The sequence below is a fragment of the Chanodichthys erythropterus genome, chromosome 6 (assembly GCF_024489055.1).
Source record: "Chanodichthys erythropterus isolate Z2021 chromosome 6, ASM2448905v1, whole genome shotgun sequence".
NCBI lineage: Eukaryota > Metazoa > Chordata > Actinopteri > Cypriniformes > Xenocyprididae > Chanodichthys > Chanodichthys erythropterus.
Window position 1 is genome coordinate 28071603 of NC_090226.1, and position 72089 is coordinate 28143691.

Below are 72089 nucleotides of genomic sequence, written 5' to 3' on the forward strand. Positions count from 1 at the left end.
GTGTCTTTTGCTGTTTTTGGGAAAAATATCTGCAGGTATAGTGACACCACATACACACCACCAATATTTAGCAATTTTCTTCATGAAGATTGATGCTGATCTGTAAAGAGACCAAAGGCATAATTTTTTAAAATTAAAACTGAGGTGAGTCTCTCTCTCAAAAAAAAAACATTTCACCTTAAATATCAAAAGAAAACTAATTATATATTAATTATGTGTGTGTGTGTGTGTGTGTATGTATATATATATATATATATATATATATATATATATATATATATATATATATATATATATATATATTATATACACACACATATATAATAAATCTCTTGTTTGCACCATTAAAAGCCAGTTCACACATTTTTGGTTTCATAATGAATAATATAATAATTTTTATTTGATAGAACTACAGTATCCATATATATGTTTTTTTCTTGGCATTACGTTAAATTTATGCATTTGGTTGGCACTCTTAGCCAAAGTGTCTGTTTTATTGAAGATATGCATTTTCTCAGTTTATCCATTACCTGGGAATTGAACCATGATTTTGACGTTGTTAGCACCAAGGTCATGCTCTATTTGCCCCCCTTTTCTTTTCTTTTCTTTTCTTTTCTTTTCTTTTCTTTGTAATTTTTGTTAATCTTAATGGTGATTCTCATTAAATTATTACTGCATTTTTTTGTTACTACAATAAACACAATAAACATAAGGCAATACAACAAATACTAGCATGGTGTACAAATACAGTATTAATACAGTATCATAAATTGTTAATGAGAATTTAAGAAGAAATGTGCTTACTTGGGCATTCATTTTATTTTAGTGGTTTGCCTTTATTTACAAGACGGTAAACAATAAAGTAGGGGTGAGAGGATGGGGAATGTACCCATAACAGCCCAATATTGAACCCGGGTACTATGAGCTCACTGTCATGTCATGACCTGTAAGCATTTTCACTGAAAGAACATGCAACTGCACTGATAGACTTAATTTTCTTTAAGCAAAATATTATTTTTTACCTTTTTTGATTTTTCAGTGAAATATTACCCATTCTTGACAGTTTGTGAGGCCTAAAACTGTTGGTTGTATTTTATTTTATTTTTTTTTTATTGTCAGAATTGTAGCTTTTTTTCTTCTTCTTTTCTTCTTCTTTTGATCATGTGCTGAGGATATTTCTTCCTCTTTGATGTCAACAACACCTTATGCTTTGCTATCAAAATAAAAAGCCAAAAGCCATATAAAAAGTATTGGTATTTAATTACTTATTATTAGTATTTAATTATTTAGTATTTAATTGTTTATTTCCAAATATGAGTGAACAAGAAACCGATTGAAAAATATGCAGGTCTGAGGTTAACCCTACCCTATGATTCAGCCAAGTATTGGTATGGATGCACTTTCTCATTTGTTCTTATTGTTATGTTCTACCTTTTAGTGTATTAGTAAAGTCATCAAAATTGCTAAATAATACGGTTACAGTAAAGGTTAAAATGTTAAGGTAGTGCTAGTCATTTGATATGTCATTTGAAAGGAATGCAGTGGGGCAAGCAAAATGTCATCAGTCAAGCAAATGTTAATAAAAGAAGGAAAAAAAACAAACAAAAAAAAAACATGACAGAGTGTTATAGTTGTTTTTATAAAGGGTTGGGCTTACATTTTAGAAAAGAGGATTTTCATGTCAATAGATGTTTAAGCATTGACGCCCTTGGAGGGCTAGGAGTTGCAAAGGATCCAATTTTCAGTTCATACATCTGAAAATAAAAATGTAAGTAAGTAAATAAAATTGTGGAATACCAACAGAAATAGCAATGAGTATGAGTTTAAAACTAAATGTGTGAGTTTATGGCCATATATTTGTCCAATCTATGCTGAAAAAAAGAAACAACTGTGTCATTATTTGCAGAACACAATGGCTAGCTTTACTGACTGCCGAAATTACTGTGGGCTAACATTGATTTTGACACTTTTTCCAAGTCATCTCAATAGCAAAAAGTGTCCCAATCACCCTGATTTTTTTTACATTATATATATATATATATATATATATATATATATATTTTTTTTTTTTTTTTTTTTTTTATTGTGTGTGTGTGTGTGTTTTCTTTTTGTTAGTACATAACATTACATTAAACATTAAGGAGAGAGTAGGCCTACTCCCGTTATTTAGTTCTATGTCTGTTTAGTTTCATTGTGTTTTGATTCTGTTTTCCCTGTTCAGGGGTTCGTTTCCTGTACAATGATGTAACTCACTGCTTACCATAGTATGATGCACCGTTGAAGAAATGAACTATTCACGACTGTTTCCTGAAACTGTATTGTCGCAAATTTGTCATTTAACCATGTTGGTTAATGATGTCACACAGGTGGTGGAGTAATAACTTATTTTAATGAATCCGTTTGAGATCGATTTAAAAGGGTGTTTCATTGCAATTTCACTTTTTTAACTTTAGTTAGTGTGTAATGTTTCTGCTTGAGCACAAACAGTATTTACAAAGTTACAGCACTGAAAGTTCAATGCAAATGGAGATATTGTCTTTTAAAGTTATGGCAGTTTATTGCCTACAAAAACGACCGGTTTGGACTACAACAAGCTTCTTCCCGGATTGGTGACATCATAAACCCTGCAAAACACTGCCCCCGGGAACATGCAACAAAGTGGGCGAGGCCATGTCATGTGGCATTATGGAAATGGAAGAGTTGTCCACGTCAGACGCGAGCAGCTTGATGATCAAAAGTTAATAGAACCCATTATAATCAGTGATATTGTCTACACTGGATGCGGTGTGGAAGACAGCTTCCAGAATCTACACTTTGCACAAAGGCTATTACTGAAAGATGAAGCAGTTCCCACTTTAAAAGCAGAAGCTGCTGTTTATGGACCCCTAGCTGTAAGTACGTTTTATTGTTTGTACATATCTTTTAAATGTATTATATTGCTATTTTTGGTTGCATCAAGGACGTAAACAAAGACCAATGTGCTGCTTCACTACCATAGTACGATGCATCAGTTCTCAAATTGTTAATGTTAACAACATCAGCACTGCGTGACTATGAATTTAGTGTGTATTAGCGTTACCTGTAACGTTAGATTTAAATTTCTGTAGCCACTCCACAGTCCAAAGTCTTTTGCTTTTTGTCTACGGCTGAATCTCCAGTTGCCACTGATGATTGTCATTCGGACCTTTCTGGATTACAATCCGCCATCAAAATGATACGTTTAATTATTTCTGTGAGAAAAGGCTATAAATGTGCCGCTACGGGCCTCACGATAACTGACGGGACTCCTTCCTTTGTTTACGGACGTGACGTAATGACGCACAGAGGAACTGCTGCATGCTTGAATTTCCCGCGGAAATCTGCCATGTCGCTCTTATTATAAAACATTAAGCTTAGCTTACTGTTGTGAATCGAGACAAGATAATTAGATACTTTCGAACACTGGCTGGTATCTACTTGTTCATGATATGGCACAACTTTACCCACTCACAAGGTGTATGGAAACAAACAGAACAAAAATAAATCTTGCAACGTTGTGGTTAAGGAAACATTTAATGATTGTCTTACTGCAAACCCCTTGTCTTTGGGTCCTGAACACAAGATCACAAGCAGGTAAGACACAGAAGCACAACACATGAAAGGGAACACAGAAACATAAAGCATCCGCATGACACGAATAGTGATCAACTGACAACAAAAGGTAGACACAGCTGGGAATAAATAAGGTAAGGGGAATGAGCGACAGGTGTGGGAGATCACACAGCGCTACCAGGCAACACTGATTGCACAAATCACGAGCTGCAGGAATGTCAGGACAATAACAAAACAGAGAGGAACCGGTGACACACCCTGTCCCTGACCCATGACACCAAAACTTAACATCCTTAAACAAGATATTAACATGTTGGCATTTATTTTCTTTTGTTTTTAAGAGAATCTAACAAACTTTTGTGAGGTTTATGCTTAAAACAATAATAAACAAAAACAATAATAATAATCTTTTAAAAAATGCAATCAGGGTAAGAAATATAAAAGTTATATTTAATATAATATTTAATAAAGGTATATTTTCTGAAATGTTATTTTGCACAATCTTACCCAAGTCTTCTTTAATGTCAAATAATTTTTATCTTGTCATAAGAATGCTTTGATATTTGTACCGAAAAGCAACTGATTAAAAATGCATCTCTCTCTCTCTCTCTCTCTCTCTCTCTCTCTCTCTCTCTCTCTCTCTCTCTCTCCTATAGATTCATATGTAATGTCTCTTTCTCTCTCTATAATGTCTACATGTGTACACTGCATACTGATACTTACACTGCCCCAGGGTGTACTTACCTGTGCTTCTGCACTAGACAGGTATGAGTGTGCTCTCAGTCCAAAGCAGAAGCAGGTCTGAGCATACAAGCTCATGAGATTCCAGCGTTACTTCACTCTGCCTAAAATTGGCTACAACAATGTTCAGCTCGTTGGTGCTTCTGGTAAGTACAGTTTGTGTTTCTGTCACAGTTATTCAATAGGTTAATTAAAGATTCAGTAAGATCTTTAAATCAAAATGTTTCGTTCCATGCTTGCTTGGAATAGTTTATGTTTTACATTGTTTTGCAAGGGAAAGAAATACTAAATATGAGCGTCTGTTACAATAAGGAGCTATTTCTACCTCAAATGAACCTCAAATGACTTCTGTTGGTCTAACCTAATGCCAAATGCATAAAGTAAAATGTAACTAAATTGAATTAAAACCATTGATTCATGTCACATGAATACTTTTCTGTCTGTGTTTTTCCTTCAGTATTTGTTTTGACATTCTGATTGTTGGGAACTTTTTAGTTTTTTCATCTTAATGAATAATCTGTGCAGGTGATTAGAATGATTATTATTAGACATTTTATGGAAGACTGTGCTTTAATATGTGTATTCCTGTAACATGAGACACTATCCAGGGGAATTTTCTGTCTTGGTCAGTTGAGAAATACAGCAACAAAGGAGAGTCAAGTATAGCCTTTCCCAAACCTGTTTCACAACTTTGAATATTTTCAGGTAAACATGCAGTACAAGCTCAAAGTGCTTTAAAACGTACAGAAAAAAAAAAAAAAAAAAAAAGTGTCCTTTGACCCTGCCATAATGACAGAAATGGCAAAAAATTATCTGAATGTTAATAACTGAATGGCATTTTGAATGGTAATCTCTTACCTTTTGGTTAAGCAGATGGATTGTTTTGCGGCTATAACCCACTTAGCCCCATCTTAGAAATAAACAGTCATGTCACGTTTCACTGCATATTTCATTTTTATTTCCCAAAGCAAATAAAATACTGATTGTGTCTGTGATTTGATCATATGAACTGCTCTTGATCAATCTTTCTTTTTTTTTTTGCTTCTAGTCTTTAAATCCATACATTAAATAACACCTACTGTTTCTCTTGAAAGGGAATTATCTGTCTGTGCAGCACAGAGCCTCTCAAACGCCATAAAAGATCATGGATTATAGACTCATTTGACATTGTGGAGGAACACCCGGGGCCTTTCCCTTATGAATTGGGGCAGGTATGTGTCAATGCTTGCAAATAATTTATTGCTGGTATTAAATCATAAACTAATACAAAACATTTTGATTTGGGATGGTATAGCCTTTTGGTTATTGCATGGCCCAGATTCACAAAACATTCCTAAGAATAAAATTCTTCTTAACTGCTATTTTTATTATACTTATTTTCATATACTGAAGAATTTTCTCCTGTAAGAAAGTTATTTTTCAAGATTAATCTGAAGACAAAACTTCAAGAATTCATAGAGAGGAAAGGAGACTGCTTGGCTCTGATTCTAACTATCAGCAGTCCTGGGGTGTCGGTCAGGACACAAATAATGAGGAGACTGGAGCTTCTTTGAATATTAAGGCTTCGTATTGAATATTAGTCTAAAAATAACAAAACATAACATTGGTATAAGTAAAAATGGGTACATAATCACAAATAAATCAGACATTTCTATTCAAGAATGCTAACATTTAAATAACAGCTGAAGTTTAATATGCAGAGGATTTGCAATTTGAGACAATATAACTCTTGGTCTGGTCCCATGAAGTGACTTCGGTATTAATATATATTAACAAATCCAGGTGCATTGACAAACAATGCAGTTCCCTTTCGTGGGAACTGTCGACGCTGCGTGGCAACGCATTGGGAACCTTCTGCGTGATGTCGTCACTGAAGCACTCATGTATCTAACCAATCGCGTAGCGAGACATCAGAGACAGGTGACGTCACGGACCAGGAAACTATAAAGCATACCCGGATGCAGAGAACGCTAGCTTCTGTGTCTTCAGCAAGCACTCTATGTTATCGTGTGTCTTATTTGGTGTTGTTTGTCTTATTTCATATAAACAAGTCACGATATCTTTGTCTGAGGACAAGAGTATCTCACACCAATCCATATATATATATTTATAAAAAAGACACGTATTATGGCGAGAAACAGCAGTTGAATGGGAGTTGAGTAAGCCCGGGCAGCTCTTGAGAGAGCCGTCTGTGTGCACTATAAAAGAAACTCACTCTCAGAATACTGTGTTCCAGTGTTCCCCGCGGATCGCGGAAAAGAAGCCATTCGTGGGGTTCACAAATGGATCTGACAGAGGGGTTAGAGACGGGCGTTGCCCTTTCTCTGCCCTTACCTGCCAGGTTCAGTGCCGTCTCCCAGGTGGAAGCACGCTCTGCGGTTTCTTCCCTGGGTTGAGGCACCCATATTTCACATGCCAGCTCTGAGGAGGTGGATATTGTGATATCGATCTGAGGACTCGCCACCTCACACACATCGTGTTAGGGAGTGGAGCATGCACGTCAGTTCAAAAACAAAGCAGCTGACGGTTCATTCATAAAAATGTCCCGGAGTGTAAAGAAAGAAATGCACTAGCGGGAGTTTTTATCTCCACTCCTGTTGGCTTTATTCTCGAGGGAATATAAGTCTAACACGAGGCTTAGATCTCGCGTTTGCCGAGGCAGCGCGTAGATTAAGCCTGCAATAAGGAATATATAGCTCGAATCTCGCACTTGCCGAGGCAGCGCGTAGATTAAGTGTGCAAAAAAAAAAAAAAAAAAAAAAATATATATATATATATATATATATATATATATATATATATATATATATATATATATATATATATATATATATATATATATATATATGGCTCGCTCGGATCTTGCGTTTGCCGAGGCTGCGCATAGATTGCGTGCACGTAGTATATATTGTGTATATAATGTGTTTATATATATTTGGAGGGAACTGAGCAGACGGGAGTTTCCCTTTCTCTCTTTCCCTATAATACTTGCAAACTATTACGAGCTATAATTCTCTTTGTATTCTAATATATTCAGCCTGTCATTTTTGACTGTTTTGGGCTGCATTTAATTTAAGGATTAAATGAAATATTGAATACATTAAATTCTGAGGAATTTAAAGGTGAAGTCTTTGTGAAGTAAGACAGATCTGCGGACTGTTATTATCACCAAGAAGGCTTCAAAGAGGTCCTGACATCTGTGGGCCAGGATCCATGAGGGCAGCCCCTCCGGAGGGGGTCCTGTGTTAGAATATCTGACACCCGTCCCCCTTGGTGCCCTCAGGGGGCCGTTATGCTAACCCTGCCACCCGGTGTGCGTCAGGGCGCAGCGGTCTCCACCGACCCTCCGAGGAGAGCCGGTCATGACTTGATTCGTCTGTTTTCTGCTGGTGCGCCGCTCCAGAACGTCGAATCAAGTGCTCAAAAACACCAGAGGCCAGTCTCGAGAGAGACTGGTTCCCTTAATAGATTTTATGGCAGAATGGAAACTTCTACCGAATATATCAAAATGGGTGCTGCTCATCATAGAAAAGGGTTACAGGGTCTCGCCCGCCCAGATTCAATGAGGTCTTTCCCATAGTGGTGACCCCCGAGCAGTCTCTGGTTATGGAACAAGAGGTTATGACACTCTTGCGAAAAGGAGCTATAGAAAGGGTTCCTCCTCCCAGCAAGCTGTCAGGCTTCTACAGCCGCTACTTCATTGTTCCAAAGAAGGATGTGTCCTATCGTAGATTTACATGTGTTAAATCGCTCAAAATGAAAGCTCAAATTCAAGATGCTTACACTTAAACAGATTATCCCACAGATCAGGTCAGAGGACTGGTTTGTGGCGATAGACCTGAGAGAGGCGTACTTTCAGGTGTCCATCCATCCTTCTCACAGGAAGTTCCTCAGGTTTGCTTTCGGGGGCAAAGCTTACCAATACAGGGTTCTTCCTTTTGGCCTGTTATTATCACCCCGCACATTCACGAAGTGCGTGGATGCAGTGCTGGCTCCACTGAGACTCCAGGGCATCCGCGTACTGAATTACATAGAAAGTGATTCTAGCTCAATCAGAGCAACTAGCAGTTCAGCATCGAGATGCTGTTCTGTCCCATATGAAGAGGCTTGGGCTGAGGCTCAATGCCAAGAAGAGTGTGCTAGTTCCAGCTCAATCCACCAACTATCTGGGTGTAGTGTGGGACTCCACCACGATGCGGGCACATTTGTCTCCCGCTCGGGTGAGTGCCATTCTTATGGCTATGAAAGGGGTGAAGTTAGGCCAGTCACTCACTGTAAAACAGTTCCAGAGACTGTTGGGTCTGATGCCAGCTGCGTCCAACGTGATACCTTTTGGCCTTCTGCACATGAGACCCTTACAGTGGTGGCTCAGAACCAGGGGATTCTCCCCGAGGGGAAATCCTTTTCGCATGATCAAAGTCTCACGACGATGCCTTCGTGCTCTGGTCATGTGGAAAGATCCCTGGTTCCTGTCCCAGGGACCCGTGCTGGGGACTTCTGGTCGTCGCGTAATGCTTACGACAGATGCTTCCCTCACTGGCTGGGGGGCGATCATGAGTGGCCGTCCAGCTCAGGGCTCATGGGAGGTCCATCAGCTCTCCTGGCACATAAATCGGCTGGAGATGATGGCGGTGTTTCTGGCATTAAAACACTTTCTCCCAGACCTGAGAGGCCATCATGTGTTGGTCCGCACGGACAACACTGCTGTGGTCGCCTATATAAATCATCAGGGGGGTCTGCGGTCTCGCCAACTTTACTACTTGGCCTTTACTACTTCCCTGAGGGGAAATCCTTTTCGCATGATCAAAGTCACGCGGCGATGCCTTCGTGCTCTGGTCATGTGGAAAAAGCCTTGGTTCCTGTCCCAGGGACCCGTGCTGGGAACTCCTCGTCGTCGCGTAATGCTTACGACAGATGCTTCCCTCACGGTCTGGGGGGGCCATTGTACTCCAGGCCTTCTATCCTCCTCCCTTTGAGTCTTCGGATCAGGAAAAACTGAATCTGCTCTGCAGACCAATTGTTTGTCTGTTATGGGTCCCCTAAGAAAAGGGGGCCCAGCATCTAAGCAGAAGATGAGCAAGTGGGTGGTTGAGGCCATCTCACTTGCATATGAATCGGCCGGACAGCCCTCTCCATTGGCTGTTCGCGCCCATTTCACTAGGGGTATGGCGGCATCAGAGGTGCTGATGTCTGGAATATCCACTAATGGTATCTGTGATGCAGCTGGATGGTCATGCCAGCACACATTTATCAGGGTTTATACCCTTGATGTTGGCTCCTCTCTGGGGTCTTCTATTTTGTCACTAACATTGGCAAGTATTTGAAGCTACGGCACAGTTGGGATTGCGTTCCCAATGCGTTGCCACGCAGCGTCGACAGTTCCCACGAAAGGGAACGTCTCAGGTTACAGATGTAACCCTGGTTCCCTGAGTAGGGAACGAGACGCTGCATCTCTTGCCGTACCCCCTGCATACTTGCGAGTGCTTGCTTCAGACTTATCCCAGAAGCTAGCGTTCTCTGCATCCGGGTATGCTTTATAGTTTCCTGGTCCGTGACGTCACCCGTCTCTGACGTCTCGCTACGCGATTGGTTAGATACATGAGTGCTTCAGTGACGACATCACGCAGAAGGTTCCCAATGCGTTGCCACGCAGCGTCTCGTTCCCTACTCAGGGAACCAGGGTTACATCTGTAACCTGAGACGTTTTCCCAAATAACATAATCAAAAAGGCAGTAATACTGGTTAATCATTCCACAGTATCAAAACATGATCGATTACAGACCAGTATGTAAATTGTAACATCCAACTCTGTATTTAGCAGAAATTACATAGTATATCTTGTTTATCTATCGAACGGTCACACGTGAATCATTAGGCAGTCCCTCCAGAAAAACGTGGATTTTTTTTTGTGATTGTTGCGGGCTAAAATGCTTGATTTTGCGGCACGTTTTCTTAAAAAATGCGATGGAATATGCGGGATATTTTTGCAATTTTATGCGTTGAAATTGTGGGAACTTGCAAAAACTGCAGTTTGATGAAAAACAGAAAAAAATAAAAGGTGATTCCCCCAACACCCTGTTCTCACTAGGCTACTACTTTAATGTAAAGAGTAATTTCCTATTACTTCCTATGATAAGCAAGCATACTAAATCACAGAATATTTAAGTTCTCGTTCTGTTTTATTTCAGACCTTAATTAACACATGGATCAAACTTACAAAACATTGAGTCAAACAAGTTCTGTAGCTTTACAAAAGGAATATGAGTTTGTAGAAAGGCGCTATATAAAATAAAGTATTATTATTAATATCCAACAACTTCTATAAAAATGAATAAATAGAATATTTAAAAAAATGTGTGCTTCTTCCTGCCTGCTTCCGCTGCTGCTTTAACCATCCTTGGCGATGGCAAAGTGAAAGTGGTTTTCCAGTGTCAACACGCAGTTGCACGGATTGCAAAATATTTTGCCCCCACTGTCATGTAACACACCGGGAAACTGCTTTGCGCGGTCTTTTGTGCTTATTTTTATTGGCAAATGAGAATGATTTATGTACTTCATTATGGTTTCATGGTTTGCAGATGTTTATCGTCGCGTAATTACGTCACTTCACAAGTGTTACGGCCCCAGTCTAGGTCAGGACCGCAACATAAATGGCACAACACAAAATGGCTGTTAAAGTGCTAATTTTTATTTTTTTCTTAATTTTTATTAGGCTCTTTGCTCAGTCTTTTTGTGTGACAGCAGTTAGAAATATAAAATATAGCTGCGAGCAGCGATGGCGGGCCCAAGCCCGGTGGCACCGCCACCCCGGTGGCTTCAGTGCAACTGTGCACGGCGGGCAATAGGCATTTAAAACGGTAAAACATCAAAGGACTATGTCAAATTCACTCCACATTTACTGCACTACAAGGTGCCGCTATAGAGCCCCTCCTCCCAGCTCATTTTCAAAGGTTTACATGTGCCAAGTTTTAACATTATTCTGATGAATTTTGAAGAAAATCAGGTAAAAATAAGAGGGTGATCTCAATGTATGCTGAAAGTGACACATTTTCTGCTTCTAGCTGGTGGCGCTATGACTTTGAATCACAATAGTCACATCCATGTGATCAGCCTTGTACAACGAAGACTAAGCCAAAGTTTCATCAAAATCAATTAATGTATGCAGAAGTTATAACACTTTGTTTCCCTTTTCTTGCCATAAATTTGTTGCCTCGCCACGGCCAAACCGTTTGAGATATCCAAAATCCGTTTGCAATTAAACAACTTCAATTTGTTAGCAACAAGTTAAAAAAAGCTTGGTGTAAATTGGATAAACCCTGTAGGAGTAGTAGTATAAAATTCATAGCCTGTTTTTTCAAAAAATTAACATTCAAACAAAAATAGCCAACTTCCTGTTGGTCGGAGCTAATGAATGTAAATTAAAAAATTGTCCAGCTTGATGAGAACAATATGTGTACCGAGTTTGGTGACTGTAGGAAAAACTAACCCCCCCACTTTTGACAAAAGGTGGCGCTACTGAGCCCCTTCACCACGCCCATTTCTATGGCTTTGTCCATGTCTACTGGTTGACAATATTGATGTGTGTGTCGAGTTTCATGCAATTTGAAGCATGTTAAGAGCCTCAAAAAAACTCAAGAATATTATTACAGTTTGACCTGTTGCCATGGCAACAATATTTCAAATATCAAAAATCCTGTCATAGGTCTACATCTGCTGTGTATTGACATTACACTGATGAAGTTTGAAGCAAATCAGGTAAAAATAAGAGGGTGATCTCAAAGCATTTCAAAAAGTGATACACTTCCTGCTGCCAGTTGGTGGTGCTATAACTTTGACTCACAATAGTCACATCCATGTGATCAGACTACTACAACTAACACACTCGTGAAGTTTCATAAAGATCAATATATGTATGCAGACGTTATAACACATTTCCTGTTTCCTTTTTCTCGCCATAAATATGTTGCCTCGCCACGGCCAAACCGTTTGAGGTATCCAAAATCCGTTTGCAATTAAACAACTTCAACTTGTTCAACTTCTGCTTTGACACAATCTGCATTGTAAAAAGCGCTATATAAATAAGGGTGACTTATGACCTTGGCTCGGGTGGTGTGGGGCAAAAGAAGTCCGAGAGGGTCATATTGAGTGGCTAGGACCTTGTAGATGTTCCTGAGGGTGGGAGACTCATACACAACAGGTCTGTGCTTGTAGGCTAGGGTATCAGTCTGCCAGTTCCAGCTTAGGCCTAAGGTTGACTCTATTATATCTGACTTGTCTTGAGCTAACCAAAGTTCCAAACTCTCAGCTTGAGCTTCTGTTGGTAAGTGACTCAGAATGCCGGGAACATTGCTGGTCCATTGTCGTATCTCAATTCCAGCCTTGGAAAGCATCTCTCTCAGTCCATCGACCAAGTACCTGGCTGCCTCAGGGGTGTCCAGACTCTGAAGGCAGTTGTCCACATAAAAACATTTCTCCACTGAGAACCTGATGGACTCATGCTGTGCTTGGTCACATATATGATACAGCATGGACTACATGTAGTACCAAATGGTACTACCTGCCATTTAAAGAGTTTAGGGGTTTCATCCACATTCAGATCACACCAGAGGAACCGCAGTAAGGGACAATAAGAGTCTGTTGTCTCCTGAATTACTTCCTGGACAGCTCCTGTCTGCATGAGCTTCTCCATCTCTGCTCTATAGGCCTCTGCTTTCACTGGATCCTTCAACAAACGTTTCGCAATGGGTTAGGCACAGGTTAGGCATGACTGACTCCTTAGGGGTGTGCAACTGAGGCATAACCTTCTGCTGTAGTAAGGGCGTTGCCAGTCGAAGAATGCCTTTCACTTCCATGTGGATGGTTTTGGTTTCAAATAACCTTAAAGCCTCCTGATCTTGTTTAGAATGAGTCACCTCTTTCTCATCCCTGTGTGGAACAGTTTCTATCTGCCATAGTCTTTGGACATTCTTGTAGAGCTCATCTTGAGGGGGAAGGACGGATGTCAGCAGGCATTGTTGGGAGGATGCAGGCCGCCCCATGAATGATGCAAGGTCCATCCCAGCCGTGTGTTGACAGCAGCACGTCCACCTTGATAACCTAATCTGATAGGCTCGATTGGTGTAATGAGATGTGGTTGATCTGACCCAATCAGAAGAAGAGGCTGAGCATCTTTCACAGACAGGATGGGAAGACCATGTAAGTGTCTATACTTCTTCTGCAGTTGATCCAGAGGATAAGACTGTTGTGACAGATTGAGACGATCTGCAGTGAAGGCAGGTTCAATCTTGTAAAGGGTTTGAGGCTTGTGGGTTGGGGATACTTGAAAGGAGATAGATGACCCATGAAGAACTTCAATGTCTTGTCGCACATTGGGCAAAGGGAGATTTTCAGGTGTACCCTGTATGCCCAGGGCTTTGGCAGCAGTTGGGAGCAGAATGGTTCTCTGAGTCATCATCCAGAAGCGCAAATGTTTCTAAAGTACAGTCTTCATAATGGACAGGTACAGGTACTACCTTGAGCATGACACGGTTCCCAACAACAGGTTTGTCCAGGTAAAATCTGTCTGGAGAGGAACTGGTAAGGCAAATCGTCTCAGCACTGACTGTATCCTCTCGGAAGGATCTGACATTTACTTTGCGCAGAGTGCGAAGATATTTACCTTGACATAGGTTGCAGAGCTTTTTCAGGTCACACTAAGCAGCATGATGAGTCCTAGCACAGCGCCAACAGCGATTATTATCTCGAATCCAGTCTTTGGCCTGGTCAGTGGTAAGTTTACCAAATGCTTTGCATTGACTCAAATAACGCTCTGTACCATCACAGAAGAAACAGAACCGTTTCACCTCAACTGGTTTGGTCTGTTGAGTAGTACCCTTCTGAGGGAACAGGGAAGTTACATTGTGAGTCTCTCCAACCCCATGAAGAATGGCTACAGTTGGTACCATCTCGGTACAGTTGGCTACCAAGATGGTTTATTCATTTAGACTCCGTCTGTTTTACTCTCTCTCTTTCTCTGTAGTGAATGCGTCCTGGCTATGTGAGTTTGTAAGCGCTGCCAGAGTGACTGCATAAAAGGCTCCTGGAGAAGTCTTTTATTGAGGGACACTTATTTTGATAGTTTGTAGAGCATATTTCCTGATGCATCCAGTAGGAGGCATTATTGTTAAAGTTTGCTGCCTGCTGCTTCATTTTATTATTATTGAGAGAGCGGCAGCTGCGCACTTAGTTTTTCCTGCCTGATATTTGGATGTTTGTTGGCGTTTGTTGTTTCAAAGTGTTAGTTCATGACCATAAAGTAAGTTTTCTTCGATTTCTAATATGTTTTTAAATGTGTCTGAAGTGTATTATTTAACTTTGTATGTTTGCACGGGCATGCACAGACATGTAACAATTCACGTGTGATCATTCGATAGATAAACAAGATATGCTATGTAATTTCTGCTAAGTACAGATTTGGATGTTACAGTTAACACAGTAATCGGTTTGTAATGGGTCATGTTTTGATATTTTTTCCATTGTTTGTTAATGCACCTGGATTTAATAATAGAAAGTTAAGAAACAAAGTTTAAGTAAGATTTTTATTTTGTACTGTTAGATATTTATTATATTTGAGTACACTAATTTATATATTTAACTTAAAATTATCAGGTTATCTCAATGTAAATATTTTGCTTGCTGTAACAAACTAATTCAGAAAATGCCAACTTGCTAATTTGCTAACATGTTGATATTAGCATGGTACAGCACTTACTGAATGAGTACAGCAACTTAAAACATCTAACATAACCTGCTCTCAAACCAAGCAGTATGCGCCACTTGTCACCGTGATGGTAACTCTCCAAAAACCCACATTAACAAACTCTAATTAGCATAACATTTACTCTCCCTTTTGAGTGCTGTGGGCAGAGCATGCTGGGAAATAAAAAAAAAACAGTTTCAGTTAAACTTACGTTAGTCTAAATTAAAAGAAATTACAACTTCTTACAACTCAAAACAATGAAACAGTTTAGTTTACTTAAAATATGTCAGTCGTGTGAACTCGAGTCGTGTGAAGAAAAAGTTATAAATACTCATAACAGTTTATTTAACTGAACAAATCTGTTTAATTTAAGTTTGTTAGTTTTAAGTATTTTGAGCGTTAAGGTTTACAATAGTGACCTTGAATATTAATATCTAGGCTAATGTTTTTTATTAATGATTATCAATGTTATGGATAATAACATGACGTAGTATTAAAACAACTTGAATTTATTTAAATTTTATTCAATTTAACTTTGCTACTTCAATTAAAATTCTACAAAATTCAGGAATAAAAAAGGAAACAAATATTCATGATATTACATTATTAATGAAAATGCAGTGCAATAGTTGCAATGAAAAATGTAACATTCTTGCATTAAAGGGATGTTAATTAACAAATTCATTGTTAAATGACATGAGTAGTTATCCTTGGGTCACAAAAAGTGCTATAATGTTATAAAACTTGCCTTCCTGAGAAAATGTCTTTACCCAAATTCTAGATTAAACTGGACCGTAGCTATTTAGTGGAGTTCATGCTAAAAGGCAAAGGTGTGGATGAAGACCCAAAGGGTGTCCTGTCTATTGATTCGAGCACAGGAGTCATTAAAGTCCACTGTAAGGTCGACTTTGAGCAATACAGTGTTCTGATGGTAAGAGAAATCATATTTTTTTTTATCAGATGGTAGGATATAAAGGGTATAGGTCTAAAACAAATTTCATCATCCTTTCAAAGCTGACCTTTCAAGCAAGAAATAAGTCCAACTTGGCCATAGACACACAACTAGGCATGGAGGTCAACATACTGGACATCAATGACAACCCACCAATATTCCAGAGAAAAGTTTATGATGTCACTATAAATGAAGCAGCAAAACAAGGTCAGTATCATTGCTTAACTATAGCATTTTCATCAACTGCAATCATGGGCATTTCAGGTTTGATTTACTGCACATTTTATTTAAATCCTATATTGCTGTTTTTTTTTTCAAACTAAGGACATGTTTGGTCTTGTTGACTTTTAAAAGTTAAACTCCCTTAAAACAGTTTTTTTTTTATTTTTTTTTTTTAGAATGACCAGTTTAATGGGTCTACCAACATCATGCCATTCTGCCATGTTTGTAATATTTCTGAACCATTTTTATTTCTGCCACATCCTACATTATCATTTATTTTGTGATGACAATTATAGTGGTGGAAATGCGTTTTTAAACATTTGAGTCCTTTGTAGGCTACTTTTGCTTGAATTTTGTATATTTATGTATATGTTATGCTATATCATCAGAATTGTAAAAAAAAAAAAAAAAAAGGCATTTGAAATATTTAAAAAATGTATTTTCAAGCTCTAATAAATATTAATCAGCAAGGTACAAATACTATGGCAAATATGTCATCTGTTTACATGTTTATTATTTACTCACATTCATGTTATAAATTAACCCTTACAACTCTTTCTTCTGTGGAACACAGAATTTTAAACAAAATACTGGTTGCTCTTTTCTATTACAATGAATGGGTATTCAAGCTTTAAAAAAAAGCTCAATGAAAGTACAATGAAGGTGCCCTATATGACTTGTATAATATCTTTTAAGTTTTTTTTTTTCATGCCACACAAGCTTTTTGTGACAGTTTGAGTTGTTGTTCATTGAAAATGTTGAGATCCGCACTAAGAGAAGTAATTGGGTCTGATTTGTGAACAAATGTTTCTTGCAAGTCACATATTTTTAATAAATAACTTAAGCCACATTTCAGAATAAGTTATTCTACATTTCATCAGTTTGTACATTCCGTAATAATCAAATCCATGTGTTGCTGAAACCATGCTCTACTGTTTGAACTACATGAACACTAGATGTCCTTTTGCATCATTTTGAAGCATAATCAGTCCATATTAATTGTAATTGTATGGATGAAACAAGTTGTTTCATCTTGGTCACAGATGAAACAAAGTCTTATGGATTTGGAACGCTAGGATAAGTAACATATTTTAATTTTCAGAAGATCGATAAACAAAGGAATTAACTAATTTTCTTTATATTATCTGTTTGCAGGTGGTTTTGTTGTTGGTGTATTAGCAGTTGATAAGGATGCAGCGGGAACTCTGAATTCCACCATTGATTACAAAATCATTTCCGTAACTCCAGCCACTAAAAATACAGATTTCTATATCCAAGACAGTGGTGCAATATCGTTTAAAGGATGCCTTGATTATGAGGTAAAAAGCACAAAGAAGTCATAATTTGCAAGGGATGATTACTCAATGCATATATTTTTACTTTATTCTTACTTGCACAGTGTATTCAGGCCATAACATACAATGGCCTATATACATGCCTGTAAAGCTAACATTGGAATATTGCTGTAACAAGACATGAGCCATCATGTTAGTGCCTGACAAACCAATAGGCATTACAGTCCAGTCACATTGTTAAAGTAACATGTGAAAACATGTATTTAAAATATCTTGACATTGCAGGTGATTTAAAGTTAGTGTGTGAACTTTCTGAGTATGTATATGAGATTAGGCTATAACCGGTTTTATTTTGCAGGTGGCTAATAAATACACTATAATAGTTGAAGCAAAGGATCGTGGAGAAGTTGTAAAGTTGTCAAGCACAGCAACCATAATTCTCAACATTCAGGATGGCAACAACCATCTACCAGTTATCACAGGGCAAACGGTTAGTGTTAATCTGTCCAATAAATAATTGTTACGAACTGCTCAGAGACTCAAAAGGTTGGAGATTAGCCTTTTACAAAACTGTATGATTTTCCTTCGCTGCGAGACCCAAAAAGATATATTTTTTATTTTTTTTATTTTGTCCGTACATCAAATGACTCATTGTAAAGGCCAAAAAAAAAATCTCTTTCTGCTTGTGTTTCACAGAAAAAAAATTAATGCAGGTTTGGAAAAAAATTTGTTCAATTATTTATTTAATTATTTATTTAATTATCATACACATTCAGGGTTCAGGGAATGTGGTGGAGGGGACAAAAGGTATCTCCCCTCTCAAAATACACACAACTGATACTGACACCCGTCTCACTCCTGCATGGAGGGTCAGATACTCCATACAAGGGGATAAAGGTGGTCACTTCTCCATTCACACTGATCCAGACACCAATGATGGAATCCTCACAGTGATTAAGGTATGTGTACTCACTATAAGCTATTCTGTAAATGTCATAGTGGTTACAATCTCATAATCACAAAGAAATAAACTACTAAGTCATTTAGAGGCCTTACATTTTTCATAGATTCCACAAAATCTCATGTCAACACACTTAATAAATGGCTACACATTTCTTAATTTTGTCATTTCATCTGAATATCAACATTTGTATGATCTATGACATTGTAAATGTATTTATATTAATAACATTATTCATTTTAGAAATTTAGGGTTAAGCTTTTTAGTATTGCTTTTGTGGTGTATTTATTTTGAAAATGTAAATATTTATAAATAGGTTCTATAAATGACTTTTATTGCAGTGTAATCTTGACAAGTCTATTTCTCAGCACACAACAAGCAAACACCTGCTATACTAATATGTACATTATTGTTTTTTTTTTTGTTTTTGTTTTTTTTTAATTTTCTGCATGCAGCCCCTAGACTTTGAAGAACAAGCAGAACAAAAACTCACCATCTTTGTAGAGAACGAAGAGTCTTATTTCTCTTGTGAGGTGAAGGCTAAACCTGCAGATGGCCTCTGGACCGTCATCACAAATCCATCAAAACCATCCTCTATTAATATTACCATAACAGTGGAAGATAAAAATGATCCTCCATACTTCCCAGATCCAAAAAGGAAAGTAATTATAGAGGAAAATGGTGTTATTGGAGCATTTGTGGACCGAGTGACAGCAGTCGATCCTGACACTGGACGTCCTCACAAACTAGAGTATGTTTTCCATGTGTTTGATCATCAGAATCATTCTCCATTTAAACTCTAAAGCCACAGTTAAAAAGGTGTGGAGTATCAAACCATATGGTATTTATTTAAAAGATATTTAAAAATGGTACAAAAAAAGTTAGGTTTGAAATGATAAAACAATAGACTGTATTAATGTAATGAACTAACTGTATGAACTATACCTTTTTCACTGACTTAACTGTCCAAAAGTAACCAAAAACCTTTTGATGCGACTCTGGGGATCCAGTTTGTTCAAATTGTTTCCTCCCATCAGGTATTCTATTGAACAAGATCCTGCAGGTTGGTTCAGAGTAGACAAAACAACCGGGGAAATCTTTGTAAAAGAGGCATTGGACAGAGAGTCGAGTCATGTGACCAACGGGACTTATACAGTCACTGTCCTTGTGACTGAGAAGGGTAATACTATATGGTTGTTTTGCATTTGGCAAAAACTACATCCATCCATTTTCCAAACCGCTTGTCCTATGTAGGGTTTTAGGGACACTGGAGCCTATCCTAGTGTCTCAGGCTGAATGCACAGACAATACCTTCATAGTTTACTAAAACTATTATCAGCTCTATATAAGTATTATTTCATGTTTCACTTTCAAATTACTGATTTTCCACCCAGATGACCATCCTCCAATGACAAGCACTGCAACAATTCAGATCCACATCGAAGACAAGAACGATAATGTCCCCTTGTTAAAGGAGAACATGGTTTCTGTCTGTCAATCTGATGAAGTGTCAAGTACAGAGATCACAGCCTATGACCCTGATGGGGATCCATACAGCGGACCATTCAGTTTTGAAGTAATAGGAGATCATAAGGATAAATGGAGCTTTGACCCCAGCCATGGTAAATAAAATCTTCCCATTGTCACTGTCAGCTTCCTAGATGATGATCGTAATCATAGTGTGCTCAACATTTGGTTAGTCTTTTACTAAGCTCTTGATGCAAAACCCATCATCATCATTTTTTTTTTTTTTACTTTGTCTTGTAGGTTACACAGTGCATCTGGTGAAGGATAAAAGTGTTCATGCCAGTCTGTACACACTGATTGTGAAAATCTCTGATAAACAGGGCAGGTTTGTCCTTCAGAATCTCTCTGTTGCTGCATGTGATTGTGCTGTTTCACCAAACTGTATGCTGCAGCGCAACACACAGCAAACAGTGGGAAGTGGTGCCATAGGAATTACCATCTTTGCAGTGTTGATGATTTTAGGTAAGCACTGGATTCTATCCTTTAAATTCCCTATAAAAGGATTATATAAACACAATTCTTATCCTGTGTTGCCCTCTTATTATTGGGGCACATTGGGGTACAACCAGGATTTGGTACTTTCTAGTAATTGTGGGAGTGCACTAAGATTTCAAATATTTGATGTTGTTTGTAAGAAAGTTAAAAGATCCTGAATCTGAAAGCCATTTTTTCCTATTAGCAAGCCTGTTGTTGTCCCTAACTTGCTCTTGTGGGACTATGAAGTCTCTGGTGGAGGTAGACAATGTCTTAGGAGATGCCCTTCTGCCTTCTAACATTGAGAAACCTGGCACTGATTGTGTGGTAATATGTGACATTAAGATTACTTATAAAAAAACTAAACAAAGCTTTCATAGTTTTGTTTTGTTTTTGTTGTTCTACAAAGATAACAAATGACTGTTAATCTAATATTTACATTCATAAAGGTCCCGAATATTTTACTGAAGAAAACATCTGTAAGTCAGTCAAAGGAAGCAACTCTTGTCAATAATGGGGTTCAACAGACATCTGACATTCAGCAGGTATGGTAAACATTTCAATTTGTTGCATAATAAGGACTTGGAAACATTAAGAAGTTCATATAGCCACTGTCCTTCATTACACTAAGAATTGTATTGTTTTCTTTCTTTTCTTTTTTTTTTTTCTTTTTTGGCCACAGGTGTATAGCAATGTTATAGCCACTCATAGTCTCCCAGTTCAAGTGGATGAATGTTGGTCTAAAGACAGATCACAGTATTCTAGTGAGGTAATACAGCAGAGTTTGTTTACGAAATTGTCACAATAATTTAAAAATGACTAATATATATTATTAATTATTCAAAATAATTAATGTAATGATCAATTTAAAGTAAAAGTGGAAGTTCAGAGTTTACTGTACTGTCTTCTGTACCTAAGAAACAGGCATGGATGTGGAAACAAATCCAGTTTCAGAGTGAGAACTGCTACCGGGTAAATCTTAATAATTTTAACATGTTTAAACTTGTTATCGTTCAGTACATTGTTTTTTTTTTTTTCTTGTGAAATTGTAAAATCAGTAATATATAGGGCTTTCCTTATACCCCTTAGGGGTCAACATTTAGCAGGAGGAGCTCACAAAGAAGACAGAGTGCCTATTTCATCAGCCGATCAACTCTACAAAGCTTGCTTTCTCAGGTAAGTTCCCAAGTAGTCGATTCAGCTTCAGTTTTTCACAGACAAGCAACATTCATTCATTCATGCATTCATTCATTCATTTGATTGATTGTTTGTTTGTTTGTTTGTTCACTGAATATATTTCTTCCTCAACTTTCAGAGGCTGCATTCAATACAGTCCCAGGAAAATGAGTTGCTTGATTACAAGCCTCAAATTTACACCTTTGAGGACAACTCTGAGAACTTTGCAGACATTGACCCCATAGACATGCCCATTAATGAGTTTGACCCTGAGATGTTCTCTGACCTTGGACCAGCATTTAAGCATCTGGCTTCTATCTGTAACCCAGGGACAAGGTCAAAAACATAAGTGATAAGTTAATATAGCCTACAGGACATGTTCACAACACTAGACACATACAAACACATAGATAGGCTACAGGGTGCAGAGATCACAAAAAGAGTTCAAATCACGAATGCAACTGACTGATCAATTTTGAGAAAGACGCTTTAAAAATAACTAGGCCAATTTAAATACCCTGCACATTAAAAATGTGATACCAAGTACCATTCTAAACTCCAGTCAAGGTGGTCACAACGAAATAGTGTGCACGCTGATTATGATTATTAGAATAATCTGCGAGAAGAGCAAAAAAACATGGTCTTCAACATGCTCTTCAGCAAGAATCACCATTCAATATGATAACACCAAAGTCTGTCATTTTCTTCTTACGAAAAATCTCCATAAGAAAATATTTGACAATTTCAGATTTGCACTCGGGAATATTCTTTCGATCTTCATGGAATTTATCTTGAAGTTGGCATAAATAGAAGTTTTGATAGTCCTTCATTCCCTTTTGTGACGTATATCTGAGTGAAACATCTCGAACAAGAAAAAAAGTGTAGGACGGGACTTAATTGCATTGATTGGATCCTTGTTGTTTGCTATTGCTGCGATCTCATGTGAGTAACAGGTTGTCCCACCCTAGTAGGAAACACGCCATCAGAGAGGAAATGTAGCTGCAGTAGGGAGGGGGAGTTATTTTGATGAAATATTATGAGGGAACTTGAATATTTAAAATTTCCATTAAAAAAAGAATTGTCTGTAAAAACAAAAAAAGAATAGTATGTCTGTACCTGAAATAGGATTGTGTGATTGCATTGCTTATTTTACAATTTCTATGACAAATGGCAAATATTCTATATAAGCATTCAGTCACTTGCCTATAGTTTCAGGTTATAAAAGTATGTTGAGTGCATACTTTTACAACCTAAAATTCTCAATTTGCCACTTATGCAAATGGTCTCAAATCTTGGCATTAGAGATTCAAGAAAGTGAAATTCACACTTTGAGTTTGAAGCCAAAATAGTCTTTTTCAAGTACAAGAGATGTCACCTGCAAAGATGTCACCTGCCTATATTTCAAGTGCAAGTAAACTGCACCTGAAAAGAAAAGTTATTACTATCAATTTGAGAAAATGCAATGATCTTTATTTGTTCTTAGAGTGACTGTTTACGTATCAAAATATATAATGCAAGTAAAAACATTGTACTCAGGGTTACAAAGAATCATATCCTTAATCATTTACTGGCATGTTTTGTAAGATGAGTGTATCTTAAAGGTGCCATAGAATTTACCTTGGCATAGTTGAATAACAAGAGTTCAGTACATGGAAATGACATACAGTGAGTCTTTAACACCATTGTTTCCTCCTTCTTATGTAAATCTCATTTGTTTAAAAGACCTCCGAAGAACAGGCGAATCTCAACATAACACCAACTGTGATACAACAGTCAGGATCATTAATAAGTACGCCCCCAATATTTGCATATGTGAGCTCACGTTAAAGGCATTAGACAAGGGAAGGCAGTATTAACGTCTAGAGCCGAATCAGACTAGGTAAGCAAGCAAGGACAATAGCAAAAAATGGCAGATGGAGCAATAATAACTGACATGATTCATGATATCATGATATTTTTAGTGATATTTGTAAATTGTCTTTCTAAATGTTTCGTTAGCATGTTGCTAATGTACTGTTAAATGTGGTTAAAGTTACCATGGTTTATTACTGTATTCACAGAGACAAGAGCCGTCGCTATTTTCATTTTTAAACACTTGCAGTCTGTATAATTCATGAACACAACTTCATTCTTTATAAATCTCTCCAACAGTGTGTAAAGTTTGCTTTAGCCCGTTAGCCGTTAATATTTTATTAATATAAATTTAATAGTTTAATAGTTTATTAATATGAATTTATTAATAAGCAATTTAATAAATGTTTATTGTTTAATAATTATTCATTGAACATTAATAAATGTTCATTTCCAACATGCGTTGGGTTAATTTTAATTAAGCAATACAGTAATTTTTAAACAATAGTTTACCAGCAGATTGGGCAAACATTTAACCCTACCGCTGGGTTAAAACAACCCAATTTTCAAACCAACTTGGGTTGTTTTTAACCCAGCATTTTTTAGAGTGTGTGTGAACTTTGTTTATGCAAAGTATTATAGAGTCACGAGCTCGGGGGCGGGGAGTGCGAGGATTTAAAGGGGAAGCAGCCTGAATCGGCGCATATTTAATGATGCCTCAAAATAGGCAGTTACATAAATTAATAAAAATTAAAAAATCTATGGGGTATTTTGAGCTGAAACTTCACAGACACATTCAGTGGACACCTTATGGTTAAATGGTTAAAGGTGCCCTAGAATGCTTTTTCAAAAGAAGTAATATAACATCTTTTGAAAAAGCATTCTAGGGCACCTTTAACCATTTAAATGTATTTTTGGACGCATCAAAAAGTAGAAAGTACACATCAAAAGTAGAAAGACAAAAAAATCTACAAAAATGTAGAAGAAATCATGGAATAATCAAACCTTACCTGTAATAATGTTTTGTTACCTTTGATCCAGTGCTCAAGTGGGAAAAATGTGCTGGTTTCTTACCTTATTCTTTTACTTAAAATGTTTGTTTAGTAGAAGTTTTCTTGAGATCTCTACAATCACACAATTGTGCAATTATCTTACATTGTTGTGCTGTTCCAGCTGTCATGTATTCTTTTAATTTGTGAAAATAAAGATGATTTTTCATGATCATACTGGACATGGAGTAATAATAAATGCCAGTACCAATCCACGTATACTTGTTTAAAAATGAGAACCTGTATATTTTGTCCTATGTAAATAATGAAACTTTCATTTTTAGGTGAAATATTTCTTTAATATCTCAATTCGTCATTGCTCAGTTAAACGCTGAAGGAGGCATTCTGTGTTTCCTATCATATTAAACACATTATAGGCACCATTAGAGGCCACCATTCCAAACAAAGGCGTAGCTTGATGACACCGAGATACCGCTTCCCCTCACAGCCGTGGAAAAGAATCGGGATGGGACTTGTGCAGAAATCACGTTCATGGATGAGATTATTAATGTTACCGTAGTATGAAGCAGAGCAGGGCCGAGTGCTGTGGGAGCAGAACGAGGCCGCTGGAGAGACTGCTAATGAGAGACGAGCGAGAGACACAGCTCAAGAGCAGCAGAACTTTAATTATGCCACAGTCACTTCTTACGCTTCTTCCGGTCAAGCATATGTGGGGTAATGCAACACTTTTTTTTTTTTTTTATCATATTAGATACTTTTGAGTATGTTGAAAATTATGTTATAACGTTCGCTCAGCAGCTGCTATGAGACACTTGTTGCACACTGCAGTAAGCTAGATCGTTATTAGAATATCATATTAATAAATGCTGGATGGCTTGTGTTGATAAATGGCATGCAATTAATTGTATTGTATTGTAAAACAAATTGTATGACGGAGAAAATGCTGTATTACTGTTGGTAAAAATAAACCTGCATCTGATTATGCTATGTTAGTCACTTGACAAAATAGTGTTTTTCTCTGAGGTGAAAACATGCAGTCACGGAAAATCAAATGTAAATGTAAATGTATCCAAACGGTTGTTCCCTTGTCTAATAAAATGTCTTTGATGTTCCCATGGTGTCTACAAAATAAAACCAGAAATCGAGTGTAAGACAGGTATGACGTCATTGATTGGCAATGCACAGACACGGTCCGTGACAGAGCTCTGTTCTTCAGAAAAATCCTCCAGGTCCTGCAGATTCATCAGTTTTTAAGCATTTTTTTGCATACAAACCCGACTGCAAAAAAGTTGGGACACTGTACAAATTGTGAATAAAAACAGAATGCAATGATGTGGAAGTTTCAAATTTCAATATTTTATTCAGAATACAACATAGATGACATATCAAATGTTTAAACTGAGAAAACGTATCATTTTAAGGGGAAAATAAGTTGATTTTAAATTTCATGGCATCAACACATGTCAAAAAAGTTGGGACAAGGCCATGTTTACCACTATGTGGCATCCCCTCTTCTTTTTATAACAGTCTGCAAACGTCTGGGGACTGAGGAGACAAGTTGCTCAAGTTTAGGAATAGGAATGTTGTCCCAGTCTTGTCTAATACAGGCTTCTACCCAGCTAACACAGTTACGTTGTGACGACGTAACTGGACCGGTGTTATGAAATATTCGGTGTCTGAGATTTTCAGTGACACTGGGCGGAGCTTACATGAATATTCACGAGTTTCCTGTTTTGAGTTAAAGCGCCACTGAAAATGTTAGTGCACGCTCTTCAGCTTACATTAAAGGTAATTAGCATACCTTAAACGATGTCAAGCTTATATTCTAACTGTTATTGATGCACAAGATTTTATAAGCTATATCATTTTATGTCGTGTCATGTGTTGTTTGATATGAACACAGCCAACGATTCACCAGAGGTGTCGTTAGGATTCGCTAAACGAGCCAATAGCGTTTAAAGCAGCCTATTTTTGTTGTTTTTGTATTACCTTGAGTCTTTTAAGCATATAGTTTTGAAAGTTTGCCAAAATGTATGGTAGCATAATAATATTAATTGTAAACTCCTGTGGTGAAGGCAGCAGTAAACTTTCCTAGTTTGCAGAACTTGAAGCACTTCTAATCTGGGTAGACTTGAATTTCTATATGTAATATGTTTCAAAAATTGCACACATACAAGAAAACATGTTAATGTACTTTAAATATAGTTTATTTATTATCCAAATAGGCCACGGTGAATTATGCATGCGATAACTAATATAATATCTATAGCCAATATTCTTTCATTCCCAAATATGACTTTTGCCAGTAAATATCCTTGTACACCAGACAAAGCAGACACTTTTATTTTTCACTTTATTTTGAACATGACAGTGTATTAAAAATTTTCATGTCATTTTATTATATATTTCAGATTGAATGTGTCAGTAGCAAAGGCTGGTATCACTGGAATCACAAGAGCAGACCAAACTTTAATTTTCTGGGATCCCAAGACCCTGTGTAAAGTGTGTTAATCTGCTTGCTATGAATAGAAACATGAGACAGTGATATTTGCTTCCCTGCAGCATGTTCACTATATGGAGAAGACAATTGGCAAAAGTATGAGGAATATTATTGTTATGTGGATAATCAGACATATTTACATACTACTGTGATTGTTCTGTCATTTCTTAATTGCTTGCTCAGTTGGTAAATATTTTTTTTTTTATTAAATCCTAAAGTTAAGAGTTTTTTTTTTTTTTCTTCATATTATTAGGAGACTGTGACGAGCAGGGCGGGCGAGAGCCGTGAGGGAACGGCGCGAGGCCGGTGACGTGAGTGATAATGAGCGTCACCTGCGAGGCGTGCCGGCCTCGAGTCTCTCACGGAGGAGCTCCGGAGGCATAAAAGGAGGAGCGACATCAGTGAAGGACGAGAGAGGACCAGGCCTGGACTTTATTTTATGTTTTGTTATGTTTGTGTGGCCGGCAGACGTCCGCGAGGGTCTGCCGGCATTACTTTCGTTTTGTTCTTTGTTTATTTTACATTAAAAGTTACGTTCAATGTTCGCCGGTTCCCGCCTCCTTCTTCCCATATCTACTAACCTCGTTACATTGGTGCCGAAACCCGGGAGGAAGGAGGGACATGCTGTCGGAGAGCCCTCGCTGCTGAGGGGGATCGCGGTGCTGCGGAGTTCGGGCAGCGCGGAAGTGAAGACCGCGAAAGGCTGCCCGAGGCGGTGGTGCTGGAGCCTTGTGAAAGGTGGGACGGAGACCCGGATGCCGTGCTCCTGGGACGAGGTGGGGTGGCTGCCGTCTTGGACCTGGAGGGAGCGGAGGAGTCGCCGCCGTCTGCCGTGGGCCGGAGCCTGCTGCCGTCCGCCATGAAGGGGAGGAGCAGGGGACGGGGGACTCGCTGCCGGCTGCCCTCAGTCGGAGGAGCCATCGCCGGCCGCCAGGAGGCGGTCGAGGATCGGGCCGTCCACCGAGCGTCCAGTGCCACCGCATGGCACCGCGAAGAAGAGCCTCTTGGCAGGCTGAGGACCGAGCGGCAGTGTGTCTGGGAGCCGGACCCAGCATTTTTTTTTTCTTTCTTTTTCCTCTCTCCCCTCTCTCGTCCTGTCGCTCCCCTTGCTTCCGTCTCCTTTCTCTCGTCTCGTCTGTCCTTACCCCCAGGTGCTGCGGCCGCCGAGACAGGCCCCGGGGGGAGTAAAGCGCAGTCTCGGAGGTACCCCCCGGCCTGCGAGGGGCGTTGGGGGTATGTGACGAGCAGGGCGGGCGAGAGCCGTGAGGGAACGGCGCGAGGCCGGTGACGTGAGTGATAATGAGCGTCACCTGCGAGGCGTGCCGGCCTCGAGTCTCTCACGGAGGAGCTCCGGAGGCATAAAAGGAGGAGCGACATCAGTGAAGGACGAGAGAGGACCAGGCCTGGACTTTATTTTATGTTTTGTTATGTTTGTGTGGCCGGCAGACGTCCGCGAGGGTCTGCCGGCATTACTTTCGTTTTGTTCTTTGTTTATTTTACATTAAAAGTTACGTTCAATGTTCGCCGGTTCCCGCCTCCTTCTTCCCATATCTACTAACCTCGTTACAGAGACATTCTCAATCTTTTGTCCCACAAAATGATGCATTTCATTGACAAAAAAAATAAAATAAAAATAATAATAATAATAATAATGTGGAAAAAACATGAAGCACTGTGAATCAGGATTCAGTTTAACACAGTGGTGATATGAAACTATATGGAACTAAATGATCAAACCTGCAGTATATTCACAATGAAATGTATTAGTTCTATTCTACAAGCTTTCCATAACAATTAAAATTTTATTTATGTTAAATAAGCTGCTAAAATAATAGACCATGTAGTAATTTGCATATCTGTAATATCAAAGATGAAAGTAAATAATGAGAGTAGTTTCACTTTGAATAAAAAAGAGCAACTGATTCTGTGTTGGAATTTTATTCACAACTGAGAAGAAGTCACGACATATGACATATTTAATTAGCAAAAACACTTGTATTTAAACACACATTACACAGGGTCTTGGGATCCCAGACAAATGAAAGTTTGGTCTGCTCTTGTGATTCCAGTGATACCAGCCTTACTGACACATTCAGTCTGAAATATATAATAAAATGTCATTACAACAAACATGTATTATTAAAATTTTGGTAACACTTTACAATAACAGTACATGAATAACCATGAACTAATACATAAATTAATAGTTACTTCAACATGAACTCATGATTAGTTAAGATATGAACTAATGAAGAGTGATCCTTAACTACGACAGGAGTCATAAGGATTCATGCATGAAAACAGCAACCTTAACTACGCGTTAATACATGTTTGTTAATTAATGCATTAATTAACATTTAGGGGTAAACTAAATAAATCAGCCTCCATAAGAGTAAACAAGAAGTACTCTGAATTTGAATTAAACGTGATTTAATACTGTCATAATTTACACTGTAATATCATAATCTGCCATCTGCAGCTTTGTGACAAATAATTGCAATGGCACATGATTATTTAGCCATTAATTACATAGATCTGTCTAATCAAATGTGGAAAATAGACTAACTACCACTAATAAATTTAATTTGATCTAAACTGTTTTCTGATTTTTATAGTTCATTTACATTTAGTCATAGCTAAATAGACATAGGCCTAGTTTATTCCCGGAACTAAAGTATGTAGGGTTTGTTTCTGGCGGGACACTCATTAGTGGCGCACGCTAGGTGTTCTCTTCTCTTGGCGCGTTTGTTGTTTTGCTGGCATTTTAAACTAATAAATGTTGACTGCTTTGGTTAGCCGAATTAATAATTTAAGACATATTTACATGTATGTTTTATTGGGGTTTTCAGGAGGTTATGTGCAGTTATTAACTGTATTTGTATTTTTGTCGTTTAAATGTATATGCTTTGATTAGCATTAGCTTGTGGATGCTCGCGATTTTACATGTAAATGTGCCTTATGTGTGTCTTTACAGGTATGTTTATGGCTTGCTTTCAAGTCCATATATGTTTAATTATATAAATAAAAGTAAAATACAAATACTTTTTATTTTAGTTTTTTTTTTTTTTTGTACCGGGGTGTAAAGGAATAAGGATGGCACTCTATAGTGTTTATTCATGTATTAGTTAATGATGTGTGATATGTGCATCATGTCATGACTTTACTTGAGGGGGCACAATCATAATTAACTCATTATTAACTAAGCATATACTAACATCAACTAATGGTTTGTTAATGTATACTTATGTCATGACTTTACTTGAGGGGGCACAATCATAATTAACTCATTATTAACTAAGCATATACTAACATCAACTAATGGTTTGTTAATGTATACTTATGTCATGACTTTACTTGAGGGGGCACATCATACTTAATTCACTGTTAACTACTTACCAAATTCAGCTCATGATTATCATTAACTTACTATCAAATACACTTGTACTAACACAACTATATAAGTATTCAGCCCAGTTAAGTGATGTTGTGTGACTTTTCAAAAAGTCAGAGAATGGAGGTACAGTATGATCACGGCCTGCGTCTGGATGGAGAGTGAACTTCTGAATCTGATCCCAGCAAATGCTCCCTGACCTTAGTTCATGTTTCCTGTTTGGTTATTTTTTTGGGAACCGATTCCTCAGGAACTGATGTAAGTCACAGTAGTTTAGTTTGATAGGAAAGAATATCACAAAAAATGTTAAGACCTTTTAAGATAAATAGTGTATTTAGTATTTTATATGTTTGATAAGGAGGGTCAGTGAAAATAATGGCAAACTAATCCTGTGCCTTTCAGTGATGTTTATAATGAAGCTGCTGATGTCAGTAGTTTAAATTCTGACAATAATAAATTGTTTAAATTTATTTCAAAGTCCAAATATGTATTATTCCTTCTTATAGAGACTGTTTGATTTAGTTTACCCTAAATGTTAATTAATGCATTAATTATCAAACATGTATTAACGCATAGTTAAGGCTTCTGTTTTCATGCATGAATCCCTATGACTCCTGTCGTAGTTAAGGATCACTCTTCATTAGTTCATATCTTAACTAATCATGAGTTCATGTTGTAGTAACTATTAACTCAGGTATTAGTTCATGGTTATTCATGTACTGTTATTGTAAAGTGTTACCAAAATTTTTAATACACTGTCATGTTCAAAACAAAGTGAAAAATAAAAATGTCTGCTTTGTCTGGTATACAGGGATATTTATTGGCAAAAGTCATATTTGGGAATGAAAGAATATTGGCTATAGATATTATATTAGTTATCACATGTGTAATTCACTGTGGCCTATTTGGATAATAAATAAACTATATTTAAAGTACATTAACATGTTTTCTTGCATGTGTGCAATTTATTTTTGAAACATTACATATAGAAATTCAAGTCTACCCAGATAGAAGTGCTTCTGCAAACTAGGAAAGTTTACTGCTGCCTTCACCACAGGAGTTTACAATTAATATTATTATGCTACCATACATTTTGGCAAACTTTCAAAACTATATGCTTAAAAGACTCAAGGTAATACAAAAACAACAAAAATAGGCTGCTTTAAACGCTATTGGCTCGTTTAGCGAATCCTAACGACACCTCTGGTGAATCGTTGGCTGTGTTCATATCAAACATAGCTAACACATGACACGACATAAAACAATATAGCTTATAAAATCTTGTGCATCAATAACAGTTAGAATATAAGCTTGACATCGTTTAACGCTGAAACATATGTTAATTACCTTTAATGTAAGCCGAAGAGCGTGCAGTAACATTTTCAGTGGCGCTTTGACTCAAAACAGGAAACTCGTGAATATTCATGTAAGCTCCGCCCAGTGTCACCGAAAATCTCAGACACCGAATATTTCATAACACCGGACCATATTCGTTGTAGCGACGTACCAAATAACGTTCCAGGGACGTAACTTTGTGATTCCCATATTCGTCGTGGCTACGTTATAGTGGTACGTCTCTGTAACGTGAGGAGTACGTCTCAACGACCAAACTTGCACGTTGTAAAAACGTAACTGGATCGGCTCATATTAGTTGCAACGACGTCCCAAATAACGTTCCAGCGACGTAAATTTGTGATTCCCATATTCGTCGTGGCGACGTTATAGTGGTACGTTGCTGGAACGTGACAGGTACGTCCTAAAGACCAAAATACCACCTCGACCTTAATCTTAAAATCTGCTTCTCACTTTTACTCCGGGGAATGGAAATGTGCACCGTCCATAACCTTGAAATCCACGCAGAACTGATAAACACTTCATTCTCTGCTATAAAACCTAATAAATTCTAATTGTTATAGGGAATTGTGTTGCTTTGGTTAATACATGCAGATCAAAATATGTAGTGGAAACCAATATAAACCCTCATTAAATTCTGATAGAAAATGGCTAGAAACACACTGCATCCATGAAATCATCAGCATTGTTACATTGTACAATTACTAAGCCAATACATTTGAACATTACCATGTAACCATGTTTTAACCATGTAAAGTGTTAACACATGAATTCATAAATTGAACACATTCATAGATCAAATAATACAATCAATAAATAAATGTAACCAGTAATTAATGTTTTATTCTTTTAATTGACAAAAGTGTTTTATCATTATATAGGTATAGTTAAATAATGATTTTATTCTATTATATTTATAGATACTCTTATGATTACTACTATCCATAATTTGGCACAAAAATGACAAAGATATGAAAAAGATTCAGCAGATATTTTATTACTTTATTTGCAAAAAATATATTTTAAACCAAGTGTCCTGTATGAGGCAGCTGCTACAAATATACTGAGGTAATTTTCTTTAATACTGCTTTACTGCCAGGCAATATCACAATTACCAAAGATATACAGTCATTGAGCTTCTCAAAAGCTAAAAAAATCCAGAAGATGACATTCATAAAGAGTAAAAGATATGTATAAAGAACGATATAGAGATTTTTAGCATTCCTTCAAATAATAGTTTGGCCCATCCAAAAATACATGTACAGTTTTTGTTCAAGAAAATGAACATGTGGACTTTCTCAGGAAGAATTTGAGATCTCTCATTACCGTCTCCTCAGCTGTGTAGAACACTCTTGCCAACAGTGTTGCAGAGGTAGATGGAGAGCTGTGAGAGAAGAGGAAGAGTGTCTTTCTCAGGTTCTTCTGAGGCAAGGATAGGAGGATGGTCTCTATATTCACTTTGGATTTTGGCAAACTGGAAGCTAAAAAAAAAATTATTGTAGTAGTTATTGTAGTAAGGTTTATTGTTTGTTAGAAAGGTATGAGGAAAGCATGTTTAACTTACATGTTCCTCCTCTTCTTCATCCTGAGCTGCACTGTCACCTTGGTCACCACTGCCATCATCAACCTCCTCTGGCAGCTGAAAGGTTGAATTACATTGTTAGAAGTTGCATTTTTACTTTTGAAAGCAGTCTCTTCTACTTACCAAGGCTGCATTTGATAAAAAAAAAATACAGTAAAATAAAAATACTGTGAAGTAGTTTTACTTTAATATTCTAAAATAGTTTTACTATTAACTGTTTTCTATTTTAATCTATTTTTATAAAAAGTAAGTTATTCCTGTGATCAAAGCTGAATTTTTCATCTTCAGTGTCACATGATCCTTCAGAAATCATTCTAATATAATGATTTGATGCTCAAGAACACAAAAAAAATGAAGCAGCCCATTTCAAAAGAAATGTCCAAGCATCAATTCAGCATATTAGAATGATGAAAGATCAAGTGGCACTGAAGACATGATGTTGAAAATTTTCCGTCAAAGGAATAAATTAAATTTTGCAACATCTTCCAATCTCAATATCTTTGACTGGCAGTGTACATTATTACATTTAGATAATAAACAGTGCACAAATTCTCAAAGAACTTACATTTTAAGGATTACTTCCCTCACTGCTGACTCCTTTAAGCTGGGGACACACTGAACGACTAGATAAAACATTCTAAGACTGAAATCAACACACTTAAAAACTGTTTCCTTCGACTGAAGTGGATTTACTTATACTTACAGATTATAAACAGACTGAACACAACTGGCTCTGACTTCACGTGTTTGGGCAAGATCAGTTGAAAGTATCAAATTACATTTATAATCGGCCTTACGGTCATTAAGTGTATCCCTGGCTTTTATCGTTGTAGCCTCCTCAAAAATACATCTTTCTGTACACGAAAGCAAGAAAAACATATTTTAAGAAAAAATACAGTAAGGGCATATTTCATGTAGCCTAAATGAATTGTGATTATGTTATTTTTTTATTTTTTTATTTTTGATAGTATTTTGAAATCATTAAAATATCATGTATATATTGTAAGTTACAACATTATTTGTTTTTATCATGACATGAATTAATGTCGTTCCAAACCTGTTAAGACTTTCGTTCATCTTCAAAACACAAATAAAGATAATTTAATGAAATCTGAGAGCTTTCTTTCCCTCCATTGACAGTCTACACAACTGCCACTTTGATGTTTAAAACAAAAGTTCATACAGACCGTAAATCTAATCTAATGAATATTGAAGGGTTTAGTCCAAATTTTCTGAATAAACTTGATCACTTTATATAATGAACAAATTTAATACACAAGTGCATATACAAAGAAGTACAGTTGAGTTTCCATTTAAAGTGTCAAAGTGTTATTTGCATGGTGTGTAAATTGAGGGAGACAACTCTCAGATTTCATTAAAATATCTTCACTTATTTTTCGAAGATGAACAACACATTCTTGCATGTTCGGAATGACATAAGGGCGAGTCTTTTTTTTTTTTCTTTCATTTTTGTTTGAACTAACCCTTTAGGCAGGCGTACACTTTGTAAGTTCGAACACTCAGTAGTTTGTGAGCCTTTGCATACAAGTTAGTTAATCATGTCAAAGCAGTTGGTACATTGCACGACTGCACTACACAGCTTTTCTTTGTTTTAAAAACAGACTTAACATTTATCTATTATGGGTTCTAATTAGCAGACGATGAGCACATTAAGCTTTGTGCCATGCTGTTTATATTTATCAAGCAGTAAAAATGCCCCTTTCAACGCCCAAAACAAGAAGCTTGCGGATGAGATGATGACAGGAAGGAGATTTTGGATTGTATATGATAGTTGAATTGATTCAAACAGTTTTAATCAAACAGATTTAAAAAAAGCTTTAATCATGCCCTTTCAATCCGAATGAAATGTCAATTGGACCCGGCCAATTCATTTCAACTAATGTGGTTACATGTGACTTTTTATTCCATCTGTGCTACTAGTCTGATTAAAGTCTGATTATTAGAGCCCATGTAAACACAGCTAATGTTGTTGCTATAGCTTCAGATTTTAAAAAGTTATAGGGTTGCCAAGCAGCCTATGTAATGTGATTGTGTATAATCACACCCTCAGCTTGTTCCAAAGCTATAAAATAAGATATTTTAAAGAAAGTTTGTTACCAGGCTGCTTTGGGCCAACACTGACTTCCATAGTTGAAAAAAAAAAAAACTATGTAAGTCAATGGTGGTTTTTAACAGAAGAAATGTATACAGCTTTGGAACAAGCTGAGGGTGAGTAAATGATGACAGAATTTTCATTTTTGGGTGAACTATCCCTTTAAGTCACATGCAACCATGTCATTCAGAATGAATTTGCCAAATCAGATTTTAAATTTCATTCTGATTGTAAGGGGTGATTTAAACCTTTTCTTATCTGTTCGATAGGACATGTAACACTTGATCAGATTAAAAAAATGAAATTTGAAAGTGTAAAGCATGTGAAACCATTGTTGTTGAATGAATGCAGTGTAATAGATGACGGTTGTCATAAAATTTTAAAATGCTTCTGTTTAGTTTTGAGCATTTTTACTACTTGATAAATATAAGCAGCACGGCACATAGCTTCATGTTCTTTGCGTCTCCTAATCAGGACCTGGAATGATAAATATAAAGTCTGCTTTTTGAAGCAGAAAAGAAGCAATAACAGGATGATGGTTAATACGCACCAACAGCGGGAAAGTCTGTAATTCTGGACAGACAGTGCATTTAAAAATATCAAATCCGATTTCTAAATAAATATACACATCACCTATATTCAGATTCATCAATCACAATGATTTCATTCTGAATTAAATGAAAAGTGTAAATGTATCAAATAGTAAAATTGCTGACCCTTCAAATTCAGAATTATTAACATCTCCTTGTCTCTGGCTCTTGTGAAATTCAACCCTGTGAATTACCTGTTTGTCCTCCTGAGCCTTTTAACGAGAAGGCTGCTTTTATGGCTGGATGCTGATTGACACATCTTTTGACCATGTTCTCACATCCAGGACAACAAAATGATCAAGCAGACCTGAAACAAATGACCCATGATTGAAATCAATTTAAATCCAATTAGTCTTACCTAAGTGATATTGGAAAAATGAGGCATAGTTGTTACCCAGTATACTCTGCTTCTCCTGGAACATGGTCTGCATGATGAATGATCTCTTGATCCTGGATCCACGCAGTCCACCTGGAGATTATCTGAATGATATGTGGTTGTATATAAAGGGTAATTAATGACTGAACGTTACATACATACCGATAGCAGCAATATTAGTCCAGGACCTTATATCTATTAGTACTGAATAAGTCAGAAATTAATTTAATACCCACCCATGCTCATTGTTGTCTTGTTGTTGCTGCACAGGCTGTCTCTCCTCCAGCTGCTGAAAATAAAAAGTAACGTTATATTAGATTTATTAGAATGAATAACTTAGACCCACACATAACGTTAACGTTAAACCAGCAAGTGGCGACAAACGAGAATATTTTGTTATAAACAACTCTAAATCATTGATTTGGCTGGTTCATTGTCATTACAAAGAATTCAAGTAAACAAATCCTGAAGTAATTAACCGTGTCTGATTAACCGTTTTATACAGATTTTATTGGATTTTCAATATGGTTCATATGAGTTTCAGGGAGGCCAGGCAGGGTCTAAAATTAACAAACACTCTACTACAGTTGCCGTTTAACGAATATAAGTGATTATTCTGCCGTTTGTAGCATTAAACAGTGAACGTTACACTTAAAATAACTAAAATAAAAATATAAAACTGCGTCTCAGATTTTAACGTTACGTTACCTCAGACCGCCTCACGGGGACAGCGCTCGTGCGCACATTAACCAAACGTAATTTATTTATGAAATGTTACATTTAGAAAACCAAAAACACTGCACTAACATTACTCATCACAAGTGATATTTAGTGTCACATGGGCAAAAACGATTAATAAAAGCACATTTGTAGGGCTTACCTTTTACTCCGTGTCCGTCTGCTGGAAGTCGACCGTAACAGAACAAAATGATGCGCATGCGTAGTACTCAGATTCTCCTAAAGTCCGTTTGACTTGCTCATTTAAAATTTCGAATTTGTCTCGCGCGTGCCCCATCCAATAAATCCCCTACATTCACAAACACAACATATAATATATAAACATGTCCATAACGTTTGGCGCTCTAACAGTTAAACAGAACGGCATGCATCTTCCGGATGAACATTGTAGCCGGAGCTACTTCTCTGTTTATGTCGATGACGAGTCACGCAGGTATTTGTGCTACTCTGCAGCGGTTCCTACCAGACTGGTCTAAAATAGTCCGAAAATAAACACTTATTCTAGGTGTACCATAATGATTCAGGGTCCAACAAAAACACGGTTTGGAAAATGTATTCATGTTGTACAATCCCATTGTATAACTTTTGTAAATTTTGAACACAAAAAGTTAGGCTACATATCTGGAAAGTTATCAGGAGACCAATGGACCACGTCGCTACAATGTTCTCCGTGGGATTAACCAGCGACGTCTTTTGAGGACGTGCCTGCGACGTTTCTGGAACGTTAGCCAAGATTCTTAAAAAAAAAAAAAAATTGAACTTTACCACGACGTCCTCACAACGTTGTCATTCAGTAAACCTCTTGTTCACAAACATATGAATAATCACAATTTATTAAGTAAAATGTTAGGTAGTTTTGCTGGCAAATATTTTTTGAATATGTAGGTATATCTTAAATATAAATAAAACTATGTCGATTCATTTAAAAAGCTTGAATCAATTAAATTTACTCATAATATCCAAATGCCATTAACAAACATAATGTTGGCTTAATGCAATATCTGGAAAGTTATCAGGAGACCTATGGACCACGACGCTACAACGTTCTCCGTGGTATTAACCAGCGACGTCTTTTGAGGACGTGCCCGCAACGTTTCTGGAACGTTAGCCAAGATTCTAAAAAATGGAACATTACCACGACGTCCTCACAACGTTGTCATAAAGTAATGTCACGCTGACCAAATTACGACTAACTGACGACGTCGTCACAACGTACTGTGTTTGCTGGGTAGTTGCTCAAATGCAGGCTGGCCATACCCTGATCCTTCTATGCTGCCATGATGTTGTAATTGATGCAGTATGTGGTCTGGCATTGTCATGTTGGAAAATGCAAGGTCTTCCCTGAAAGAGACGACGTCTGGATGGGAGCATATGTTGTTCTAGAACTTGGATATACCTTTCAGCATTGATGGTGCCTTTCCAGATGTGTAAGCTGCCCATATCTCCTGCACTCATGCAACCCCATACCATCAGAGATGCAGGCTTCTGAACTGAGCGCTGATAACAACTTGGGTTGTCCTTGTCCTCTTTAGTCCGGATGACATGGTGTCCCAGTTTTCCAAAAAGAACTTCAAATTTTAATTCCTCTGACCCCAGAACAGTTTTACACTTTGCCACAGTCTTTCTTATTGCTACCTGTCCCACCTTTTTTTTTGGAATGTGTAGCTCTCATAAAATCCAAAATGAGCCAATATTTGGCATGACATTTCCAAATGTCTCACTTTCAACATTTGATATGTTATTTATATTCTATTGTGAATAAAATATAAGTTTATGAGATTTGTAAATTATTGCATTCCTTTTTTATTCACACTTTGTACAGTGTCCCAACTTTTTTGGAATCGGGTTTGTATTTGAACCCTTTCCAATAGTGACTGTATGATTTTCAGATCCATTTCATCACACTGAGGACAACTGAGGGACTCAAACACAACTATTAAAAAAGGTTCAAACATTCACTGATGCTCCAGAAGGAAACATGATGCATTAAGAGTTGGGGAGTGAAAAATTTTGAATTTGAATATCAAGGTAAATTGTACTTATTTTTTCTTCCGGGAAACATGCAAGTATCTTCCGTTGCTTCCGGAGGGCAGTACTAAAGGAAAAGCACTGATATTTCAATAAAATAAGAAAATTTTGGACATCTTGATCCTGTTCAAAAGTTTTCACCCCCCATGTGCATTGTGTTTCACAGATTCTGCAAGTGGTTCACATACTTTTTCTTGCAACTATATATATATATATATATATATATATATATATATATATATATATATATATATATATATTCAAGGTTAATGAGAGATCTGTCAATAAAATATAGAATATTAGGCTACTATCCAAAACTGAAGGGTTATCATGCTTAGTGTATACAACTCTTGCATTAAATGTTCCACAGTCATAAACTATACTGTTTAATTACATCTGAAAGAACAGACCGCACTATATATAAAAAACAGTTCTATGCAATCCAATTGAAGAAGGTGGTCTAAATGTACTTGATTTTAATACTGACAATTGTGTATTTAAGAATAAATGGATAAAGAATTACTTAAACTTTAAAGGCAAAACATGGAACATCATCCCTGAATTAATTTTTGAAAAGTTTAAAATTTGGAAGTTTAGAATGTTTAGAATTTTTTTGAGATGTTATTTTGATGTTAATAAGGTTCCCATAAAGCTTTCTTGTTTTCATACTCCGTTTTCCGGATGCACATTTTTAAGCATAATTTCAAAACTTTGATTTGGAACAACAAATACAGTGCACAGCATAAATGAGTACACCCCATCTGAAACTTCTGAAAGACAGCAATTACTCAGTTTCTTAGAAGACATGTTAGGGTTCTTTAGAGATAATGTTCCAGCAAGTCTGCTTAATCAATTACCAAAGAAGCATGTCAAAATCATTCAGGAAAATAAGATTTTCTTATCAAGGTGATAAAATGTTGTGTAGCAAAAACGAGTACACCCTCCTAAAAGTTAATAAATAAACCTAAATAAAATTTTTCTAGAATAAATTTAAGGCTTTGTTTGATCAACAGGTAAGTATTTTGAACCAAAGCATTTAAAGAGAAGTAATTTCTTGACAATTAAAAGTGTTGAATCAAACCCACTGAATCATTCTCAGACTTAATGCTGACAACAATGGAATCACTTGGGAGAGAACTATCAGGAGACCTACTTCTTAGCACAAAAGAGGACAGTGGTACAAGATGATTACCAAATCATTGTTTTAAGTGTGAAAATATAGCAAAAGTACCACAGAAATTCAAAAACAATGGACTTGTGACAAGGCCTCTGAAATAACCAGGCCTTCATTTTAAGCTTTCATTTAGTGATGAGGGATTTTTTTTTTTTTTTTTTAAATACCAAGTGAGTGTCTCAGAGCCAGCAAAAGCTATGAAAAAAGTGACTTTATCTCACAGAGTAAGATGCAGCCTGCAGAAATTACATGTATGGTTGTTGTTCTCAGTGGAACTACCTACTGTAGCCAAAGCACAATAAAGTCAGTTAGCCATTTCCAAAGCCCATATTTACAAAATATAGATTCTGGGAATCAATACTCTGGTCTCATGAGACCAAATCAATAATTTTGGAACTAACAGCATCCAAAATGTTATGGTGTTGCTAGAGGAGGATTACAGTGAGAAATTCCTGGTTCCCACAGTAAAGTTCAGTGGTAGTAAAGCTCTTATATAGAGATGTATGAGTGCTGAAGGTGTGAGAGAGTTGTGCTTTATCAATGCTGTCATGAATTCCCACACAACTGTGTAATTTAATACACAAGCTTGAAACAGAAGATGTTACCCTTTACCCGTTAACATATCACGTCTAAAACCGCGTCTTTCTCCTCCTTAAGCGCTTGTGCTCCCATGGCATCTGTCATTGCTGTGCAAACTATGAACTGTGCTCTCCATGATGACAAGGACGTATCAGCAAAGGATTAATTGATTTCTAGCCCTTGCAGTAGCTTTACTACTAGATATATTTATGGATATGAGAAATAAAAACCTGCCCTGTACAGCTATGATCAGCTGTTCAGCTGAGCTTTTGATGTTGTTGTGGAAAGGGTGAAGGCGATCAGTTGGTTCTTGTCACATGACCTGTGGTGCGTTTGCGGCATTCTGAAAAGTTGAGATGTTTTCATCTCACCACAGCATATGAGCGAATGGAAAAAATGTGCGCCCATAATAGAAGCTACGCCGCGCGCCTACATTTGCGCATGCAAAAGACATGATATGAAATTTCTGTGGGGGTTAGGTGTCAGCTTAGGACATAATATCACTAACCTGATATAAAAACACTGGAAGTCTGTAAGATGTTCTTACTAATATAGTACAACAAAGCCCTGTGTATTGTTTTGACTTTCTGTAGATTTCTTTTTTTGTACAACTTTTCTCTGAAATTTGTCACCCTATAGCCTTTGCAAAAGTTTTCCAACAGTTAGTAAATATTATTTAACTTAATACCTCATAATATATATTTAAAAATAGCCTGTATGATCAAATTCTCATTACCGAAACAAAAGTTCTCTCTACTGCAACTGGTCTTAAATCGTTGCGGTAAGTGAGAATGGTGTTGCGGAGGATGAGGTACCTTAGCATATTTTATTAAATTCAGAGAAGCCATGATGATTTAGACAATTTTTATTTAATGTATATAATTAGACATTAATGAAGTATATGAAGTACATTTTTCACAGAAAATGACTAATTTAAAGTTTTTCCAAATGAGGAAAATTTCCTGTTAAGGTAATGATAATCAAAATGTTGTGTACATGGTCTGATAAGAGATTTTTTAACTTTTAACTGGATAAATATAAAGAGATCTGCCTACTTGGTAGCCATCTTTGAGGTTCTAGCATATGTGTTGCTTAATTCAAAATCAAGATTTTTAAAAATGGTGTACGAGTGTTTAAAGAGTCCTTAAAAATGTTGCGGAGGATGAGTCAGTCATGGACACTTCATTTTTCCACTATTTCATTATTATTATATTATACATTCATTTTTTTTTTTTTTTTTTTTTTGTCATTTGAAAACATCTATTAGAACATTAGTATATAATTTGTTTTAGAATATTTTATTTTTTTTTCTGTTTAAATTAGAACAAAACAATACATTCAGACATACCTGGATGCATTGCGGTAATGAGAATTTCAGCTGAAACTATAGTAAAATACAAAAATAATTCCTTTATATGTTGAAACTACTCTTTGTTCAGAGTAGAGAACAATATTGCTTTTTATTTTTTATTATGATATTTTTATAAAATGCATGTTTAATATTTAAAATCATTAGTGCCATGTTGTTTTAATGGTTTCATGAGAATGACCCATTAATCAGTTAAGTATTAACAGTGTGAAGAATAGGCCTATAGCCTAAATAAAAATATAATAACATTTTTATGCAGATATATATCCTAAATGAAAACCATCTAAATTGAATGGAAGGAGGTCTGGAGTTTACCTATTTTTTTTTTTTATTTTTTTTTTAAATTCCTTGTTAATGCAATACATAAATAAAAAGGAAATCTACATGCAAAGCTACATACAGGCTACTTTCTCAACTCCGTGCTCCATTTCGAAAGGTGGCGCTAATGTTCCGATTGGTGGTAGTCAATCGCTGTTAGACACATAAGAAGTAGCTGTGAGACGGAAGAAGAGTTTATAACGTAAAAGATTGAAACAAAATTGACCACAATGGGACTAGAGTCTATTTATTCACTTATGATAAAGCGCATGATGGCAGTGGCCGATGAAATATTCGACTCCGTAAAAGACAGTATAATAGAATATGAGGAGGAGATAGAGCGTCTAAAGCAGGAGAACTGTTGTCTGAGGAGCCGAAAGTGCAGCTGTGCAGAAACACGCCATGGTCAGTTACACATTCACTATAATAATAAACAAGAAATTTATCCCTCTCTAATTAACTTCTTAAAGAGGGAACAATATTTAAGTTATATTCCTATGGATAAGGAAAAAAAAAAAAAAAAAAAAACGTACACAAACAAAAACTACCATGTTTTTATTTTTAAATGTTGCAATACCATGCTTTTGGGGCATGACAAATTGTAACTACTAAGTTACCAGTGTATTATTTGAAGTACCTTAGAGTGTTAGTTACTCCAAGGTTTCCAAATAAAGATCATAAATATACAGATATTAATCAACACCAGCAATTTTATTTAATTGGCCATTATTATATTGTTTTTAGTTTAAAGGTGAATAAACCAATATTGCGAGTAAAGACAGACATTTTAATTTCTCATTTTAATTAGTTCTAAAGTAAATGTATAAAAGAAGTCCACTTGACTTTTGAATTTCTGTTCTAAATGTTTAACAAAACAAAAATTTCACAAGTACCCAGTGCTTGAAATGGGGGAAAAAGTGCCGGTACTCTCATGCACCACTGAATATCATTATCACATTTGAAATTTTAACAATGAAAAAAAAAAACTTGCAGATATTGCAGATACAACATATTTATTTACTAAAGGAACTGTTTGCCAAACAACTGATTTAATAATATTGTTTGTGTGTGACAGAGAGTGTGTGTGTGTTAATGAAAGTCTTCAGACATCAGGGGCCCGTTTCAATAAGGAGGTTCAACCAACTCTGAGTTAAAACTTGAACTCTGAGTTGACTTACCCTGAAATGGGAAACTCTGAGTTTCCTGTTTCAGAACAGCTGAATTGAGTTAGTTCAATTGACTCCGAGTAGGCTGACTCTGAGTTAAGCGCGTGCACTGCGACTATGAAAAGCCATCATCAAAGGCGTTCCGATATTACGATTCACCATGGCAACAGCACATGACAAAAGGACGTCCGCATACTTCTGAGCCAATGCAAGTTTAATTCTTATCACTGTTATAATATCAAAGGTGAAAACTGGCAGAATGGTAAGTTATTGTCATGGTATCCCACATGCAAAAAAAAAGAAGAAAAACATAATAATTTAACAGGATGCAATAATAAGACTGTAAATGATTTGATCATTATTAAACACTCGTTAGTCAATTTACTTCCACTTTTAGAACATTTTCTTCATTTTTATTGAAAATAAATGCATTTCTGATGTGATATGTGAAGGGAAAAGGGAGAATAGCGAGCTCGGCAGAAGGTGGATTCAAACCCAGTCAATCGCATCACAAGTTAATTCTCTGCACCCAACACACTACTGCCTACACCACTGAAGCCACACGAATGTGCGTCAATTTTAACCTGGTCTGATATTAGTGGGCGGAGTTACTGTAAATTTGCACTTAGTAATAGACACTCTATTTATAATCTTGTTTTTTCGTTCGCATTAAGATTATTTTTATTACCACACTGGCAGATACTGATCATTTTACTAAGTACTAATGCACTTAATTTAGATCCCCCCAGGAAACAAGACTAAATATCTTATCTTATATAATTTTCTTATATGCAGAATACATCTTGATTTAAGAATTTTTTTTAGATATTTGTACTTGAAATAGGACCAAAAATACTTGAAAGCATTTTTGCAATGTGAATGAATGAACTATTTAAACATCACTTGCACTTTAAAAAGGGGGAGGAGACCGAAGCAAACTCTGGGTTTACCGAAGAAAACCTGCTCCGACCAGGTTAGGTTAGAGTAAGATACCATGGTAACGGACTCTGAGTAAGAGTTAACTCTCTTTCAGAAACAGGCTTGACTTAACCTGCTTTCTCAGGTTTGACATACCTCCCATTCTGAAATGGAAAACCCAGAGTTTCCCTCATTTCAGGGTTAACATACTCAGAGCTTTCACTTAACCTCCTTTCTGAAATGGGCCCCAGGTCTGCAATGGTGCTGCTCATCTCTCAGAAAAGAAGAGTCATATCAATCCCTATGGACACACACAGCAGAGAGATATAGAGGAGTAGTTGACAGCCTCAGCCCCTGTCTTTCTGGACAGCGAGTGATGGAATTCATATTTTGCAGCCAAGCTTATAGTCTTTGAAAATCAGCCAGTTGTTCTGTGAGCAAAAATATGTAATTTAAAAAATACATTATTATTAACATCATTATCTGTGGTAATAGTAGCAGTAACGTTAGCAAATTGCTCATTAGTACCGCTGGTGCTGGTTGGCTTATTTTACTCATGGGCAGTGTTTAAAATGACTTTCTCTGTTTCTGTTTGTTGAAGTTCTGACTCATGCATCCTTTTTGTCCCCTTCTGAAGCCAGGCTAACATGGTACAGAATTCCTTGTACAAGTCAGTTAGCTTGTACATGTGTCAACGTTATTCATTCGGGTAAATTAGCATCATAACAGGCTTCCGATAGGGTATACCGACTCCGCTTGTATTCAAGTGATTTGTCAAAATGAGAGCGAATTCACATAGTGCCCCTTTCCTGTGTTGTGACGTCATTACTTATCACCCATTAACTGACGCTTTGACTCTGAATGAATGGCAGCTGGCAAACTGAATGGCAAAGTATCAAGAAGTGTCTCGCTTGAAAAAGACTGATTGAAAAAGTGAGGGTACGCTAAAGCTTAAAATATAGAAGGACAGCATACCGGCCCACTTTGACCACTGCAAGTCGCCCTTTTTTTAGGAATTGCTGTCCTGGTTCATTCAGAAATACATCAGATTACTGAAGTAAAATGGGTTGCAATCTATGTTTCACATAAACTTATTGTTAACTTTGATGTTTATTGTTTCCTTGTTTTTGCAGTTGAAAATTAATCTTATGCCTCATGTCACACAGATACTAAGAGAGATGGAGGTCTGCAAGGTCCTACGGGTTCAGAACTTTCAGAAATACAAGTAAAGTTGGAGGTTGCCACCGTGATGTGTCATGAGCCTTTGAGTCAAGCTTCTTCCAGTATTTCTCCTCTTTCTGAAGCGGTCACAGGGCAGGAACCCCATCAGTGCCTCTCACTTCTGCCAGAGGTGATGCTGAAGAATGAAGATATTGATGATACAGATACACAGTCATCAATCACAGTTAAGTCAGAGCTGTGTGATAATCAGGCCAGTGAATCAAACTCATCCGCAGTGCAGTCTGGCAGCGATTGTCATGTTGAACTTAAACTAACTGAAGAAGACCCATTATCTCTTCAACTTGAACTTGAAACCTTTGAAGAGGTGTTACAAAAGGCAAGGAGAAAACACCAGAATGCATTATGCAGGATATGCGGCAAGTCTTTTAGGAACAATGGACGTTTGCAGAATCACATGGTAGTACACCAAAATGAGAGACCTTTTTGCTGTGGTTCATGTGGCAGTCGTTTTAAAACAAAATCCAGCTTGAAAGAACATGAGAGACTTCATACAGGTGATTATCGCTACAGCTGCCCAAGATGTGGAAGGGGTTTTTCTCGATCAAATCATGTCAGAAAGCACCTTAAGGCAGCTTATTGTCATAAACGTTAATCCTCAGTCCACCAAAAAAATGAATTCTAAATTTTAATTCTTTATTAGATATGGCATTACAAAACAGGTATCTGAGAGAACTCTGCTTTACTTCTGAATGATGTAATATTATTATATAAAATATTATTTAAACTATTTTGATTGCTTTTGATTGAACTCCAAACAAATGAGGTATTATCTAGATTCCTTTTTGATATGTCCATATTTAAGGCCCTAGTACAGTCCCAACCATATGAGGCTCTCAGTCTGGCTTTAAATTATATTCTACACATTTTCAAAGGTTAAAAAGCAAATGTGGATCACATGGCACAATGCTAGTTTTTCTTATCCAACAAGTCAAAGGTCAACAATGCCTTTATTTATTCAACATCAATTATAAGCAATAAGAATAAACGTTTTGTGTTTTGAGGTGATGATAGCAGTGATTCTATTGCATATTCTGTTATATTTTCTGTTATACCCAATGGCAGTTTATATTTATATGAACTACTACAGCATGACTATGTTAACAAGAATGGACAGGAAATACTGTCATAGAAATGCTAATAGGCCTACCTAAACAACCAGATTAAGAAACATAATTGAAATGTATATAAATGTACAATTGAACAGGCCCATACTTAAAAAAACAAACAAAAAAAAAAAAAACCTTTTATATCCTTTGGGTGTGTGCGTCCCGAAACTATATTATTCTGGTAGTTTCAGTTCTATCAGTGTAATAAATTCAACAACTTTGTATTGAAACATCTGTGTTCTTAATACTATCATATTTGCATGTCATGAAACTAGTCTAATGACTGGATGTTCACATAAACTGCTTTAAAATCACACACGAGGTTGCCTCATTTTAATTTAATCTTAATTTCAACACACAAATTATATTAATTAAAAACTTCTTTGTCAGGTTAATGCACAATTCTGTACTACAATGTGTTAACCGTACACTGGCTTTGTTGAAAACCTTGTGAGCTGCCTTAGTTTTTAAGGCAGCATCCTAACTAAAATGGAACCTCATAAGCAGGCTAAGAGGAAATATGTGTAGAATGCATGACTTTCCAAGCTATTTTTTTCATCTTTTACATGGTGGTGAAATAAGAAATTTCAGTTCTCTTTCTGAATCAATAGGTGGCAGCAATATGCTAATATTGGTTTCTTCATCTTGTCCAAAGGAAGCGGAACTTCTAGGGAGACACACTATAAGGGTAGATTTGACAGAATGTAATCAAACCCTGAAGTATTAAATGAAACATATAAAGGATTTCATGAATGAGGGCTTTGAGGGCCAACATTGTGTTTTTAACCCATCACTTTTTGTAGACTTCATTACACTAACATTTCTTTTCCTACAGAAGGACAAGCAGAGGATCGGTCTGTAGAACCACTGGACTCACAGCTCTCCCATGTGGAAATAATTCTACAACCAGACAGTGTAAATGTGGACACAAACCCACAGCACTCTACTAAATTAAGTCTTTCTGATCAGAGCCCCGGGAAATTTCACAAGATATGTGACAGGCCATTCAAACGTCATCAGAGCATGAAAAACTACATGCATTTGTCAGAAAGTGATCGAAAATACCCCTGTGCAGTTTGTGGTAGAAGATTCTATAAGAGATGTCATCTCATAGAGCATTTAAGAATTCACACCGGTGAAAAACCATTTGGGTGCAATAAATGTGGAAAGTGTTTTGTTCAATGGAATCAGGTAAAGGCTCATATAATTAAGCATCATGAAGGAGATATGTCACAGATATCAAAGAAAAAAGCCTAAATTTGTAAAACTGGTTTTATCATCACCAAAGAATGTAGAATAATGTTAGTTGTGAATTTCAAATGTACATTTCTAAATATATTTGTGTTTGCCACAAAGTGAAAAAAATACTGTTAATTTTCTGGTGGAAGATTCTATAAGAGACGTCATCTCATAGAATATTAAAGATTTCACACCGGTAAAAAAAACATTTGGCTGTGTGTGTGTTATTACATAGAGCTTTACAGGAAAATATTGCAGCGCTAATATATAAAAGTACATAATCCATAAAACATTATGCCTGTATTTGTCCTTATACCCTCAGAAAGTAAGCCAAATGTGACTTCTTAATTATACACTATGGTAGAAAGTCTTTCATAGTGGAAATGAAATGAAATGTGGAGTGCATGTGTATATGAGGATGTTAAATGTAATAGGATAATTGACAGGCCAGGTTATGGTGACAAAATGCATGTAACTTGGCTATGCAACAAAGCATTCCGTTAGATGTTTATGATGTGCAATGTCGCAAAACTTGCATATTTTCTTCTCTTCTTTTCTCTTCTTCCCCGATGACGTGTAGGCTACTCTCACTAAGTTCCGATATAATCAATGAAGCTGTCTACACTGCACATTCACAATGAATCTATTATTTACATAATGCCTACACTGTTATAATGAGAGGATTTGTGAGCATACATAACTTAGCACTGGACAAAATCTTTGGCTGTGAGCGTTGACTGGAATGCAACTTAAACACCTCTGATTGGCCATTGCGTTCAATAAATCAACATACATCTTTGTAATTGACTATTACTCAACGCTGCAAAAACACGTTAGAAACCTTTGACGCTCTTCAGAGAGCAAACAATGCTATACAGTTTTGGAAGGACAGTAAAAAGTTCAGGGTCAGTAAAAGATGACAAAAACTTGTATTTTTGGGTGAACAATCCCTTAAAAGATCCCAATTTGCCTATACTACGCACTAAAAGTATGTGTTGACTTTTTGTGGTGAAAAATTACATTGGTAGGCCCTATCATAAAAACTGACAATTAGCCTAATAGAATGAACATTTATTAGACTGAAGCAATTTTTATTTAGTTTAATAGATTATCCATGCATTTAAAAAAAAAAAAAAAAAAAAAAAATATAGAGCTACACATAATCTCATTAATAAATGACAATGATTTGGGTATGACAACATTCAAATCTGCATTGGCGCTGCCACTGACCCAGAGAGAGCATATCATTTTGATTGCATAGAATAAATAAAGCATATCCTCCTTTTATTTAAGAATCATTAACTTTGTTTATTTATTTATTCTTCTTTCATTATGTATCAAGAAGTACCTCCTTCACTTGACAAAATAATATTTCGGAAGGTGGCGCTAATGGTAATGGTAATCTCCGTTAGAAAGAAAAGAAGAAGAAAAAACGGAAGAGATTTTTGTAACAAAATGATCAAGATGGGACTTGCATCTATTCATTCCATTTTGGTGAAACGCATGGCAGCAGTAGCCGAAGAAATATTTGAAGCTGTCAAAGACAATATAATTGAATATGAGCAGGAGATAGAGCGTCTGAAGCAGGAGAACTGTTGTCTCAAGAGCACACTGACTCACAATCGAAACAGCATTTGTGCAGAAACACGCCATGGTCAGTAAAACATTCACTATAAACTATTTCTATTTTGACATGGTCAATAGGAATACCATGCTTTTTGGTTATGATCAATAGCAGTACTATGGAATTATCTGAAATACCTTGTTTTAGGTAACCTTCATGTTATGACAGTCAGTACACGCTGTACATTACTCAACGCAAAATCTCAAATGTGTTCTCACTTTACTCGTATTATAATGGATGCCATTAATGATGATATTGTATTTAAATAGCATTTTTTATTTTATTTATTTAACCCTGTAAAGCCTGACATTAAATAATTTTAAAAAAAAAAAAAAAAAAAAAAAACACTCTCTCTCTCTCTCTCTCTCTCTCTCTCCCTCTCTCTCTCTCTCTCTCTCTCTCTCTCTCTCTCTCTCTCTCTCTCTCTCTATATATATATATATATATATATATATATATATATATATATACTCCCAAACTGACCAAAAATATAAAATTTTTGTGCAGGTGTTGTTGTTTATGTGGCCAAAAGTTAAGAATGTGATAGCTTGCATTGAAATAGATCTTTATAACAGCATAACAGACTAAATGCATCTATCAGTGTTCAGTCATATCTCCCAATATGTCTTAGTAAGATGTTATTTTGATCAAATTTTTAAAAATGTAATTCAATACAATGTGCAATTCAATGTTTGAAATGAACAAATAAACCTCAAATACGGGTTGTATCATATTTGATGCACCTAAACAGAGCTGTATGATTCTGGATACATTGCGAATCATGATTTTTATTATTAATATTATTATTTTTTATATATATTATATATATATTATATATCATAATTCTCCCACAAAAAAAATAACATGTCATTTACAATTACTTTGACAAGGGGATCTGCTCTATTTTGATCTCTACTGTAGACTTCGGTGTTTATAATCAGACTTTTAATAAACTTTTATCCCCTTACTTGTGTGATAATTTGAACTTATGTAACAGAAATAATGGTACTGTGTGGATGAAAAGACTATTTTTTAAGCTGTTTTATACCTAAACATGACAACTGCTCTCTTTGGGTCAGTGGCAGCACCACAACCACAACCTGAAGATGGACTTCATTTATTTATTTTTTATGTGTTTTGCTAGGAGATGCATTACGAAGGTAAACAATATGTGGTCTAAAATCAGCTCTATCAAACATGATTGTTGTCCTCTGACTGGATAAAATTTATAATCTAAAGCTAAAAAAAAAAAAAAAAATCAGAAGTTGGGTTCATTATACACTTTTATATGCAATTTTATTTGAAATGCATCAACTCTGACTTCCCAAACTCTGCAAACTGGCTATTACCTTTGACAATTAGCGTTGACTCTAGAAAATTTGTGTAGTGTATTCCAGCCTTTACCAAAGTGAAATTGGTGGTGAGTGGCATTTTGAATTGACTTGAACATTGTTATTTTGTGTTTCCCTGTCTTACAAGTAAAAACTAATTCTGTGCTTCATGTCACACAGATACTCAGAGAGATGGAGGTCTGCAAGGTCCATTGGACTCAGAACTCTCAGAAATCCAAGTAAAGATGGAGGTTGCCACTGTAATGTCCCATGAGCCTTTGAGGCAAACTTCTACCAATACTTATCCCCTTTCTGAAGGTTTTAAATGGCAGGAACCCTCTCACTGCCTCTCACTTCTGCTGTCGAAGAATGAAGATAGTGGTGGTACAGATACACAGTCATCAATTACAGTTAAGTCAGAGCTGTGTGATAATCAGGCTGATCATTCATACTCTGCAGTTCAAAATGGCAATGATTGTCATGTTGAACTTCCAGCACCTGAACAAGACCCTCCCTCTCTTCAATTTCACATTGAAAGTTCTGATGAGATGTCACAAAAGGCAATTCAAAGTCATCAAAACACATTCATTTGCAAGATTTGCAGAAAAACTTTCAGCACCAAAGGACGTTTGCAGAGACACTCTTTAGTGCACCAGAATGAGACACCTTTCTGCTGTGGTTCATGTGGGAGCCGTTTTAAATCGAAATTCCACTTGAAAGAACATGAGATACTTCACACAGGTGATTACCACTACAGCTGCCAAATCAAATTTTGTCAAATGGCACCTTGAGACTGTTTGCCAGACTTAATTCTTAATCATCATCAAAAAATAAATAAATAAATAAATAATATTTAACTCACTCTGTGTAACCCAACAGTTGGGTTGCTGTAGTAAACCACCGGTTGGGGAGTGTAATAAACCCTCTGCTGTCTGTCATTTATGTTAATCAAAGAACAAAAGACAAAGAGAAAATTACTCACTGCACTTGACATATAAAAAATGATAGCTTTCAGTTATACTGTAATGTTAAATGGCTATAATTAATTGCTAAAATGGTCCTGCAGAACACAGGGGGCGGGTTTGGATCAAGATCCAACTCATCCCACTTTACATATCCCTTGATCACCGCCCCCTGGATCTCATGTGTTCCGCAGTGAGGGGCAACTGAAAATTTAAGGGAAAAAATCTATTTAGTAGAGACATTATTATCAGTACTGGTATCAGTTATTCTGGCCTTCATTCATAGTACTTAGTAAAAAAAAAAAGATGCCATAGTTCACCCAAAAATGAAAATTATCCCATGATTTACTCACCCTCAAGGTGTATATGACTATCTTCTTTCAGACGAACACAATCTGAGATATATTTAAAAATATCCTTAGTCCTCCAAGGTTTATAATGGTAGTGAATGAGGGCCCACATTTTGAAAATCCATAATCAAAGTAATCCATATGACTCCAGTGGGTTTACATATGGATATTTTTATTATGAAAATGCATTGCTTTGCTTCAAAAGGCCTTTATTAACCCACTGGAGCCGTATGAATTACTTTTTATTATAGATGGATGCATTTTTTTTGTTGTTCAAAATGTGGGCCCCCATTCACAACCATTATAAACCTTGGAGGACTAAGGATATTTTTAAAAATCGTCTGAAAGAAGGTAGTTATATACACCTAGGGTGGCTTGAGGTTGAGTAAATCATGGGATAATTTTCATTTTTGGTTGAACTAACCACAACTTCATGTTGTTTCAACATTATTTTGGAGATTCAAAGTGAAACTATTACAATATAAACATTTATTAAAAACTTTTTATTTTTTACAACACTGATGTAAAACTGATTATCATATTTATAGACTTAATTACAATACCATTTATTTCCCTACAGTAAGGAAAGCAGAGGATTGGTCCGAAGAACCACTGGACTCACAGCTCTCCCATGTGGAAATAATTCTGCAGCCAGACAGTGTAAATGTGGATACAAACCCACGACACTCTACTAAATTAAGTCTTTCTGATCAGGGCCCTGGGAAATATCCTTTCTATTGTAAGATATGTGATAGGCCATTCAAACGTCACAAGACCATGAAAAACCATATGTTTTTACACCAAGGTGATCGAAACTACCCATGTAAGTTTTGTGGCAGAAGATTCTATAAGAGCTGGCATCTTGCAGAGCATTTAAGAATTCACACCGGTGAAAAACCATTTGGCTGCAATAAATGTGGAAAGTGGTTTGTTCAGTGGAATCAGGCAAGATCACATATAATCAAGCACCACGAAGGAGATATGTCACTGTTATTAAAGGAAAAAGCCTAAACCTGTAAATTGTCTCTTGATATCATCACCTCTTGGGCAAAGAAATTAGAATGGTAATGTTAATTTTGAAATGCAGATGTACATTTCTAATTATGTTACACAAAGACATTTATCTTAGGTTTTATAGATGCACATACTCTTCCTAAATCTCATGTCTGTCATTTTTAAAAAGCCATTTTGATTACATTTTAATATTTTTTATAGCATTTTACACAATGTACATGGTTTCAAAACAGCTTTACAAAACAATTTTTTGAAGTGCTGATATTTTAAATTTCTTTGGTATTCATTGTGCAGTTCTTGTTAATGCTTCATTAAACATTATACATTAATATTTGTCATTATTCCAACAACAAGCAAACCAAAGGCAACTTATTTAGGTTGTACTCACAATAGGAGATCTGAACCGTTTCCAAGCAAGTTTGACCCCCAAAGTCCAGTTAGTTTGACTTGCATGACTGCTTAGTAACAAGTGGGGTTTCCCGAGGACAGATTTGAGAAGCACTGCTCTAGTAAAGTGCAGATGTAATGTGTACCATACATGACGATCATACCTACCATACCTACGTGAATCGTGTAGATTCGATGAGAAAAATATTATTTTAGGGAGGGGGGGAGGGAGTATTCATATTCAGTGAACTGCGGGTGCCCGTGCCAGAAGGGAGCGCGAGATTCAGGCTGCGTCCGAAAACCTAGGTAGCTGTCTTGCTGCCTCGCTGTCTTATGAGAGAATGACTTGTACGGCAGTGTTTGTGCATGAAGGCACCTCACGAAACTGATTTTGGACAGACTTCTAAGGCAGCGTAACAGTTTAATGATCTACAGCAATATAGTGCGAGCTTTGGTGAGAACTAAACAAATATTTAATTATTACAGTAGTAATTTCCCGATAGAAATTATATCAAAATTGAAATATGTCGGTCAAAATCATACATTTATACACAAACTGAGCAGAAAACGCAACTTTCAGACGCCATCTTTATTTTTCTAGCTCAACTGTCACAGAATGGAAAGCACAGGATTGTGGGATATCAAAGGCAGCTAAGGATACGCATACATGTATGCTTCCTTCAAAAAATAGGCCTTTTTCACAAGAATCGGAAATCACGTGACGCAGGGTAAAGTTAGTTCCGCTATGCGTCTATGACTATTAGATTGATATGCTCTTTTCGCAAATATCGCTTCTTACCTTTTCTGTTTTGTCTGTTTTCCAAGTCGCTTTTGTATAATCTACAAAGAAATTATTTTCTACTGGTTTGTAGCTTGTACGGCCGCTAAGACCGTTGAATTTACCGGCAGGTGGATTATATTACCAGCAGTTTTCAGTCAGTAACTGCGGTCAAGTGGGCCGCGCGTCGAAAATACACGGTCAAGCCAGCCGCACTTTTTTTTAGGTCGCTCGTCTATTCCTGCACTTACGGTATGGGTGCTGGAAACGGTCTAAATGCATTTAAAGACGGCAGTTTCCTTTATACTCTTGCAGTTAACCGTAAAAAGGACAAGAACGTAAAGAGACATCAGATAAGTTATATATTGCTTTTTTCCCCATCTTATTATGTCTCTATATGTGCTATACATCATATGTTAATGTTAATATTAATGGTAATTATTATGAATCATTTATTAATTAGATTTTTTTTTAATTATTTTTTATTATTGATTTTAATGTTTTATAAATATTATACATTAATTATTATATATTATGCATATTAATTAATGCTAATATGAGTTTTATACATAATTAATTAATTTTATTACTTTTTTTGTTGTAATGTTTAATATTCGTTTATTGTTCTACATTATTAATGTTAACATTAATCTTAATAGTAATGTTAATTAATATTGATCATTAATTTTACTATTAAATTAAAATTTTTGATTTTAGTGTTTTTATATATACAATAATTATTTAAACATTATTTATTAATTTTAATGTTAATTATCATACATGCTTAATGTAAATTGTTTTATTTTATATATAAAACATATATACATCAAAAATAAAAATTGTAAAAAGTACCTTCATAGGTTAGCTCATTCTGTCAACTGATATTTATTAAGTGTTACTCTGGCTATTACTGTACTCATTTTTGTATCATTTTACTGTACAGTATGGGAGAAAATTAAAGTCAAACTCACCTATAATATCAAAGTGCATTCAAGCACTTGCACTGTAGCCCATATTCAAACCCTCATAAAAATCTTTTCTTTATAGGTTAGCTCATTCTGTCAACTGATAGTTATTCAGGGTCACCCTGGCTATTACTGTACTCATTTTCATACCATTTTACTGTACAGTTTGGGAGAAAATTAAAGTCAAACTCACCTCCACTATCAAAGTGCATTTTAGCACTTGCACTGTGGCCCATTTTCAAACACTCATAAAAATATTTTCTTTATAGGTTAGCTCATTCTGTCAACTGATATTTATTCAGGGTCACCCTGGCTATTACTGTACTCATTTTCATATCGTTTTACTGTACAGTTTGGGAAAAAATTAAAGTCAAACTCATCCACAATATCAAAGTGCATTTCAGCAATTGCACTGTGGCCCATATTCAAACACTCATAAAAATCTTTTCTTTATAGGTTAGCTCATTCTGTCAACTGATATTTATTCAGGGACACGCTGGCTATTACCGTACTTATTTTCATACCGTTTTACTGTACAGTTTGGGAGAAAATTAAATTCAAACTCACCCACAATATCAAAATGCATTTTAGCACTTGCACCTTGGTCCATTTTCAAACCCTCATAAAAATATTTTCTTTATAGGTTAGCTCATTCTGTCAACTGATATTTATTCAGGGTCACCCTGGCTATTACTGTACTTATTTTCATACCATTTTACTGTACAGTTTGGGAGAAAATTAAAGTCAAACTCACCTCCACTTTCAAAGTGCATTTTAGCACTTGCACTGTGGCCCATTTTCAAACACTCATAAAAATCTTTTCTTTTATAGGTTAGCTCATTCTGTCAACTGATATTTATCCAGGGTCACCCTGGCTATTACTGTACTCTTTTTCATATCATTTTACTGTACAGTTTGGGAGAAAATGAAAGTCAAACTCACCCCCACTATCAAAGTGCATTTTAGCACTTGCACTGTGGCCCATATTCAAACACTCAGAAACATATTTTCTTTATAGGTAAGCTCATTCTGTCAACTGATATTTATTCAGGGACACGCTGGCTATTACCATACTTATTTTCATACCATTTTACTGTACAGTTTGGGAGAAAATTAAAGTCAAACTCACCCACAATATCAAAATGCATTTTAGCACTTGCACCTTGGTCAATTTTCAAACACTAATAAAAATCTTTTCTTTATAGGTTAGCTCAATCTGTCAATTAATATTTATTCAGGGTCACACTGGCTATTACTGTACTTATTTTCATATCGTTTTACTGTACAGTTTGGGAGAAAATTAAAGTCAAACTCATCCACAATATCAAAATGCATTTTAGCACTTGCACCTTGGTCCATTTTCAAACACTAATAAAAATCTTTTCTTTATAGGTTAGCTCATTCTGTCAACTGATATTTATTCAGAGTTACACTGGCTATTACTGTACTCATTTTCATATCATTTTACTGTACAGGTTGGGAGAAAATTAAAGTTAAACTCACCTCCACTATCAAAGTGCAATTTAGCACTTGCACCGTGGTCCATTTTCAAACACTCATAAAAATATTTTATTTATAGGTTAGCTCATTCCCTCAATTGATTTTTATTCAGGGTTTAGTGATTTTTACTTCGTCCATCAAAGGACACAAAGTAAAGTAGGGATTGGTATTCACGTCACCGCTGACGTTGTGATTTTAGGACCACACGTCACTTAAGGTGTGGTTATGAGTACATCAGATGACCACTTCCTCTTTTTACCTAGTTCAGGGCACCAGTCAAGGTGTTTTACCTTGGCAGTATGAGAACACTCCCAGCAGGGGCTTTCATACATTTAGAATTAATGTAAAGTGGTCAGCTGATTTATCTGAAAGATTGGTGATATTGCTAACTTGTAGAACCTTTTCTGTATTATCAGCACAAGGAAGACACAAGTGTAATAAAATAAATTTTATTAACAAAAAGATAAACAAGAATAACTAACACAACAACTAAATGAATACTATGAATGATAAAGGAATAAAGTGCATAAGATACATAGAATACAAGTGATTAAGTTGGGTGTGGCTATGGAAGAGTTACGTTATCTTATGGAAAGATAAAGTGTTTCTCTGAAAATAATAAGGTGGAGAACCTTATTATGCACCAAACAAATAAACGAAAGATTATTTGTTATTAACTAACATCAGCTATATTACATCTAATGGAAATTAGGAAATTATATACTGATAATATACAACAATGCCAAGGTCTCTGTAAAGAGGTTTGGTTAAGTGATATTTACGTGCCACTTGGTTGAGTCCGACGACGTTGACGTCCTCCACTGGTTGTGCTGGGGGACGATGCAGTGGGGAGAGGAGCCAGAATCTGTTTCAACAGTCTTAAACACGAAGCTCTGTGGGATGCTGATCTCCTGAAGCACCAAAGGGTCCTAAAATCTGGAACATGCAGATGAGGCCCTGGTGTAGGTGCAGAAGGTCCTTAACAATATGGAACACACAGACGAAGATACCTTGTAGTGAAGGTTTGCTCTCCTGAGCTTAACCTTGTTGCAGATGTCGTTACTCGATGGACGGAAACTCTGAACGTAGTGTTTGTCAATGTTTCTTTCCTCACAAGCTGGAAGCTTAGAATGTGGTCGTCTCTGTTGCTGCCTCACAAGCTGTAGACTCAAATCACAGGATCTGTTGTTGTCTCTTCTGGATGGACCAGAGGCTCAGAACGGTGTTGTATCTGTTAATGTCTGTCTCCGTGCAGGACAGACTCAGAACGGCATATCTGTTGTGTCTCACCCGATGGGAGTGTCTGTTGAGAGGGTACCCTTTATCCCTTTCTGATGAGGAGGAGATTGCATTTTGGCGCTTCTTCATTTGAGTGCTGTGATTGGCTGTTGGCATCAGAGGGGACACACAGAGTGTGGCCCACCCTTCTTTCTCCTGTGGAACTCATTTGCATAAAGCACAAAGTTGGAAGTCTTTACAGTGTCTTTAAAGTTTACCAATGCATTTCTCACTTTCCAAACCACCACCAGAATACATTTGGCAATATTCTAAACAGATAGAAAAACATTCAATTGTACATTAACAGCTGGATTTGTATCAGAGGTTGCACTACAAATAGCTGTCACTGAGAATACTTATTTCCGTGAAATGGATGTGTATTTTGCATCAGTTCTAAGGTTTTCAAACATAGTTTTGAATGGATTTGGATGGATCTTTGTGATCTCTCTTTGTTTCACCCATTACTGCTAAGGTCCCGAGGAATTTTTATGGCAGGTCTGTGGCCAACCTTAGGAAGTAGTCTCTAGATGGGTGAAGGGCTGAAACTGCCTATGGACCAATGAGAAGTCCTGTCCTTCCCAGGCTTGGTACAAGAGGTCTTCTTCTTGCCCTCTAAGAGAGGTCTGGATGTTGTCCTTACATCTTTATCTGATGGCGTTGGACAGTTTGTATGTGTTAGGCCACCAAGATCCAATAAAAATGTAGCAAACCTTTGTCCACTGTTACAGATAGAGAGGGGCCCGGCCATAAACTGGGCCCTAGAATGTGCTGTTCACTACAAGGGTTAACCTGACTATTACTGTACTCATTGTTTTATCAATTTACTGTACAGTTTGGGAAAAATTTAAAGTTAAACACACCCCCAAACATCAAAGTTCATTCTAGCACATATAATGTCCCGATTTCAAACACTCATAAAAATCTTTTCTTTAGAGGTTTTCTCATTCTGTCAATAGATATTTGCTCAGAATGGCAATGGCTATTACTGTAATTATTTTCATGTCATTTTACTGTACATTTTTGAATCAAATTAAAGGCAAAACTCCACTATATAAGTGCATTCTAACTCTTGCAGCACCCAGTCGACTTGGTGGCAGACAACACCCTGAGGACAACCAACAGAGATGCAACCGAAGATGGAGACCCAGATGGAGCTGATGAGCTCACGTGCAGCCGATGGTCCCGGTGACCGAGGTGGAGCCGGGAATCCTGAGGACAGAGACTGAGTCGGTGGGACTGAGGATGGAGGCAGAGCTGGGGGGAAGGTAGAGCCAGATGGAGCTGTAGGTGTAGGCAGGTCAATGCTTGACCAAGGGGGAGCCTGAGGGATGAGGGAACCCAGATAAGCTATATGGCCGATGGTGGATCTGAAGTGTCGAAGGGCCGAAGTGGAGCAGTGGGCACAGAGGCTGGAGGTGGAAACAGGGGATCTTCTGTGCGAGAAGGAGCTGTTGGCCTGAAGACACTTGGCATCTCTTGCTGGCATGTGGAGGATGTAGAAGGTGATGGTGGGGCTGAGGAACTGGCTGAATGAAGAGGTGTGAGAGGGAGGCTGGGTGGGAATTCAGGAAATACAAGGGACACTACAGATACAGGTGCTGGAGATACAGATGGTACACCAGAGACCAGACAGGAAGAGGCCCCAGGGTGGAGTCGCAGGTGGGAGGTAGAATAGCGCCCCATTGGAAATACAGGGTAGAATCACCTCTCCAAAAAAGTCTATCAAGATCACTTCAACAAATCCTTCAGTTCATAAAAATATTTGCCAGAGTTTTACATACACATTTCCACAGCAGTGGTGTTGTGGGCAGAGTTTTTTCCCCAGCCCTCAAACTCCACAATCACTAACTCAGTGATGAATGGTGTTGCCAGCTTGCACACCTGGTAAGACTCTGTAGGTGGTCTGAGCTACAAAACACTCTATCCTTATCATTGGTATGGGCTTGTCTCTCATTGTCTTCTCTCTCACTTCCTTGTTCCAAAGAATGATGGCGGTCTCAGGCCCATTCTTGATCTGTGACGTCTGAACCGGATCCTCATGAGATTAATTAATATTGGTCAATCTGAAAGACTCTGACTTTCATATCTAGAAAGCCCCCCACAAAAGACCATTCTTGAGATTTGCCTTTGAGGGAGTGGTATACGAATTCCTAAATTCCTTCCATTCATACTCTCTAGAGCTCCGCATAACTTTATGAAGTGTGTAGATGCGGCCCTCTCTTTTTTGCAACAGAACAGAAAATCGGGAGCATGGCAGCCTTTTTCAAGTTGGGGTCTATTCTTCCCCTTAATAGATTTCAGAAGCGGCAAGGCCATTTGCAACCACTACAGCACTGGTTGAAAGACATGTTCCACCTCGTGAGTGGCACACAGGCCTGCACCTTCTTAGAGTTCGCCACCACTGTGTTCTTGGTCCCCTTGAAATCGTCCCATTTTTATTAGAACAGGATAATGCTGGGCTCTGTTTCCAGAAGGAAAGTGGTCATGACAGACATCTCCAAGATGGGTTTGGGGCCCTGTGTGACTGCAGAATAGCCTTCAGCTCATGGGCAACTCCCTTGATGAATTGGCACATCAACCATCTGATGGAATACGTTGGCACTTTGATGTTTAGGGTAAATTCACCTTTAGTTTTCTCCCAAACTGTACAGTAAAAATTTATGACAATAAGTACAGTAATAGTCAGGTTGACCCTGAATAAATATCAGTTGACAAAATGAGCAAACCTATCAAGAAAAGATTTTTATGAGTGTTTGAAAATAAGACATGATGTAAGTGCTAGAATGACTTTTGATGTTTGAAGGTGAGTTTGCCTTTAATTTTCTCCCAAACTCTACAGTAAAATGATATGCCAGAATGAGCAAACCTATTAGTGTTCGAATTTGGGCCATATGTGCTAGAATGCACTTTGATATTGGAGGTGAGTTTGCCTTTAAGTTTCTCCCATACTGTACAGTAAAATGATACAACAATGAGTACAGTAATATCTAGGGTGACCCTGAATAACAATCAGTTGAAGGAATTAGCTAACCTATAAAGAAAATATTTTTATGAGTGTTTGAATATAGGCTACAGTGCAAGTGCTTGGATGCACTTTGATATTATAGGTGAGTTTGACTTTAATTTTCTCCCAAACTGTACAGTAAAATGATACGAATATGAGTACAGTAATAGCTAGAGTAACCCTTAATAAATATCAGTTGACAGAATGAGCAAACCTTTAAAGGAAAGATTTTCATGAGTGTTGGAAAATGGGCCACAGTGCAAGGGCTTGAATGCACTTTCAGTGCATTCAAGTGGAGGTGGATAGTGGAGGTGAGTTTGACTTTAATTTTCTCCCAAACTGTACAGTAAAATTATATGAAAATCAGTACAGTAATAGCCAGAGTGAGCCTGAATAAATATCAGTTGACAGAATGAGCTAACCTATGAAGAAAATATTTTTTTATGAGTGTTTGAATATGGGCTACAGTGCAAGTGCTAAAATGCACTTAGATATTATAGGTGAGTTTGACTTTAATTTTCTCCCAAACTGTACAGAAAAATGATACAGAAATTAGTACAGTAATATTTAGGGTGACCCTGAATAAATATCAGTTGACAGAATGAGCTAATCTATAAAGAAAATATTTTTATGAGTGTTTGAATATGGGCCACAGTGCAAGTGCTGAAATGCACTTTGATAGTGGGGGTGAGTTTGACTTTAATTTTCTCCCAAACTGTACAGTAAAATGATATGAAAATGAGTACAGTAATAGCCAGTGTAACTCTGAATAAATATCAGTTGACAGAATGAGCTAACCTATAAAGAAAATATTTTTATGAGTGTTTGAAAATGGGCCACAGTGCAAGTGCTAAAATGCACTTTGATAGTGGAGGTGAGTTTGACTTTAATTTTCTCCCAAACTGTACAGTAAAATGGTATGAAAATGAGTACAGCAATAGCCAGGGTGACCCGGAATAAATATCAGTTGACAGAATGAGCTAACCTATAAAGAAAAGATTTTTATGAGTGTTTGAAAATCGGCCATGGTGCAAACTTAATGTACTTTGATATTGTGGGTGAGTTTAACATTAATTTTCTCCCAAACTGTACAGTAAAATGGTATGAAAATGAGTACAGTAATAGCCAGGGTGACCCTGAATAAATATCAGTTGACAGAATGAGCTAACCTATAAAGAAAAGATTTTTATGAGTGTTTGAAAATGGGCCACAGTGCAAGTGCTAAAATGCACTTTGATAGTGGAGGTGAGTTTGACTTTAATTTTCTCCCAAACTGTACAGTAAAATGATATGAAAATTGGTACAGTAATAGCCAGTGTGACCCTGAATAACTATCAGTTGACAGAATGAGCTAACCTATAAAGACAAGATTTTTATGAGGGTTTGAATATGGGCTACAGTGCAAGTGCTTGAATGCACTTTGATATTATAGGTGAGTTTGACTTTAATTTTCTCCCATACTGTACAGTAAAATGATACAAAAATGAGTACAGTAATAGCCAGAGTAACACTTAATAAATATCAGTTGACAGAATGAGCTAACCTATGAAGGTACTTTTTACAATTTTTATTTTTGATGTCTATATGTTTTATATATAAAAATAAAACAATTTACATTAAGCATGCATGATAATTAACATTAAAATTAATAAATAATGTTTAAATAATTATTGTATATATAAAAACACTAAAATCAAAATTTTTAATTTAATAGTAAAATTAATGATCAATATGAATTAACATTACTATTAAGATTAATGTTAACATTAATAATGTAGAACAATAAACGAATATTAAACATTACAACAAAAAATGTAATAAAATTAATAAATTATGTATAAAACTCATATTAGCATTAATTAATATGCATAATGTATAATAATTAATGTATAATATTTATAAAACATTAAAATCAATAATAAAAAAATAATTTAAAAAATCAAATTAATAAATGATTCATAATAATTACCATTAATATTAACATTAACATATGATGTATAGCACATATAGAGACATAATAAGATGGGGAAAAAAGCAATATATAACTTATCTGATGTCTCTTTACGTTCTTGTCCTTTTTACGGTTAACTGCAAGAGTATAAAGGAAACTGCCGTCTTTAAATGCATTTAGACCGTTTCCAGCACCCATACCGTAAGTGCAGGAATAGACGAGCGACCTAAAAAAAAAGTGCGGCTGGCTTGACCGTGTATTTTCGACGCGCGGCCCACTTGTCCGCAGTATACAACTAAGGCTACGCAGCTAACTTACTCATTCAGCAATTTCCCCGATCATATTACGTACGACGAACATTATTTATATAATTTATTAATAATAATAAAAAAAAAACTCCCAATATATACTTTAATAGGGGATATAAAATCGACATACATAATATTGTCGTGAGTTTAATATGTTTTAAATATATATAGCATGTAATCTCATATGGCATCATCCCACATTCAAGCATGTTATAACTAATCCTGATCGATTAAAATGATTAAACTAAGACCTAATTCATTTCCAACACCACATTGTACAACTATCAGCAACAGCACAATAATACTGTGCATAATACACACTTTAAGATGATGACGACAGGAAAATGAGTGAGAGACTGAAGTGTTTATATCAGACTGTAAGGTTTATATCCAGAAATATCAGGGTGCGAGTGGTCCTGTTTCACGAATCAGAGGATCTTGCGTGATAAGGGAGCTTCCAGCTGATCATTTCCCCAGCACGTCGCTAAAAGCACTCTATACATCCCAATGTGCATACTATCCACCCTAAATAGCACTGAATATTACACATAGACTACTATTTAGGATGGATAGTGTGCACGTTGAGACGCAGGCACCGTCTGTACAGCACATTTATTTATTAAATTTAGCTCTTAATGAGAGCTCTGTAGTCTCACCAATAATTCACCAAGAACGTTCAAACATTTTCATGACATTTAATTCGTAAAACGACTTTGATTCCCGAGCTGGTTCTGATCGAGGCTATCTATCACTGTAACCGGAAAAGCTTTTACACTGCGTGGATCGTTCCGGAAGCCAAAAACCCGGAAGTGTGAAATTGGCCTATCGATCTGAGCAAGGTATCTCATGAGACAGGAAGTGAAGCTAACATTGGATTAATTTCAAGGATTACTACCTTGAAATGTGTCCTCAGAAGGCAGCATTTTCCAGTTTTCAGACGCAGCCTCAGTGAACTGCGATTCAGTAAATTGCGAACAGGTGCGTGCGCCAGAAGGGAGCGCGAGTGCATTGCAATATTAACGCGAAGGGCCTTGCATCAGCAGTGCAGACCACCATCAGAAGCTGAAAGCACGCCTGGCCTCGGCGATTTACCTGACTTAATTTGGTGAATGATGGTTTCAATAATTTTAATATTAGCTCCTTGTTACCCAGGAGCTCTGTTGACATAGACTTAGCGAACGTTAGCCACAGCTTGATGAATTGAGTCATTGAACGCAGCAGGAGAGAACGCAACGTTAGCCAGCTAGCTAAAGCTCCGGTGGAAAATTATTAGCTAAAGGCCCCGGTATACTTAATGAAATCGAAGAAAGAACTGATGTGATGTCATTTCGAACAAAATCAGGCCAAAACGAAGTTCGTTTTGTGTTCATTTTGGAAGTTCGAAACGGCTTGCCAAAGCGAACTTTGAGGAAAAGTTTGTTCCAGCACCAAAACACCTTCATACTACCATTGGTTAGTGACGATAACGTAACAGGAGGTGTGCGCTGAGGCTCCCTCTTCACTCGCGTGGGAAGCATCTCTGACTCATTTGATCTGTAGAGTTTGCGGGTGAAAACATGAACAGACTAGATAGCTGCTTTATAGTACAAAATGAAGTTGTGCTTGTAAAAAAATGAGGCACTAACACTGTTTTTCATGTTTGATACTGTAAAGCTGCTTGATTTTAAGCAATCCATTGAATAAAGTGCTTTATGAAGACGTGACGTGACTGGAGTGCTACTTTGCAGAGCTATTGCTAACATTCCCATGCTGTTATGATCAGACACTTTTCTTATGCTTTCTATAATAAATGCTTACTGTTTTCTCATTTTGTGTTTATTTTGTTACTGAGAAGAAAGTGCACGGCACATATTTACATATTCATCTAAACGTCGCTCTTAGCAGTGTGGGCGGCGTCAGATGTTCAATTACAGTATATCGCTGGTCACACATTTCGAACTTCGTTTTACCCCTAAACGAAGAACGAAAAAGAAGTTCGTTTGAAGTATACCGGAGCCTTAACACTACCGTTTTTGAGGAGGTAGATTTTGAGGTGAGGGGACTGACAAGGCAGAAGGTAAAGTGGTCCACCGTTCTATCAATAAGCAGACCTACCAACCTGTACGCAATTTGCGTAGCGGATACGCATTTTGACTTCAAAGTACGCTGGTATGATTTGTCACTCTAAACTACACAAAAACCTGGTGACGCCTCTGTGCACGTGCAATCCTCAAATCAAGCAACAGCAAAAGAAGAAGAGTTCGACCAATCATAGCGTTAGGTTCTTCCCCCAAATAGCAAGTGGGGATGACTGAAAGTAGGCTGTGTAAAGCCTGTCATTAAAAAGAGACTGAAAATCAACACCAATAAAGATTCCTGCTCGATACCCCTTCATAATACTTAGTAAGGAGGCCAAAATAATTTTTGACTCATGGCTGAAGTTAAGTTTCTCCAGCTCTCCCCAGGTTGGCAAAAAAAGCATCTCAAAATGCATCAGATTGATGCTTTAAAATATGGAATATTTAAATTTTTCTTCCGGGGGAGCATGCCCTCAGACCCCCCTACAGGAGTAGTAGCCTTCTCACCTTTTTCACCCCTGACCTGTTTTCATGCCTGTCTGAAGCAAAAGTATTAATAAATGTGAGTATGCCTGTCCTATTTATACCTGGATGTGCCAGGTGGGCAGGATCCAGCATGTAAATCCCACTGGCCAATTCCCATTGGCTCCCAGGCGAAACCCTATTACGTCAGTATCGACGTAACATTGAACGTGACTGACTGAATAGGAACAGATATTGCCTGTGTTTTATCTAATTGTGCTTGCAGGGGATTTTTGTTATTTTTTAGATGCATGTGACCATGCCAAAGGAATAGTCTCTAGGAGAGTTCAACAGCAGCCCAGATGAGAAGAGTCCTTCTGGAAGTTATGACTCACCTGTGACCTTTACCAAAGTTGTATGTGTATAGGACAAAGAGTGTCAAAGATAATTTCTTGGAATAACTTCATTTGCGTAAAAAACAGAATACAATGTTGCTAAAGTTATCTGTACTGTTAACCTATCAGAACCTGTAGAAATGGTGTAAAATTATTATCCATGTGACTATGTACTAAGTGCTCCTGTTAGTTCGTGCTCCTGTTAGTTCCTGTTCCTGTTAGTTTGAGGTAGCAGTTTGAGGATCATCTTACTCATTTTAAACGGCCTTTGGAAGTTTGGAGAACTTCATCAGTAAACTCTGTTAACTGACTGAACTTCAACTTTGCCTCCTGGTCTTTAGTGAGCATACTGGTCTCTTTGTGTGGTTTAACTGTATTTTCCCAACAGTAGCAAGACATTTTCATACTCATTAGTAATAACAATTTTTATTCAGACCTTAAATGATTGCTTTCAGTTGTCCATTCATTTTATGGTTCTGTTACCTAATCATAAAACAGTACTTGTCAACCAGGATTTTATTTTCTAAATTAAAAAAAAAAAAAAAAGCCCAGGTATTAAAAGTTTACATTTGTCTGCCACATGCATCACATATGCTTTCTCATTTTAGAAAGGCAAGTAGCACCCAAGTACACCGTTTGAATGTGACCTTCTTCTACAAGAATTTGAAGGATGCATGTGGTATATCCTTCATTGGTACAGATGAAACATAATTCTTTTTGTCACTGTGAACATATATTATTTATTTAAAAAAAAAAAAATACCTGAAGGATTTAACTCAATGTTTAATGACTTCCTGAGAAGCTCTAATATTCCCTCAATTAGTATTTTCCTTCAGCATCCCTTCAGTATACTACCTGCACTCTCCCTGACAAAAGTAGGCTTGGTCTCTGCCATTAGAAACCATTTCCCTTAATTAAAATTGTGAACATTGCGTGTGCGTTTTCACTGGACGTGGTCAAAAGCTTGGTCTTGAAAGCTTAGATTCAGTTGTTGTTGCACATTTCCTATGGGCTGCAGACTTCCTCTTGGCCACTGCTTGTCCTGCTGTGCATTGAGGCAAGTGGTATTGATGTTGAGGGCCAGGCTAAGGTGGTGCAGCAGTGGGGCGCACCTGTACTGGTGGGTGAGGTACAGAAGCAACAGGAATGGAGGCAGGCAAGTTGACCTCTTGCAGCAGAATATTACATTCCTGCCTCTTCAGTCGCTTTAGTTGTGCCATTGAATGAGAGTCGTTTGATTTACATCAAACAACTGCAGAGTAGAGCTCTGCATGACTACACCATCACCCAGGACCAGCTGTCTGATCTTGCTGTTGTCTCTGACAGTTAGACTCCATCTGATCAGTGCATATTTACCCTGTTTATTTTACTTTTATGGATGTCACAGAGTTTTACAAAAATGCACTCTTCCAGATGACAAGAATCCGGCCACTGGGCAGGGGATCCTGTCGAACCTAGGATGCAACGTGTCATGCTTTCCACACCTGGCGTAAATTCAGGTTTCTTTTTAGAGCACCTGAAGTGTCCTGTTGTTAGACATGACTGGTGCCTTGCAGAGTAGGCCACACGCTGTTGGTCATACGGTAGAAGGTTCTGCCACAGAGCTATGATGGTACTGGCCTGCTAGGAGTTAAGTGTTTGTCCGGTTTCATTCCTCAGTCCCAACAAGTACTCTGCCAAGCTGTCCACTCTGTCCATCCTTGGGATACTGTGCACATCCACAACCTGGTAAATATATTAATATATAAAAATTAAATAAAAACAATATCATAAGCAGAAAAATAGCACACATTTCGCCATTTGCAACCTGTTAAATGTAATAATAAAAAAAAAAAATAATACTAATGAAATAAACATCAAAATAATAAAATTACAAGCAAGACAATAACACCACTGATACAACATGTCACAAAAGACTTGCCAGTTGTTGCTGTGCTGCAGGGGTGACGGATGATGGCAGTGAAGAGGAGGGACTAGCAGCAGCAGAGCTGGTACAAGCATGCCAAATCTGGAAAATGTAATACTCTTTTAAAAACACATTCTTATAAAATGGATTTTAATTAGAGCTTATCTTTTGCATTATGCTTTTATTTATTTATGTTTTCTTTAGATTTCTATTAATTGTCTTTCATCTCTGTCTATTTCACAGGGTGGTCCTTAAAACATCTTAAATATATTTTTCCTAATACAAGGCCTTAAGTCTTACAATGTCTTAAATTCAGATTCGATGGGTCTTAAATATTTTTTGTCGCATTACTGCAAAAATTTCTATAGTCTAGGCCCGGATTGGCTAATCGGCTAAAAAAAACCCGCTCATTTGCAAATAACGTCAATGATATCATGTCACTCCGTGGGTAAATTAACCTGGTCGTGAGGGACTCAGAGTGTGCGCCTGGAGAAGACAACTCACTCAAAAGTATATGAGAAGAAGGGATGAGGTGACGTCTGTAGGGATAGCAGGACAAGTTCTAAATCAACACTAAATTATGGTAAGGCAAAAGGTCTAAGCCACTGGAGGGCGATTTAAGTAACATAAATAAATAAAAAGGAAGGGGGAAAAATGCTAAATATAAAGGCATGTATGCAGCTATTACTCATATCTTAATAATAGTAGGCAAATAATAAAATATAGGGCTTGCATGCTTGCTTGTTATGTTATGTTGCTTGCTATGCTATTATACATTGGGCAACAATATTCATTTTCTGTCCAACTAGCTTACATAACCAGACAGTAAAATGTGATTTTGTAACATAATGTAACTTTTTTTAAACAAACATAATACTTTAATATTTTTCTGTAAAGTTGTGAAAATTTGGGGGATTTATGGTATTTTGTGTTATTTGCCTCAATTTGCAATAATTTAAGTATATACATTTATATAAAATAGCAAACTTTTATGTTAAATCCACTTTAATAAAGATCTACATTTGTAAATTTCATTCATAGTGATAGAAATGATAAATGTGCCTGGGTTTAGTGGACAATTGCTGCCATCTACTGGAAAGCAAACAATTAAACTAAAATTAAAATAACATGATTTTTTAAACTACAGCCACTAGATGGCTAGAGAATTAATCAATGGTTCACATTCTAAAATCATTATACCAATAAAAATGACAATATCAAATTTTAGCATTTTTGTACTATAGTTTGTGTTTGTTTACTTTATTTATTTATTTATTTTTTTTTGGGGGGGGGGGGGTATTTGAAGATATTTTTGAAAAATACAATCAATTACAAGGCTGTAGAGAACAGTGCACTATTGCATACTTATATACTATAGTCAGTTGTGAATTAAAGTGGGCCAGTCTAAGGCATGAAACTCCAGGGCTGAAAATGAGTCCCAATCAGGCCCTGCCATAGAGAATGCGAACCAATCATCATGCCGCGTTGCATGCCGGGGCGGCGCCACCATTTTGATAGGATCGCCCCCTATTTCTTGCACTGAAGTTAATACGGATACTTGCTTAACTTTTGTTTCTGCCATTAAGTGGAACATTCACATTTTTAATGATATTGTGTGCAGGAAATAGAAGCTATTTTATCGCATCGCATGATAATTTTATTTTTTTCACTGAAGTTTTGTAGAATTTTGTGTACAATGTTGATCTGTTTACTGTGTCACACGCTGAACGCTCGCTGCTGCTTCAGCCATCATATGAATATCCAGATAAATCTATGTGTTCAACATGCTAAGAGAAGTCGATTCAATTATTTGTTGGAAACGTTTAAATGATGCTTAAATGAGCATATTGAGTAGGCCTACAACTGTTGTCATTGTAAATATTCCCCTTTTCCACGATCACAGAGGAGGAGAATCTGAGATAATGGGTCACGAACACACTGTATTTTTTTATTTATTTCAACAAATGACAACCAAAATCAAAACCCTAGAAGCTTGTGAACAGTTTAGTAGTGGCTCCCTCCAAGTGGACATTTAAAACCGCTGGCTTAGTTTACTAAGACAGTGATATTAAAAGATGTGCAGACAAGCCCTGAATATGAACACAGTGTGTTTAATTACACATTAAGCAATTTCTACCATTATGAAGGAAATGCTTAAAATGGCTTAGGCATTTTAAGTGATAATGAAAGTTTATATTTTGGTCTTATCCGTTTTTCTGCACATATGTGCTTTTTTAGTAAATAAAATTTAGTCTCTTTAATATCAGTCAAGTGCATTAAGCATTTTATTTACATGAGATGTAAACGTGTTGCGTTCATATTTTGGGCTCATATGCGTATCTCCACACAGTATGCTTTAACATTCACTATTTATTATTATCAATGTTAAAATGCAGTTTTTGCTGCTTAACATTTTTGTGGTAAGATTTAAAAGAGAGAAGAATTAATACTTTACAGTGGTGGTCAGAATTATTGGCACGCTTGGTAAATATGATCAAAAATGACTGTAAAAATAAATCTGAATTGTTTATCCTTTTGATCTTTAATTCATAAAATTAACAAAAATCTAACATTTCATTGAAGGAAAAGAATTGAAAGTGGGGGGGAAATCAGATTATGAAATTAATGTTTTTCTCCAAAACACTTTGGCCACAATTATTGGCACCCCTAGAATATTTTATGAGTAAAATATCTCTGAAGTATATTCCCATTCATATTTACATTTTTTTTTAACACACCAGGGTGATCATGAACATGAACTTGTCCAGCCGAGACTTCCTGTTCCGTGGGAGTATAAACATAAGGAAACACAAAAGCCAAATTGTCATGAGCCAGGTCTGATTATTCTTGTTTTGAGTATCTCTTTCCTTCTCCCTTTCATCTTTCATTGGTCTCAGCTGTTTCCCCTTACCACTGACGCGCACGCTCCCGTGCACGTACCTGTTCTGTGTCTTCGCGCTGATTGCGCTGCCTACTTCTCCCTGTTCTTCGTCGTTGTCTGTGTCTGGGAATTGATGTATGTGAGTGTGACGTGCTCCTCGTTGTCTCGCTAAACTTTATTTGTGTGTGTCTTAGCAGTCAATATTCTGTGTCTGAGTTCCAGCCCCAGTCCAGAGACACGAACTTGTTTCCTGCTGCCGGTTCAGTCGAACTGTGAGTCTGTCTGGCGTGGCAGCTTCTATCTGCCAGCACGGACCCTTTCCATCTGCTTGTGCTTCACTCCAGTGGGACTACAGTCGAGGATCTGTGACTCGGGAAGCCGCTGTTTATTCTTTTGAACTCTAATAAACTATTTGCAAACTCCTTTCGCCTCTGGGTCTTCTAGGCTCACCTGACAGAATTCCCGGACCAAGAAATGGACCCGGCGAAGGAAACACAGATTCACTTTGCTGTTAGGATGCAGGGGGCAATGTTCGGTCATCATGAGCAGAAACTCTGCGATAAGACATGCGGTTGAGAACCTCATTAGTCAAGTGACAGACTTATCTCACCGATTT

General features: G+C 36.8%; 4 protein-coding genes and 1 long non-coding RNA gene across 6 annotated transcripts in view; all 5 read left to right on the plus strand.

Moving 5' to 3' along the window:
* The window catches only part of si:ch211-253b8.5 (dysbindin), a 46614-nt gene extending 44815 nt beyond the window's left edge, over nt 1–1799 (plus strand). The window contains exon 4 of the mRNA XM_067388544.1: nt 1–1799. This exon is cut by the window's left edge and continues 476 nt beyond it. The gene's annotated coding sequence lies outside the window, so the exon portion shown is untranslated.
* Nucleotides 1800–4454: 2655 nt separating this feature from the next.
* cdh27 (cadherin 27) lies at nt 4455–22026 on the plus strand. The gene is made up of 17 exons (XM_067387555.1): nt 4455–4478; nt 5427–5543; nt 15852–16001; nt 16085–16229; nt 17400–17563; nt 17898–18029; nt 18316–18498; nt 18956–19251; nt 19538–19680; nt 19895–20122; nt 20268–20489; nt 20707–20828; nt 20951–21046; nt 21184–21270; nt 21420–21473; nt 21591–21677; nt 21817–22026. Exons 1-17 carry the CDS (start codon nt 4455–4457, stop codon nt 22024–22026), a joined length of 2460 nt encoding a protein of 819 aa, XP_067243656.1.
* A 4129-nt stretch (nt 22027–26155) lies between these two features.
* LOC137021185 (uncharacterized) lies at nt 26156–29331 on the plus strand. The gene is made up of 3 exons (XR_010895297.1): nt 26156–26326; nt 26950–27134; nt 27292–29331. It is a non-coding gene; the product is annotated as an uncharacterized lncRNA (long non-coding RNA).
* A 13501-nt stretch (nt 29332–42832) lies between these two features.
* LOC137021187 (zinc finger protein 200-like) lies at nt 42833–48421 on the plus strand. 2 transcript variants are annotated; one of them, XM_067387431.1, is made up of 3 exons: nt 42833–43054; nt 45900–46469; nt 47917–48421. In XM_067387431.1, the coding sequence occupies exons 1-3, from the start codon at nt 42880–42882 to the stop codon at nt 48336–48338; spliced, it is 1167 nt and encodes a 388-aa protein (XP_067243532.1). In that variant the 5' UTR covers nt 42833–42879; the 3' UTR covers nt 48339–48421. The 2 variants fall into 2 exon arrangements, with proteins under 2 accessions (XP_067243532.1, XP_067243533.1); XM_067387432.1 differs by lacking the exon at nt 47917–48421 and having other exon boundaries at nt 45900–47240.
* Nucleotides 48422–49745: 1324 nt separating this feature from the next.
* Nucleotides 49746–53830, plus strand: LOC137021188 (zinc finger and SCAN domain-containing protein 22-like). Its single transcript, XM_067387433.1, has 3 exons — nt 49746–49974; nt 51456–52016; nt 53168–53830. The coding sequence occupies exons 1-3, from the start codon at nt 49776–49778 to the stop codon at nt 53596–53598; spliced, it is 1191 nt and encodes a 396-aa protein (XP_067243534.1). The 5' UTR covers nt 49746–49775; the 3' UTR covers nt 53599–53830.
* The last annotated feature ends 18259 nt before the right edge of the window (nt 53831–72089 follow it).

Coding starts and splice junctions, on each gene's coding strand:
- cdh27 (XM_067387555.1), top strand. CDS start 4,455: ATGTTCAGCTCGTTGGTGCTTCTG. Junction 20,490..20,706: donor TGCAGTGTTGATGATTTTAG/GTAAGCACTGGA, acceptor TTTTCCTATTAG/CAAGCCTGTTGTTGTCCCTA. Junction 21,474..21,590: donor AGAGTGAGAACTGCTACCGG/GTAAATCTTAAT, acceptor TATACCCCTTAG/GGGTCAACATTTAGCAGGAG.
- LOC137021187 (XM_067387431.1), top strand. CDS start 42,880: ATGGGACTAGAGTCTATTTATTCACTTATGATAAAGCGCATGATGGCA. Junction 43,055..45,899: donor CTGTGCAGAAACACGCCATG/GTCAGTTACACA, acceptor CATGTCACACAG/ATACTAAGAGAGATGGAGGT. Junction 46,470..47,916: donor ACATGAGAGACTTCATACAG/GTGATTATCGCT, acceptor CTTTTCCTACAG/AAGGACAAGCAGAGGATCGG.
- LOC137021188 (XM_067387433.1), top strand. CDS start 49,776: ATGATCAAGATGGGACTTGCATCTATTCATTCCATTTTGGTGAAACGC. Junction 49,975..51,455: donor TTGTGCAGAAACACGCCATG/GTCAGTAAAACA, acceptor CATGTCACACAG/ATACTCAGAGAGATGGAGGT. Junction 52,017..53,167: donor ACATGAGATACTTCACACAG/GTGATTACCACT, acceptor ATTTCCCTACAG/TAAGGAAAGCAGAGGATTGG.